General features: G+C 39.0%; 1 non-coding gene across 1 annotated transcript; it reads left to right on the forward strand.

The window, feature by feature from the left end:
* The first annotated feature begins 40622 nt into the window (after nt 1-40622).
* LOC145118296 (small nucleolar RNA R71) lies at nt 40623-40729 on the forward strand. The gene has a single exon (XR_013713254.1). It is a non-coding gene; the product is annotated as a small nucleolar RNA R71 (small nucleolar RNA).
* Nucleotides 40730-72089: the final 31360 nt, after the last annotated feature.

A 72089-nucleotide genomic window follows, 5' to 3' on the forward strand; every position in this document is an offset into this window, starting at 1 on the left:
TCGCCAACTGGTTACCGTTCGTGTCGGAATAAGCTCATCTTTTTCATTTTCGACCATCGTCATTCCACCCTTCTTTGGTACCACGTAGATTGGGCTAACCCATGGGCTATCGTAAATTGAATCAATAATCCCGACGTCTAATAATTTCACCACTTCTTGCATATTTGGATTTAATGTTCTATGTGTTTGTACCACAAGTTTGGCCCCTTCTTCCAGGTTAATTTTGTGTGAGAAATATGAAGGGCTAATCCTCTTTATGTCATAATTATTCCAAGTGATAGCGTTCTTTCGTCTTCTTAATACCTCCACTAATATTTTCTTCTCTTCGATCTCAAGATTGGCTAATATAATAACAGGCTTTTGCTCATTTTCCTCCAAAAAGTCTTATTCAAGATGTCTGGGCAAAGTCTTTAGCTCGATTTTTGTGTTCTGAAAAACCACCACGTCATGGTCTTCCATCTGCCATGCTGTGATGTTCTTGAATGGCTCGCGACGTGGATGAGTCACCACGTCGTGATTGGCCTTCAAAATGCATTTTAAGTAATTTAATTTCACTTTCTTCCATTAGCTTCTCCAATTCTTCTATGTCATGTTTAGCATCAAAATCACTCTCTTCAAGAACCATATACCCCTCGAAATTATTATACTTCCACCCATTTAATTCTTTTTCTAACACTTCATCAAAGATATCCACCGCGGAATCCATTTCATCTTTTATTTTTGATGTTTCATAGCTCGATCCACTCCAAAAGTGATAGCATCTTCTCCAACTCTATGTTGGATTAGGTGTCTAAGCCCATAACTATTATTGGTATGTATTCAACCCAAGAGTAGCATGGTCCATTTGGGTTGCATATCATCAGGACAATTTGTTAGGATGGACTTTTGAGAGAAGAGGTTATATATGATTTATTAATATATTATAAGTTCTAATATATTAATATGAAGTCATATGTTTTAATTAGTATTGATCAAGAATTAATTTGGAATTACTTTAGTGATCAAAAGAGACTAATTAAAACTATGGGGACTAATTATGGTAATTAGTTATATTTATATGTGTTGGGCTTATGATCCATGTTGGACCAAGTTTATGTATGGATACATAAAGAGTTGGGCCACATGAACCATGGATCATAAAACCCATGTATATGGGTTTGGGTTATACCCATGACTCTTAGAATTCAACACATATAAATACATATGTTATGACCTAAAAACCGCCACCCTAGAGTGTGTGCATGTTCTTGGAGTTCATGAAGGTTTTAGAGTGCATGGAGATTCTCTCTCAAGTCCTACCTTTGTCCTTGATGTGTTGTAACTTCATTTGAGGCTTCCACACTATTGGGGCTAAGCTCTTAAGCCCAAATACATCAAGACTTCCAGCCACACAAAAAGGTATGTTACAATATCTAGTATTTTATGTAGTTTGTATGACAATTGCATGCTAGCTATAGGTTCAATACCTTGGAAACCATTTGCATGTATAATTAGTGAAAACATAGATCCAAGGTATTTAGGGTTGTATGTGCATCATAGGATGTTGTATTATACCAAAACCCAATAGTGGTATCAGAGACAAGGCTTGTTTTCATGTTATACTTGCTGAAATGGCTGAAAAAATCGAAAATTTTGGCTGTCTGAGTGCTGGACTCTCCGAGTCCACTAATGGACTCGCCGAGTCCATGAAGAAATTCATCCAACTCGTCGAGTTGGTTCGTTCACTCGATGAGTAGGACCCCCTGACAGCATATTTTCGACTTTTAAGGCTGGAATTGGACTAGAAACATTACCCTAAGCTGTTTTTGGTCTTGTAAACCTGTTTTTGATGTGGTAATGTTCAAGCTAAACCAATTTCAAAGATAGTTGTCAATAGATTCATGTTTTGTATTAGTTTAATGGTTAGGCTAATTTCATGAAAAAGTTTGATTTGAATTGTCTTGTTCTTATGAGTTAGTCTAGATTAATAGAAAAGTTATGTGATAATTTGTTTTCAATCCATATTAATCTTAAAGTTTCTCATGAAATGTGTTTTTGTAACTTGTCCTCATGTTATATGAAAAGTCACATTTATGATTCTTTAAAACTCATAAGATTTCCATTAGTTAGGAAAAATGAAGAGTCTTATTTTCTTGAATGATTTTAAAGTCTTCCATAACTTATTCTCAAGTTATGGAACTTGAAGAGTTTATTCATTAAACTACTTTAAACTCATAGGTTATGAAAATGAATAGTTTATTTTTTCCTTAAATGTTTTTTAAAGTCTTCCATAACTTGTCCTCAAGTTATGGAACTTGAAGAGTTTTCATTAAAACTACTTTAAATTCATAAGTTATGGAATTGAAAAGGTTTTTGAATTGTTCAAAACTTGCCCTCATGTTTTGGAATTTGTAAAGTTTCCCCCCATGAATACTTTAGTTCCAAGTTAAACCCTTAGAATTTTAATAGTTTAAAATTCAACCCTTATACTATTATAATATTACAGGTTTAATATTTATATATAAGTATAAGAGTAAAAGTCAGTCTTACCGTTAGTAGGCCTCATTCACGAAGCCGGTCTATAAGGGGGGGTATAAGGTTACTGCCTATAAAATGGCAGTTGAATGGGTGTCCACTCTCACCCACCGCTTCCTTGACTGGTGGAGGGTCGTTAGCCGAACGGGTTTGACATGACTATAATTCTCCCTTCATTAAAAGTATTAATGATCAATACTAAGTAACTAAACACTTATTAATTCCCAATCTTAGTTACTTAGGAAAAATGTGAATTTGGTGCTAACCCATGAAATTTACACTTTGTACCTTACCAAGTCGTTAGTGGAGTGTGTGTGGTTAACCGGCACACTAACATGGACTAGTAAGAGTGGCGAAGGGTAACTTAATGTTTATCATAGATCGGTGGAGCGTGTGTGGTTAACCGGAACATCGATTAGGTGATAATATTAAGGGTACCAAGTGAATTTGCATGGTTATTCACACCTTGTTTTGTGATCCTCGGCATCCCAGTCACAAAATTTGAGAGGGCACAATCGAGATTGAAACATGCCATTGAAAAGTTCAATGAATCTCAAAAGATCTAGGAGTTTCAAAACCAATTAAAACCTAATAAATTATTTCGTTTTTCATGGTGGAAATTGGTGAATCGTCATTCGCCTACCTTCAAATATTTCATAGCTTGGATTACGACATCCCTCTTCCAAGTTGTAAAATATTGTGTTGGGTCCTAGCCTTAATATTTCATATTGGGTGTTATATTAAGGACTTAAAAATCAACTAACTTGAAGATCTCCCATTGTAGATGTCTAGTTTAGACATCTATGATCTTCCCAAATCTCTTGGAATTTCACTTCCTCCACCCCCTCCAATTATTCTCCCTAACCCACAAGTTCAAGGTCACTCAAGCCCTATTGGCAAGCAAGGTCTATGTGTGATCATATCTTGGAGATAAAGTCACGTATTGACAAGCCGGGAGAGTTGGGTGTCAAAGTCTTGAGAAAGTTGGATGTTCAATCACTTTCTAAGTCACATAGTGAGTTCCTTTGGGACTACTATGTGACAGACCATGACTTGACCCTTAATGATCTTACCTATTTGCTTGGTGTTGCTGAGTCAGCAATGATTTTGAGAACTGGTAAAAGCAAATTTGATTAGAAGATCGACTTCCCAAACCTTCTATTTCCAAAGGAAGGGGCATTGGTTGCGAAGCTGGCTAAATTTACCTGATAGTCTGTAAGGATGGTAAAGTCACTATCTAACTCTATTAAGTTCCTATTTGGAGATTCTTATTACATGATGTGACTAGATCACATTTTGATGTTTTAAGAATCAAAGTGAAGAGGAATCTTAAAGGAAGAATTTTGAGCTGTTACTTAAAGAGTTGTGATAGATTGCTTAGGAATACATAAAAACATAGTTTTTCACATGCATTTGCATTTTAAGGATAAGGTTTTCCGCAAAGTTCTAAAATAAAAGAAAACGTTTTATTTTATTTTCAAATATCCTTATAGTGGCATTTGTGAGAAATTGTTGTTTATATGTTTCCATTGATAGCAATATTGGAAAATGGATTTGATTCTTTCGACTGTGGTAGTGTCATAATTTACCAAATAAGGAAAGATTCCCATCACCCAAGTTTTCAGTTGGGTAGAAACTTGGAATCATGCAAGTTGTATGAAGAATGAGAATTTTCAACTTTGGAAAATTAAGACTAATTCCTTGTTTACATGTATATGTAAGTCAAGTGAAGGACTAAGGCATCGAGTATACATTCTTGTGCACTGGTCAAGTCCACCACAAAGATAAATAAGACTATTCGTCATGATTTACTAAGGTTTAGTAAATATGGTTATACTTACAAGTTTAAGTATAATTCTGAAACATTGCAAAAGTTTCAATGTATGGCAGAACGAATGAGAAGAATCAAATAAGGCAGGAAGATAAAAGTTTCCCAATCTGAAAAGATGGGAGAGTACTTGAGTGTCTTGTTTTATGATTATCTTAGTGATTATGAAACCATATCACAATTGTTTCTCTAAGGACATCTTAGTGCATTTGTTTAGCTAAGAAGAGAAATCGTGGATTGTTGAAATGGTTAAAATAAAAAAGATAAATCATACTTCGTTCCATAACAAGTCTCAGAGTGATACTCGAAGATTGTAACTCGAGTGACATATCTTAAGGAAGGTTTGTAACACTTGTCAAGTGTAAGAGTAAAATGTGTCTCTACTCTTGTACATTTGAAATTGGTAAGTTGTCATGTTTTGGGTTAAACAGAGACTAACTAAGGCCAATTATGTGAAGTGTTAGTCTTGATAAGAATCTGCACTGACCCTTGATAAGAAATGGTTCTTGACAAGAGAGTCTTATATGTCAAGAGGACAGTGGGAGTCTTAAAGCTCTTGAAAGTTCCAAGAACTAATCAAGAATAAAAACCTGAAGTTCTTCACTAGCACACGACTTGAGGTTTATAACCTATCTGTTGACATTTTTGTGCCTATTCCAGTTAAAGTTGGCTTTTCATAGGAGTTCTAAGAGTTCTCAATTGGTTGCATAACAACTTGGAAGCAATGACAGGCCCTTGTGCTGCCAGTTGGCAAGAAGTTAAGATTGCACAAGTTCAATCCATATGAGGTTGGATTTGTCACTAACCTTGTCTCGTCATTATGGTATTGACAGATTCACATGGATAGGAACTCATTCACCACAAAATCTAAGTGTCATAAGGTTTCTCTCCGATTCATGAAAATGATGGTGAGGAAACGCTTTCACTAAGTAGATTTTAAGTAGATAGCAATTGTGTTATTTGCATTCTCAAAGTCGTTAGTGGAGCGTGTGTGGTTAACCGGCACACTAACATGGACTTGTGAGAAGTGGCAAAGGTCTAAACAATTGAGACTATGATTATGGCATCCCTTTTCATAGTTCTAAAATTGTTTAGACACACATATGAGATATCTAAGGAAAGGTGTATGAATTTGATAAATTCTTATCAAAGCATCTCGTATCAGAAAACTGAACTTTGTTAAAGAAGTCAATAAAGTATTGATTTCTAGAAGTCCAGCTGATTTCTGAGTACAAGTCAAAGCTAGTGGGAGCATAAGTGTTGTGCTAATAATTATCATGTAAGTGGGAGCATGACCATTATGTTAAGTGTTAATTATAGAAAACAAAATGTTTCAATTGGGAAAAGTTGTTTTGCTATAATTAAGGGAGTGGAAATTATACTTCATTTCAATTCTAAAAGCTTAGATTGAGATTGTGATCATCTTTATTCAAGGATATATATATATATATATATGAATTTTATGTTGGAATGGTTCAACACAAGGAAATTCTATATATATTGCGTTCTCAAAATTCGATTATGATTACGACATCCCTCTTCATAGTCAAATTCTGAAAACATGGCAAATAAAAAATATTGTAGCAAAAGAGTCATCATGAATCGTGTCCCATATGCTTCGGATATAGGATTGATTACGTGTGCTGTAATATTTATCCTTTCTAAATTTTCCAAATGCTCAGGGCATTAAGAAGGGAAAAGTCTAGAATTGGATATGACTAAAATGATTAAGCAATTGTCGAGGAAAATCTGAGGTTTACGAAAGATTGGTTGCTCATGGACAGTTGGAAGTATAAGTGTTAATTTTGGAAGGACCATATTGACATATTCGGAAAAGAGGTAACTCTTGTTCAGAAGTGATAGTCAAAATGGGAATCTGGAAAGGTTTCCATAGGTGGAAGTTGTTCTTCAAATCTTTGTAAGATTAGAAAACTTAATGCAAGAAGGATGTTCAAAGGAATGTACTTTGAATGTGAGACTTCGTTTCCATGGAATTGATCTTCATTGGAATACCTTGTAATGATTGTTGACAAGTCTTTGTGACTTTGTGTATAGTCATTACAAGAGGATCAATGCATGTAAGTTTAGAATCTATCAAATTTCGGTAAATGGCAGGAATTTAGAATTCTTACATTTACAATGAGGATTTGGGATTGTGAAATGGGCATCATTGGAATCATGTTCAGTTGATCTATTTCACAAAGTAAAGATCATAGTTAAACATAGTGTGCATACTTGGTTTATGGCATGACTAGTGTTTAGAAAACATAGTTTACATGCTTGGAGCATGGGACAACTATTGTTTTAATTCAAGTATAAAGTTGATTATTTGAAACATTATACAATGAATAATGAGTAATCAATATGGTGTTTAAATAAAAGGTGTTTTATTTACTCTCAAAGGTGCTTGGGACCATAGAGTGATTAGTATTATTCTTGTGTTTCACTTTGCATGTTTTGACTTCCAGAATTGCTAGGTTATTCTTTCCGAATGACTAAGTTATTCAAACTATCCACAGTCGATAATACATTGGAAGTAGGTATTAAGGCAAGACTGTCATGAATCGGGTTTGTAGATGTCCAAGGTAGTAGACATAGTAAGAGTTACTACAACATTCATGAGTACTCCTGGAATAAGGATTCGAGTATTGGATTAAACCCACGCTCATTTGACTCACTTCATGGATTTTATCACGAATGATCATGAGACGATAATATCTTATATTCTTCAAACCTAGAGATATGACTTGTTGCTTATGAGTTGGTCATACATTGATTGCACGTAAACGCATTTGGTAACTCGATGTTATAAAACGTGCCTTTGTGTATGATTCAACAAGTAGTAGAACAAGCATATGAGTCAAAGTTTATCCATTCCTTTTACCCTTGGAGGGATAAAAGCGATATCTGTGGGCCCCTCGATGATTTGGTGATGACAAACGTAAGTGCTCGGCCGGGCCTGGACTGATTTGATTTGTTCAATTAGTCAGTCGTCATAAATCAGAAATAGGGAAACAACAAATGGACAGAGAGAATGATTATAATCCATGTCTCAGTCCATATGATATCTAGAATGGAGGAATATATGATCCCTTATCTAATGGACGCGTCATTGATTTGTTCAGAGTTCGACAGCGGCTTTAAAAGCTACGATTGCTAGTCGGGTTTTGGAGCCATATGCAATAATAGTTTTAGACTTATCCAAGTGGGAGACTGTGGGATTAGGTGTCTAAGCCCATAACTATTATTGGTATGTATTCGACCCAAGAGTACCATGGTCCATTTGGGTTGCATATCATCAGGACAATTTGTTAGGATGGACTTTTAAGAGAAGAGGTTATATATGATTTATTAATATATTATAAGTTCTAATATATTAATATGAAGTCATATGTTTTAATTAGTATTGATCAAGAATTAATTTGGAATTAATTTAGTGATCAAAAGAGACTAATTAAAACTATGGGGACTAATTATGGTAATTAGTTATATTTATATGTGTTGGGCTTATGATCCATGTTGGCCCAAGTTTATGTATGGATACATAAAGAGTTGGGCCACATGAACCATGGATCATAAAACCCATGGATATGGGTTTGGGTTATACCCATGACTCTTAGAATTCAACACATATAAATACATATGTTATGACCTAAAAACCGCCACCCTAGAGTGTGTGCATGTTCTTGGAGTTCATGAAGGTTTTAGAGTGCATGGAGATTCTCTCTCAAGTCCTACCTTTGTCATTGATGTGTTGTGAGTTCATTTGAGGCTTCCACACTATTGGGGCCAAGCTCTTAAGGCCAAATACATCAAGACTTCCAGCCACACAAAAAGGTATGTTACAATATCTAGTATTTTATGTAGTTTGTATGACAATTGCATGCTAGCTATAGGTTCAATACCTTGGAAACCATTTGCATGTATAATTAGTGAAAACATAGATCCAAGGTATTTAGGGTTGTATGTGCACCATAGGATGTTGTATTATACCAAAAACCAACACTCTAAGGGTGAGTTTAGACTCTCGTATGTCCTCCAAGTCCCGTGTAGTGCTTAGGAAGGGCCTTCTAAGAATAATTGGAACTTAGTTGTCTTCTTCAATATCAAGAACAGAAAATATGCGGGAATCACAAAATTGTAAGTTTTTATTATCAAGTCTTCACATATACCTCTCAGAAAGGTCACCGTCTTGTTAGTGACGTGTATTGCCATTCGAATTAGCCTTGGCTCCAGAAGCTCTAGTTTCTTAAAAAATGAATGTGGCATGAGATTGATACTAGGTCCCGAGTCAGCAAGAGCATAGATTGTGGTTCAATTTCAAAATTGGCATGAAGTGTTAGGCTTCTTGGATCCCCCATCTTCTTAGGTAACTTGTTTGACATGGCGGCTGAGCAATTCACATTTAAAAGCACCTTTGCAGCCTCTTCCATATTTTTTATAGTCGTAAGAAGATCCTTTAAAAATTCCACGTACTTTCACATTTGGGCCATTGCTTTAATGAAGGGAATATTTATCCGAAGGGCCTTTATATGCTTCAGGAACTTCTTATATTCTTCGGCTTGAGTGTCTTGCCTTGCACGGCTTGAAAATGGCAGTGATGGATGATATGGCTTAACATGAGGAGTTTTATTAGCTTCAGTAGATGACCACATTATGGTTGGTTCTTCACCATGTTGTGGTTGAGGTTCAGAGTCCTTTTCTTAATTTTTAGTTTTCGGTTTCTACACAATATCTGAATCACCATTAGAAATAGATGTTATAGGAGTAGTAGTTTTACCACTCCTTGTGGTGATGGCCTGGACATGTGCTTTCGGGTTTTGTTTCTTTCTGCTTGGAAGTGTGTCTGGTAACCATTCATTGAATTGCTTAGAAAGTAGACCGATTTGTTGCTCAATATTTCTGATGGAGATTTTTTGACTTTCGTATTACAACATCAGTCTCATCGTGTCTTTTCTCTGATGCATCTACGAATCAGGCAAGCATGTCTTCTGTAACAGCCTCTATCGAATCGTTTGCTAATTTGGGGCCGTGACCCGAATATTAGTTATAACAAGGCTTAGGACCTTTTGGTAAGAGATATTTAGACCCATTTGGGTGTGGGTATGTAATCTAGATGATATGGGGGCTCAATTTTGTTTTGGAGCCAAGGGTTATGTCGGTAAAGTGTTAGTTCGGGCATTTTATGAATTTTGGATTTTTGTTCGATACGTTTTAAGGCAAGGATGTGGTTATATAAGTGTAGAGCTTCTTGTTACGTTTCTGTGGATATAAGGATCATCGAAATCGAACTTAGAATGAAGAAATTATGTCCTCCAAAAGTTGGTGGTTTAAAAGGCTAAGCCTTGTACGCAGGGCGTACTAAGCAAAAAGGATTGCGGACCTTCATGGAGTACATTGGGCGTACTGGGAGTACGCGGGGCGTACTCCAGCCAGATGAAAACCCTAATTTTTAGTGTTTTCACCCTATTTAATCTTCATTATATCATCTTTTGGTCATTTTAGACCAACCACCATCTCCCATCACCCTAAAATCGAAACCCTATATTGAGTTGGTGAGTTTTGAGCTTGAAATAATATTTGTTCGTGGATTGTGAATAATAATAAGAAGAAGATGAGCATGTAGATCCAAGATCTTCAGCTCATTTGGAAGCATTTTGAGGTAAACAGCTCTCACCTTGATGGTATTTGGTGTTAGATCTAGTTTATGGTGTACTGTGTGCACTTTTAGAGCTTTTGAGTTAAGGGTGAGCTTTTGCTCTACTCCAGAAGCCGTGGATGCTACATCTTTGCTCCATTTAGTGCCCATGTTCATAAAAATGTCAACTTTATGGAATATTTTGGTCCATGCAAGCATTAAGACCTTTATTAAGATCTATTTGAGCTTTTGAGTCCCTTTAAGCCATGCATGAGTGTAAAGTTTCCAACTTTACATGATAATTTACCCTTTAGAATCAGGCTGGAGAGTTTGGCTTAAAGTCTTAACCAGATAAGCGCTCAATGAAGTGATTTGGTGATCTGGGGAGTACGCCTCGCATACTCAGTGGATGGGCTTTTGGGCTTGGCGATTCTCGGTATTGGGCCATGCTTGGAATATTAAAGATTGGGCCTTGTTGGGCCATTAGACTTTAAATTGTTGGGCAATTGGTCTAGGTTTCCAGTCATGGGTTGACAACCAATTATTTATTTGGCATTATTTTGATGATATTAGCACAGGGATTTTCGGATCCGCAGTCTGAGTTGCTATTATATTAGGATGTTAGATGTCTGCTTGACTCTTGCATGTGTTATGTGTTTGTATGCTTATCGGGCAAGGCCCGATGCCGGTTGGGCCCGATGACTGTACCGTATGCTATTATCTTTGTGATTATCGCATGTATTTGTATGATTATATGCTTATATGTTTATATTTATATTGGGCAGGGCCCGTTTCCATATGGGTCCTGATGACTGGCAGATCTACATACCGAACGAGACCTGATGACGTGTAGGTCCAACTATATGTTTGATATGTACGGTAGTGATAGGGGGTGAAATAGACCCGGTATCTGATTGAAATAAACCGAAGGGGATTGCAAGCACCCAGTTATGCTTGAGTGTATGTATGTATGGTATGTGGTATTTTGGGGAAACTCACAAAGCTTTATGCTAACGGTTTTTATGGTTATGGTTTCAGGTACTTCCGATTCGAAAGGGAATGGCCCGGTTTTATTGCAGCGCATCCACCCATGTTTCCACATTATGATAATTTTAGGATTGTACTCTGATAAATGTTTTGCTATAAAGTACTTTTGAATGTTTAGAAAAAGTATAATGAATGTTTTGCTTAAAGATAATTAATGTTTTGTTTGAATTAAAATGAAATGTTTACCTCATAATTTTTAGGACATTTCAAGTTGGTATCAGAGCCTATGTTTGAGGGATTCTGGTACAATGAGGAATTGATAATCTTTTGAAAGAAAATGAGTTTCCAAAAAGATCATTGTAAATGGGAAGAAATTTGTAAAAGGATTTTATAAAGACAAAAAGGGGTGGTGCGTGCAATCAGCCGAGCTCAAGTAAGTGCATCCCAGAATACCCATGCATGTTGTTACATTATATGTTATGAGAATCACATGTTAGGTTAGGGCTAAGGATCTAGGAGAGATGCCTTTGTACGCCTGTTGTACGATATTTTAGACTTGCATGGTAGTACTGATCAGTCAGTGATAGGATGGCCTGTATAGGTTCCGCTTTGCGCTTTTAGGAGCTTCCATTAAATTTGGCTAACCAGTAAACGAATATACTAAGTTACATATTATTGAGATTGGCTAATTTGAGAAGGCTAGGTTTTAACACTATTGTGCAGCTCTTGTCTGAGTCCGACCGCGGTAGTGTGAGACCTTTCATTCGAAGAATTATCTGGTGTTGGTAATATGTAATTGTATTTGTCACACCCCCAGCCATCGGCAGAAACACCGGGTGGTGTAACGTCATTCTTCGTATCACAGTTATATAACATACATTGAACAGTACTAATTAAAATACATACCTTTATTGATAACTGAAAGTTACATAACTGTTTTTCTAGGACATATTACATAATATCCGACTATGGCATACTTCTTAATGAACAGAACGGTAATAGTAAAACTTCTTCTGTTCGAATACATACCAGATTTTCAAGTTCCTGAAAACACATGCATTTTAAAATACATCAACATAAAGTTCGTGAGTCCACAGGTTTTGACTCCATAAAATAATACATTTTCCACGTTCAAAAGTATAGTTTTGAAAGTATCATTTTGACTCTCCAACGTTTAGTATATATATCCTAGGTATAATGGTTTACTTACCAAATCAGTATATACCTATAAGTCTCATATATTATAAATATAAATGTTTGTAATTCCATACAAACGAAAGTTGCTACGTATAAATCTTATTTCAATTCTATACGAGTAAAACCGCTACGTATAAATCTATTTCAATTCTATATGACTATGTGTGTTAGGTATAATTATGTACTTAATACACAAGTAGTACGTAGGGTATAAGTAGGGGGAAACTTATACTTAACATTAATACTTGTATACGACAAAGTATAATGTTTCTAACAATTTGCTACCATGAGCCTGTAACCGCTGCTACGACACAATACCTCTGATAATGCACACTCATGATTTCCGTGAGAAACAATACACTCATGATTTCCATGAGAAACAATACACTCATAATTTCCATGAGAACAACACCGTACGCTTCATCAACGCCGTAACAATAACAGGTAAAGGGATAGTTTGTCACTTGCTTGTGGTTGACTATAGGTAACAGTCACAAGTGGGGTGGTCAACCCGTATACTAATTATACACGAGTTCCTCGCTCACACAGGATTAACGGTTACAGTTCAGAGGATTTCCGCTAAGATCCCCAATCTTAGTTGATGAATACAATTACTCATGTAGACTTCGACGCCTTCCTATAGCTCTAACAACAAAAGCATCTTCATGTCTAAAACCCTAAATTACTAGACTATGCTTTTAAACATTACTCCTAACTGCATAACATTTAGGCAGTATAACAGCTATAGCTTGAAGTAAAACCAGGTTTTATCTTGACATAAAACCAATAACCACAACAACATCTAACATACCAAGTTTTATCTTGTCATAAAACTAACAATAACAACATACTTTATAAATTAACATATAGAACTTCCGAATATAACTTCGGAACTATATCGCACACAACATATATATAGAATCCTAAGTATAACTCAAGATCTACATTAGTATACTACTATAACAATAACATGCTAACAACTTTACGATAGTTGTATACTTTCAAATACGAAATAAGTATATCCCGGTTATTATAACTATCTACGTTGATGCTAATATAATATCATATAGATATAATAATAACGTATATATAATATTTAGCATGCGTTTTCCCCCGAAATATTAGAAAGTGGGGTCGTGAAACTCACCCTAGTAGCGTGATTTTATGTAATCTAAGCATAAACGGTCAGCGTACGAGGTCGTCGGCGCTCGAGATACAAGATGGCTTCAGCAAGGGAGAGAGGAGAAAGAATTTCAGGTGTAAGAATAGCTGAAGTCGGACCTGCTATTTATAGTAAGGATTTTGGAGTCTCACGTCGTGAGTTTTATGGTGTCACATCGTGAGTTTGGATCTTATCCCCGTACACTTGCCATTTGCGTCCCTGGCTTCGGAAGGTGGCCATGTGACTCATCACTTCGTGAGATATCCTTGCTCACATCGTTAGTTTGGATCTTATCCCCTCGCAGCCTCGTCACACACCTTCTAGATTCCGAGATGTGGATAAATGACTCCTCACGTCGTGAGTTATGTGCTCACGTCATGAACTCAGTCAGATTAGGGTTTCTGACAGCTGAATCATCAGAAGATCTGCACGCATAGGTATTTACAAGTACTACAACTCTCTTTTAGACTCCAATAGCTAATTCTAAGTCTATTTTAAATTCCTCTTATTATAGAGATTTATCGTGTTTGGTTTCTCATAACTTCTTCATGCGAAGTCAGATTCAGACATTCTCTATATTTTAGGAATCGTATGGACGTATACTTTGAGTTGTATCATAAAGAAAGTTCATATTTGTATTAGAATTTATCAAGAACTACATAGAACTCTTATCACATTACTAGTTTAACAAAATCACATTTCATGATTGGCCTAATCACATGTGATTGTCTTATTGACCTATTTTGACTAGTGTTACATTCTCCCCCCGTTAGAATAATTGCGTCCCAAAATTTATCTTATGGATGGGGTTTTTTCAAATAGTTGGGGGTATTTTTCTTTCATCTGATCTTCACATTCCCAAGTAAATTCAGGTCCTCGTAAAGATTTCCATCAAACTTTCACTATGGTAATACGACTTTGCTTTAATCGATTAACTTCTCGATCCATGATCTTAACATGTTTTTCTACAAAGTTGAGTTTCATATTGACTTGTATCTCTTCGAGAGGTATAACAAGAGTGTCATCGGAAAGACGTCTTTTGAGATTTGATACGTGAAAAACATCGTGCACATTACTTAGCTCTTGAGGCAACTTGAGTTGGTATGCGACAGAACCAATTCTTGCTAGAATTTCAAAAGGTCCTATATACCGTGGGTTTATTTTGCCTCGTTTCCCGAATCGAATTACGCCTTTCCAAGGAGAGACCTTCAACATTACTTTATCTCCAACTTGGAATTCTAAAGGCTTACGTCTTACGTCAGCATAGCTCTTTTGACGATCACGTGCAGCCTTTAATCGATCCTTAATTTGCATGATCTTTTCAGTTGTCTCGTGGATTATTTCTGGTCCAGTACGTAAGGTATCGCCTATACGTTCTCTGGCCATCTGCGTATCTCCAACTTCTGCCCAACACACTGGGGAACGACATTTTCGTCCATAAAGAGCCTCAAACAGTGCAGCCTTGATGTTGGTGTGATGACTATTGTTGTAGGAAAACTCAATTAACGGTAAATGAGTATCCCACGCATTTCCAAAGTCTATTACACAGGCTCGGAGCATATCTTCTAAAGTCTGAATGGTTCTCTCACTCTGACCATCAGTTTGTGGATGGTAAGTTGTACTCATATCTAGACGTGTTCCTAAGGATTTTTGTAGAGATTGCCAAAACCGTGAAGTGAATCTACTATCACGGTCAGAAATAATAGAATTTGGAACTCCATGCAATCTGACAATTTCCTTAAGATAAATTCTAGTTAGCTTCTCCATCTTGTCATTCTCCTTAATTGGTAAGAAATGGGCGGACTTAATCAATCTATCGACTATTACCCAAATAGTGTCGAACCCACTAGGAGTTTCAGGTAACTTAGTGATGAAGTCCATTGATATCTGCTCCCATTTCCATTCAGTTATTTCCGGTTGTTGAAGTAAACCTGAAGTCTTTTGATGTTCTGCCTTTACTCTAGAACAATTCAAACATTTGCTCACATAAGTAGCAATTTCTGCCTTCATGTTTGGCCACCAATAATGTACTTTTAAATCTAAGTACATTTTGTCAGAGCCTGGATGCACGGAATATCTGGACTTGTGGGCTTCTTCTAAGACCAAGTCCCTGACTCCACTGAACTTAGGCGTCCAAATTCGGTTCATAAAGTGTCGCGTTCCGTCATCTTTTTGTATAAGTTGCTTTTCCATTCCTCGCAAAGCTTCATTCTTGATGTTTTCTTCTTTTAGAGCCTCAAGTTGAGCTTCTCTAATTTGTGTGGTAAAGTTAAAATGGTTAGTTATAGTTAATGCTCGTACCCGACGGGGTTTAATATATTCTTTCCGGCTCAAGGTATCTACTACCACGTTTGCCTTTTCCGAGATGATAACGAATCTCACATTCGTAATCATTCAACAATTCGACCCATCTTCGTTGTCTCATATTAAGAACTTTTTGGTTGAAGATATGCTAGAGACTCTTGTGGTCGGTAAAAATAGTACACTTAGTATCGTATAAGTAATGTCTCCAAATTTTTAGTGCAAAAACTACAGCTCTCAATTCAAGATCATGGGTAGTGTAATTATTCTCATGCACCGTAAGTTGTCGTGATTCATAGGCAATAACTTTTCCTCTTTGCTTCAACACACATCCCAATCCTTGATTTGATGTGTCGCAGTATACAACGAAATCTGTTGTCCCATCTGGAAGGGATAGGATTGGTGCACTACACAACATTTGCTTCAATTTCTGAAAAGTAGCTTCTTGTTTGTCTTCCTAGTTGAACTTCGTATCCTTCTGGGTTAGTGTTGTAAGCGGCTTGGCTATTTTGGAGAAATTATCTATGAATCTGCGGTAATAGCCAGCAAGTCCTAGGAATTGACGCACTTCTGTTGGCGTCTTTGGTGCTTCCCAATTCCTGATTGCCTCAACTTTGGATGGGTCAACATGAATTGCTTCATTGCTAACTACATGACCTAAAAGTTGTACTTCTCTAATTCAAAACTCACATTTGGAGAATTTAGCATACAACTTTTCTTTTCTTAGTAGTTCCAAGATTATTTGCAGGTGTTGACCATGTTCTTCCTTGGTTCGTGAATATATCAACATATCATCGATAAATACGATCACGAATTTATCCTAGTATGGTTTGCAAACACAATTCATGAGATCCATAAACACTGCTGGGGCATTGGTCAATCCAAAAGACATACCTAAGAACTCATAATGACCATAACGAGTTCTAAATGTTGTTTTTGGAATGTCGTCGTCTTGTACTCTGAGTTGATGGTATCCTGATCTGAGATCTATCTTTGAGTAGTAGTTGGATCCTTGCAGTTGATCGAATAGATCATCAATTCTTGGAAGCGGATAACGATTCTTGATCGTTAGCTTGTTCAGCTCCTGATAATCAATACACATTCGAAAGGATCCGTCCTTCTTCTTGACAAACAAGATCGGTGCTCTCCAAGGTGAAAAACTTGGTCGGATAAAGCCTTTTTCAAGAAGTTCTTGTAGTTGGCTAGACAATTCTTGCATTTCAGATGGAGCCAACCGATAAGGAGATTTCGCTACTGGTGCTGCTCCTGGAATTAAGTCGATTCGAAACTCGACTTGTCGGACGAGAGGTATTCCAGGTTGATCTTCAGGAAACACGTTAGGGAAATCACATACTTGAGGTATGTCCTTGATTTCTTTTATCTTTCTCTTCCTATCTACAATGTGGGCTAAGAATGCGCTACATTTCTTATGTAGATATTTATGGGTCTTAGTACAAGAGATGACTTTGAGGTTCTTCCCAGATTTATCACCATAGATAATCAGGGCTTCGCCGTTTGGTAAGGGTAGTCGTATGGCTTTCTCATGACATAGAATTTCGGCATGGTGTGAAGATAACCAATCCATGCCAATTATGATAACAAAACTACCGATAGGCATTGGCATGAGGTTGACGTGAAAAAGGTAGTTATTAAGAGTTAACAGACAGTTTTCTAGGATTTCAGGTGTTCTCTCGGTTTGACCATTAGCGATTTCTACTTCATAGATTTTTTTAATTTGCTAGACTTATGACTTAACAATTTTCTAAACGTCAGAGTTATAAAAATTCTATCTGCTCCAGAGTCGAAAATTATAGTAGCATATAAATTATCTATGAGAAACGTACCAGATACGACCGATCGGTCCTGGATAGCCTCTCTGCTTCCGATCACAAACGCCCTGCCACGTCCTATGCCTCCTTGACTCCTTAACTTTGGACATTCTTTCTTGATGTGTCCAACGTCCCCACACTCATAGCACTTTCTTCCTTCACCACGGCCTGTTCCAGTATTTGTTTGCTGATTGACTGTTGTAGGTGTTGTGATCCTGCAGTAACTAGCAGTATGTCCCTTCTTCTTGCACTTCGTGCAGACAAAACAGTCACCTGGATGATGACGGTTGCACTGATTGCACCATGAAGATTTTGGGTGCGTAGGTACTGTTGTCGTGGCTGCATAATTGGTTGCCACTTCTTGTCTTTTCTTAAATGATTTTTTGGGATTCTTCCTATTAAACTTGCGCTTGTTTGTTCCAGATTTGGGATACTCAGCTTCTGAGACCAATTCTGTTCCTTGGATCTCTGTGAGGGTTAGTTGATGAGCTATTCTCTTGGTGCTGTCATAGGTCGTAGGCGTTGATGCGATCACCATGCCTTTGATTTGCGATGTTAAACCCCAGATATATCGCTCAATCTTTTTATATTTAGGGGTTACAAGTGCTGGACACATTACTGCAAGATCATTAAATCTAGCGGTATAAGCTTTTATCTCTGAACCCTTCATGGTTAGGGTCCACAATTCTTGTTCCAGTTTATGTATCTCCTCCCTAAGACAATACTCTTCTACTAGCATCATTTTTAGCTCCTCCCATTTCATGGAATTTGCAGTATCAATTCCCATTGTATTCACATGGTTGTTCCACCATGTGAGTGCTGCATCAACGAAAGTACATGCTGTAAATCGTACTTTACAATCATCTGGACAGAAGCTTATTTAAAAGACTGACTCTGTCTTTTCTATCCACCTAGTCAAATTAACTACCCCTTCATTTCCATGAAAGGTTTTTGGCCTGCAATTCATAAAATCTTTGTAGGTGCACGTTCTAGCGGTCCCTACATGGCCTTCATTTCTAACTCCATCTCTTGTGACATTAGATAGAGCCGCAACAATTCTTTAAGCTATGATTTCTTCAAGTTGTACTGTACTTATTGGGGGGTTTGGTTCTGGTGGTTGTTGTTGTGGTGCTGATGGTCGGTTAGGGTTTAGCCGAGCACTACTCGCATTTTGTTTTAGTTCCTATTATAAATAATAAGAATTTTATAAGTTTACTATACGAGTACTTCAATTATTCTTCAAAGTGTAAAACATAATGGATAACACATTGATTATTGTAATATATCCTTCATATTATTACCAGTGATTACATCAGTTTATTTAGGCATATAAGTGAAAAGTTTCTATAAACATTGCAAAATTTGCAAGGTTTTCTACATCCTTGCTATAAACTTTCCTCTTTTCGCCTTAACTAGTCTGATTTCTCTATTTACACAACCATTAGTTTTAGCTTATCTACCAGAAACCTAAGTGATGACCTAGCACGTCAGTGACAGTAACCACTTGCTCCTCGAGTGTTTGAGTTCTCTGCTCAAGACTTCCCGTGCGTTCTTCATTTCTTGAGGTTTGATTGTAGAGCTCTAACTCTGCAATCCTTGCATCATGAGTAATCATGTCGTTATAAGCAAAATTTATATGATGATGGACATCCATCACCGGTTCCTGATCACGCGTCCTTTGTCCTTCTAGACTTCGTACTCTACCAGAGAGATGAGTAGCCCTTCCTTCGACAATTTCCATCTTATCTTCAATTTTCACACTTTTCTCGAACAATTGCGATAAAGTGTTAACTTCGGAAGAAAGTGGGAGATGTGGTCGAGATGATTGACCAGTCTCATACATCTTAGCAGCTTTTTCTTCCGCCACCCACCTATCAACAGTTTGTGCGATCCGTGCAGGTTCATCTTAAACTCTATGACTTCTTAAAGATGTCGCCTTCTGATTCTTCTTAGTCCTTTTCCATATTGGTATGGATTTACGTGCCGTGCGTTTCATTTTTGCTCCTCCTAGAACTTGATAGTAAAGAGTGTTCATTGGTGGTAAAGATGATGCCACCGATTCTGTCTCCTCCATTGGTTCGCTTTCTTCCATTGATTCACTCTCTTCCCATTCGTTGGAGGGTAAAGGTGCTCCATCGTCAGAAGGTATTGGATGAAAGGTCGTTGGATTTATAGGGTAGTAAGGATCGCCTACCATCATAGGGAATGAAACTTCCTCTTCTTCATCCGTATCCTCGATGATTATCCATTCTCGTGAATGTGCCATGTCGAATTCCTATACATTTTGGATCGCCAACAGTTTTAGTCTATCAAATATTACTCCCAAATTAAATAATTCATATGATCTGATCATAATAAAAGGTAGTTGCGCACCTACACCTAGTTGTGATAGGATATATGCACATATAAACTTTATTTGGAATGTTTGATCTAAATCCTTGAGATCAAAAACATTTCGGGTATTAAGGTGTATTCTCGTCGCGGGTCTGAGTCTTTATATATGACTCTATATTTTTATTTATTGTATTCACGCTTTAACTATTGTTTGTTACTTCAGTTCTATCTGATACGGCTCCGGCCAGTCAGGACAGTCGAAAGGGCAGGATCATTTTAGCATATAGCTGTTCTGAAATCTAGCAGCCCAAATCGACATGTCTATCCTTGTCACCGCTCCCGTAAGTAGTCCTTCAGTAGAATAATTAATAATACTTTTTATTTGTAGGCTAAGGGATATACCTAAACCTAATAGAGTAAGCCCTAAACTATAGACGTGCTTTCCTAAGAAAGTAGTAGTTCACTATAGTTAATAGCTCTGATACCAATTTCTGTCACACCCCCAGCCATCGGCAGAAACACCGGGTGGTGTAACGTCATTCTTCGTATCACAGTTATATAACATACATTGAACAGTACTAAAGAAAATACATACCTTTATTGATAACTGAAAGTTACATAACTGTTTTTCTAGGACCTATTACATAATATACGACTATGGCATACTTCTTAATGAACAGAAAGGTAATAGTAAAACTTCTTATGTTCGAATACATACCAGCTTTTCAAGTTCCTGAAAACACATGCATTTTCAAATACATCAACATAAAGTTGGTGAGTCCACAGGTTTTGACTCCATAAAATAATACATTTTCCACGTTCAAAAGTATAGTTTTGAAAGTATCATTTTGACTCTCCGTCGTTTAGTATATATATCCTAGGTATAATGGTTTACTTACCAAATAATTATATACCTATAAGTCTCATATATTATAAATATAAATGTTTGTAATTCCATACAAACGAAAGTTGCTACGTATAAATCTTATTTCAATTCTATACGAGTAAAACCGTTACTTATAAATCTATTTCAATTGTATATGAGTATGTGTGTTAGGTATAATTATCTACTTAATACACAAGTAGTACCTAGGGTATATGTTGGGGGAAACTTATACTCAACATTAATACTTGTATACGACAAAGTATAATGTTTCTAACAATTTGCTACCATGAGCCTGTAACTGTTGCTACGACACAATACCTCTGATAAAACACACTCATGATTTCCATGAGAACCAATACACTCATGATTTCCATGAGAACAACACCGTACGCTTTATCAACGCCATAACAATAACAGGTAAAGGGATAGTTCGTCACTTGCTTGTGGTTGACTATAGCTAACAGTCACAAGTGGGGTGGTCAACCCGTATACTAATTATACACGACTTCCTCGCTCGCACGGGATTAACGGTTACAGTTCAGAGGATTTCCGCTAAGATCCCCAATCTTAGTTGATGAATACAATTACTTATGTAGACTTCGACGGCTTCCAATAGCTCTAACAACAAAAGCATCTTCATGTCTAAAACCCTAAATTACTAGACTATGCTTTTAAACATTACTCCTAACTGCATAACATTTAGGCAGTATAACAGCTATAGCTTGAAGTAAAACCAGGTTTTATCTTGCCATAAAACCAATAACAACAACAACATATAACATACCAAGTTTTATCTTGTCATAAAACTAACAATAACAACATACTTTATAAATTAACATATAGAACTTCCGAATATAACTTCGGAACTATATCGCACACAACATATATATAGAATCCTAAGTATAACTCAAGATCTACATTAGTATACTACTATAACAATAACATGCTAACAACTTTACGATAGTTGTATACTTTCAAATACGAAATAAGTATATCTCGGTCATTATAACTATCTACGTTGATGCTAATATACTATCATATAGATATAATAATAACGTATATATAATATTTAGCATGCGTTTTCCCCCGAAATATTAGAAAGTGGGGCCGTGAAACTCACCCTAGTAGCGTGATTTTATGTAATCTAAGCAGAAACGGTTAGCGTATGAGGTCGTCGGGGCTCGAGATACAAGATGGCTTCAGCAAAGGAGAGAGGAGAAAGAAGTTCAAGTGTAAGAATAGCTGCAGTTGGACCTTCTATTTATAGTAAGGATTTTGGACTCTCACGTCGTGAGTTTTATATTCTCACGTAGTGAGTTTGGATCTTATCCCCGTAGACTTGCCATTTGTGTCCCTAGCTTCGGAAGGTGGCCATGTGACTCATCACGTCGTGAGATATCCTTGCTCACGTCGTGAGTTTGGATCTTATCCCCTCGCAACCTCGTCACACACCTTCTAGATTCCGAGATGTGGATAAATGACTCCACACGTCGTGAGTTCTGTGCTCACCTCGTGAACTCAGTCAGATTAGGGTTTCTGACAGCTGAATCTTCAGAAGGTCGTAACTTTCACATACCAACTCAGTTTTTGACGTTCTTTATATGAACGCGTAGGTATTTACAAGTAGTAAAACTCTATTTTTGACTCCAATAGCTAATACTAAGTCTATTTTAAATTCCTCTTATTATAGAGATTTATAATGTTCGGTTTATCATAACTTCTTCATGCGAAGTCAAATTCAGACATTCTCTATATTTTTGGAATCGTATGGACGTATACTTTGAGTTGTATCATAAAGAAAGTTCATATTTATATTAGAATTTATCATGAATTACATAGCACTCTAATCACATTACTAGTTTAACAAAATCACATTTCATGATTGGCCTAATCACATATGATTGTCTTATTGACCTATTTTGACTAGTGTTACAGTATTCGTAAGCTACTTAGAGGGTGTTAGGGGGAGTTGCTTCTGCAGCTGATGGTAGGGAATAGTGTGGTGGTTGCCCTAGAGGAATCTAGGAAGAATGTTAGTGCAACAAAGACGTTGGTAGCCAATAATCTTGAGAAGCCTCCTTGATCAGTCTATGGATTAGAGTGTTACTGCACAAATGCTGCTTGCTTTCTACTTTGTGGAGATATTAAGTGATTTGAGTTAACAATTAAGTGAATGTGTTAAGTCACATGTGGCGATGTATGAGTCTAACCATTGTAGGGAACTAGGGATGAGTCTTTTACTCGAAGGATTATATAAGCTTTGTTGCATGTGATTGTATTCATAAGGCGATTAACTGACATTATGGGGAGTTCTTTAGCATCTGATGGCATGGTGAGGTCGGGAACCTAGGAGCTCCTAGGTTGTGTTGTAGAGGTTTGTTGGCGCTGCTTAACGAGTATCTGGAGTATAAGTCTGAGAAGGTGACTTATAGGATTCGCGATGATTCTTAAGGAAAGTATGGATAGGTGTGGAAGGTAGTATCGGGCCCATACTATTGAAAGCATAGGATCCATACTCGAATTGATGAGAGTCTTGTAGAATCTAGGAAGCCTGTGGATGGGGATTCATGGTTATATTCTGATCATTTGCATGGTTGTTTTTCGGAATGGTGATTAGCACCCAGGAAGGAGGTTTAGGTTCTGGTTCGGTCTCTAGTCCAGGTACTGAGCCGATCGATGAGTGGATGTTGTAGTTCATCTCGTTGGAGATTACCCGCAATATTTTATAGCAGACTCATGTAATCTTTGGCACGTTCAAGGAAGGGATTATGGAGATTTTGGATGAGCATCTGGGTGCATTACGTACAGAAGTTATGGCTATTGTTGGAGCCCGCACTCTTTCTTTTATTACGTTTCGTTCTTTTGGAGCTCCCGAGTTTTTTGAGTAGAAGAACCCCTTTACTAGTTGGAGATGGTTAGCGGATATTGCTAACGCTTTTACGACGAATTTATCCCCTGAGGGGTCGAAGTTTAGATTTGCCTCCTGTCTTCTTAAAGACAGAGCCTGAGATTGGTGGGAGGAGAAGCCTTGTTAACGATGACTTGGTATGAGTTTGTGGCCTGGTTTAGGGCTGAGTTTTCACAAGCCATTGAGGTGTAGCAGTTGGAGAGGGAGTTTCGAAACCTTCTCCAAACGACTGAGACAGTGGCAGAGATCACTTCCATGTTCCGGGAGAAAGCTTTGTTGGTTCCGCAGTATGCATCATACGAGGAGATGAATAAGGTAAGGTATCATGACATGAAGAGAGATGACATCAGGGAGTTTGTGAGTTTCTCATGGTGCGAGACCCTGAATGATATGATTGCTAGAGCCTGAGAGCATGGGATTGATTTGGAGCACCTCGGGAAGAGGAAGTCATAAAAGACTCAGAATTCAGTAAGCCAGGTGAAGAGGCCCAAGACTCAGGATTCATTTTCGAGAGGCCATCAGGGCCAGGGCCGGTGTGCCAAGTGTGGGAGGACCCATGAGGGAGGATGTCAGGAGACAGGATGTGGATGTTTTAGTGTGGTGGTTGCCCTAGAGGAATCTAGGAAGAATGTTAGTGCAACAAAGACGTTGGTAGCCAATAATCTTGAGAAGCCTCCTTGATCAGTCTATGGATTAGAGTGTTACTGCACAAATGCTGCTTGCTTTCTACTTTGTGGAGATATTAAGTGATTTGAGTTAACAATTAAGTGTGGGAGGACCCATGAGGGAGGATGTCAGGAGATATTAGAGGAATCTATGGTTAGATGGGTCATTTTCGTAGGGATTGGCCCATGGGTCATTTCCGATGTGTTTTACTGCAACTAGGTGGGCCACAAGAAGGTCGATTGTCCGATGTTCAGGGGTGGCGCAGCGAGTGCACCTGCTCTAGTTACTTTGAGGATCACTGACGGTCATGAGGGTAGGACATAAGCTCCAGTAGCGAGGAGCCGAGCATTGCAGGGTTAGTCAGGGGAGGCCAGGGTTTCATCAGATTCTATTGTAGGAATGTTATCTTTTGCTTTCTTCTTGATTATTATAAGTATTTGTATTGCCTTGGAATCTTGTTTTGGTATGGGTAAGCATTATCTTTGGTTTAGTTCACTGTTATTGCATGGGTTAGATCATCAAGAATTGTTATATGCCATTTTTTCATGCCAATAGTTGTTAGTGGGTCGTATCTTGATGAGAGGGATTCAAATTGTTCGATCGTTGTTCCAGTTGTTTGATGGGGTCCAATTCAGGGGTATCATTTGGAAGGTCTATGGACGGATTAGCTAGATTAGTTCTTCAATGAAGTCAGAGTTTATTTGTGTTAGCATTTGTTTAGGTAGGAGCGGAAGTCGACTATGGAAGGACCTTTGGGTCAAATCACTACAGTTGCTAGGGAAGGAGCAGTAGCAAGAAGATGAAGGTGGCAGCCACATGAGTTTTTTGGAGATTGGAAGTGCCATGGAAATTTTATAATCTCAGAGGTTGTAGATTGTTAGAATGCAAAGATCCTTCTGAGGATGGGAAATCGGAGTGCAGATTTGCCAGTTCAGAACAACGATTATAGTGTTTTTCACCAACATAAAGTACTTAAGGATTTGGTGTTTTATCATGGGAAGCGATTGGGTTTATCGGGCTTGTAGAGATTTCTCAGAGTATACATATGGACTTCAAGAGTTATGCGATCATCGAGATTGGGTAGTAATGGAACGTTGGCGTTTGTAAGATCAGGTTGTTGACAGTTGGAATCGCAACGTTCCGAGATGGATTGGAAATCCATCAAATCTTGAGGATTGGAACAGCGCAGTAGAACCCAAGTGGGGGAGAACCGTTGGTATAAGGGGGTTGCACAAGTAAGGATATTCGGGTTTCATTGCATATGAGGAGTGACGCATGGCAGGTATGTGGATGGATCCAGGTCGAGGCTAGTGGTAGGGCCTCTCTGCCTGTTCTTGTCAGATTAAGGCTTTGGGGTTCTAAGCATGACCCTAACACCTGATTGGGATATAGTCGGATGCGGGTTTGACTCAAGATAATTTTGGTCGGTATGGTAGAGGTGTGGTAAGATCATGGGCGGTGACCATGGCGGAATAGGAGTGTCGTAAGACTGCGGGGTGACCGTAGTATTCATCAAGATAATAGATAGTTGTGGGAATATTATAAGACTGCGATAGGATCGTAGTATTCAGCCGATTATGGAGAACCATCATTGGGGGTGGTCGTTGGTATGAAAGGGGATCAGCTCGTGCCTAGGGCAGGTGGATAGTATTGTCGGATAGTATCTCCCTGTTATGTAAAGAGGGTCATTGGGGCCCGAGGCAAGGTTGGACCTAAGCAGCTCTCGATTTGGGTGACACCTATGGGTGAGGCCCGTATGGTTATGACAGTGTGGTTGGGACCCTGTGGAAACTGGTTGGGTCCATGTATTGGATCATGGTTATAGTGGGATGGTTGTGTGGTCAATGAGTGGCACGAATGTGGTGCATATGCTTGGGTAGCCTTATCACTTGGACTCTCAGGAACTTGCGGGTTGGACTAGGTGCGAGACTGGACTCTCAGCGGTGGTTTGGGGATTTTTATATTCCGGTTTAGTGAGTGGTTGCCGTGAATCAGAAGATTTCGGGTGAAATGCAAGTGTAAATCCTTGGATCTCAGGATATGAGTTATGTATCGAGGTAGCTTTTGGCTGAGACTTGCATTGGGAATCGTTAGTGTATATGTGTGAGATCTGTATTTCAGCAAGTAATCTGTATGTCAAGTGCAGCAGTTGAAGGGTTCAAGGTCAAAAGGATGTTTTAAGTTATGATGGCAGAAAAAGACATTTGTGATTGTGTTTTGGATTGGTTCCACCTGTGTGGAGGTCAAGCAAGTTATGGGGCTTTGGAACTAAAGCAGTATCGTATTGGATCGACAGTTATGGGATTAGTGATTGGTTTAGTACTAGAATGTTTTGTTCAGAACGTTGGTTTCCAGGAAGATGGTAAGGAGTGATTTCGAGGACGAAATCTAATTTAAGTGAGGGAGAGTTGTAACACCTTGTTCTGAATCGTTTCCTAATTTGGGGTTGTGACCCGAATATCGGTTATCACAAGACTTTAATCTAATTGGGTGTGGGTATGTAATCTAGATGATTCGGGGGTTCGGTTTTGTTTTGGAGCCAAGTGGTATATCGGTAAAGTGTCATTTCAGGATTTTTATGAATTTTGGATTTTTGTTCGAGAAGTTTTAAGGAAAGGATGAGTTGATAGAAGTGTAGATCTTCTTGTTACCTTCCTGTGGATATAAGGATCGTCGAAATCGAACATAGAACAAAGCAGTTATGGCTCTGGAAGTTGGTGGTTTAAAAGGCTAAGCCTTGTGCGCAGGGCGTATAAGGGATTATGTTGGTCGTACTAGGCGGAAAGGATCTCGGACCTTCATGGAGTACACTGGGCGTACTGGGAGTACACGGGGCGTACTCCAGCCAGATGAAAACCCTAATTTTTTGGGTTTTCACCCTATTTAAGCTTCATTATACCATCTTTTGGTCATTTTAAACCAGCCTCAATATCCCATTACCCTGAAGTCGAAATCCTAGATTGATATGGTGAGTTTTAAGCTTGAAAGACTGTTTGTTGGTGGATTGTGAAGAAGAAGAAGAAGAAGAAGAAGAAGAAGAGGAGCACTTGAAGGGATAGCTTGAGCTTGTAGATTGTAACATCTTGATGATAAGGTAATTCTAATTTTAACCCTAAAATTTAATTATGTAGCATTTTGGTCGCTAAATTTCAAGGAAGTGTGTAAATAATCCCTAGTGGCATTTTCGTTAATAAGCATGGGGAGTACGCTGAGCGTACTTTCCAGATTTGGAAACCCTAATTTTTAGGGTTTATCTCGTATTTAAATACCCTTGTGGCTTCATTTCCCCTCACATCATCAGCCTTCATCCCTCTTGAAACGTTTTGCAATCCAAGTTCACCTTGAGAAGCTATTTCCAAGCCTAAAAGTGTGTGGTTTTGCTTAGATGAAGAAGGAAGGAAGGCAAGCTCATCTTGGAAGAGTGAAGCACTTTCGCTTGCAAATTTATCCCTCTATCATATAGATCTAGATTTGGATGTATTTATGAAGCTTTTTGGACCCAAAATGTTATATCTTGAGCATGGCATGTTCTGACCATTAAGTTGTCCTTTCAGACCCTAGGAGGGCTCTTAATTCATAAAAATGAAGTCCCAATGGTTGGTTTTCTCCCGTGCATGTTATGGAGGGTCTTAAGGCATTAATATGTTGGGTTTTTATGGATTAAGCACTCGGTAACCAAGCAAGGTGATAAAGTTGGAAACTTTATGACTCCTAATGATATTTTGACCTTGGATCTGCATTTGAATGTGTTAAGATAGTTTATTAAAGTCGTAAGGATAAAAAAGGGATTCTGGGGTTACGCCATGCGTACCTGGGGTATGCCCAGTGTAGGTGGTGAATGGCCTGTTTTTGGTTAAGAGGAGGAGTACGCCCAGCGTACCTCCAGAGTATGCCCAGCGTACGCTTGCAGAGTTGACTCGGCTGGGTTGACTCAGTTGATTTATGGATTTTGACCAGTTTTACCTTGACTTTGACCAAGTTTGACCTTAAGGGTATTTTAGGTATTTTGGGATTTTGATGAAGATTGGTCATTTGATTGGAATAGGTGTCAGCTAGAGAGGTGAGATTCGGACCCAGGACCTCATCAACTTTTGTCCAGTTTGTAAGGTGAGTTTTCCTCACTGTACTTGCGGGTCGAAGGCACCAAGGCCGGCCCTTTTGATTTGATATCATGTTATGTATGTTATCATGTTGTAGTGATTTGTTAGATCTTTATCCCGGTATATAAGATGATGATATGCTTAGCGATCTGTAGATCTATTTTACTGTTTGTAAAATGTTTAGATGATTATCTGTTATATGTGCAGATATTTGGTTGGTGGTTGAGGCTTTACTGCTTTGTGCGTAAGCCAACATGCCGGGGGCATACCAACCCGATGGTTGATTGGGCACGAGGGTATTCCACCCCGATGATGACAGGACACGTTGTAGATTGGCATTCCAACCTGCTGGTTGATTGGGACTGAGGTATTCCAACCCGATGGTTGACTAGACCCATAGTATATTGGCATTCCAGCCTGATGGTTGATTGGGCCTCAGGGTATTCCAAGCTGATGGTTGATTGGACCCGACATGTTGTTATTTTATACGTTATTTTTTTTATGTGTTGGTACTTTGGGGGATCTCACTAAGTGTTGGCTTACAGTTTTGGGTTATGTTTCAGGTACTTCGGATAACCGCAGGAAGGCGAAGGCATGATCGTACACAACCTCTTGTTTATGACTTACGATTTTGGGTGAGTCTGATGTTCGAAAATGTTTTGAAAACTATCTTTGTAAAAAATTTGTAAATTTGGGTTGGTTTGAAAAAGTTTAAATTTCTTGTGATTTTTATGGGTGTTACAAGTTGGTATCAGAGCCTTGGTTTGAGTGAATTGGAGGAACAATCGTGTGAATCCAGTCTCAAACTAAGGAAAAAAATTTTAAAAAATGATTTTCAAATTGTTTTCAAAATAATCAAAGAGGATGTGATGTGTACGAACAGTCGGAGCAAGTAAGTAGACCCCAAATTACCACACTATTATTTGACATTGTGATAAGTTAGAACATCATGCTAGTGATAGGCTAGGGATCTTCAGGAATTGCATGATAGCATTGCATGATTATATGATGCCTGATAGGGTGTTTTTTTCCTTATATGAAATTGACATCATTATTGTAGTTGCTTTGTGTATGGATCATAGTTGTACGTAACTAAGATTCTATAGCCTGAGAATGTTTGGATTGCCTTTATTTCCTGTTCTTCTTTGATGAAGGGCTTAGGGTAGGATCAGATAATCGACTATCTATATGGTCCAGTGTTATGTATGATTAGCATACACGAGTGTTGCAGAGTTGGTGGAAGTTTCATGGATGAGTTGTGTGGGGTCAGTTGGCCAGTTTCGTGATGTTTACCCTTCCTCTAGGAAGTGAGGATTGAGTGTATGTATATTCTAGTGTGTATTTTTAGGGTTGTTGTGATGTTCCTCTGAGAAAAATAAAGGTAGGTATGGAAGGTAGTATTGGCCCGTACTACTGGAAGCATAAGACCCGTACACGTAGCAGGGAAGTCACAACATGTACGGCTATGTTGGGAGTTGGTTCCCCTGGTATGATATGCATTTTATTTGATATCTCCCTAGTTTATTTTTAGTATGGTGATGACGAGACGATTTGAGGCGGGATCTGGATCAGGATCGGGAGCAGGTGGCCAAGACAGGCCAGCATTAACAGAGGAGCGAGTGAGGGAGATCATGCAGGAGGAGGTTGTTTCCCTCTTTTGGACGCAGTTATCATAGATGTTTGGGTCTATTAAGAACACAATGGTGGAGTACTTTGACGAGCGTTATGCTGCTTTGTTTGAGGCTACTGTTGTTGCAGCCACCATAACCATTGTGGCTGCTGGGAGAGCCTTTCAGTACCGGGACTTCGACAATACGAAACGTTCAACATTTGATGGAGTTTAGGATCCGATTATATCCATGAGGTGGCTGTCTGACATCAAGGGATGCTTCTTCACTTTCTCTTACCTAGTTGACCAGAGGGTCAGGTGCGCTCTGAACCTTCTTAGGTCCGGAGCGAAGGATTGGTGGAGACTTGTTACCAGCTCATATTCTCCAGAGCAGAGGACTGCAGTGTTTTGGGAGAGTTCTCGGAGATGTTCCATTCTAGATATGTTCTGCTGGTGGAGCGTGAGAGGTTGGCCCAGGAGTACTTGGATTTAAGACAGGGGACTGAGTTGGTGACGGAGTTCACTAAGATGTTCACGGAGAGGGCCACGTTTATTCCTCAGTTTGCTGCTTCTCAGCAAGCTCAGATGACCCGTTACCTGAGCATGCTGAAGACAGACTTCAGACAGTTTGTATCCACTTAGCGTTAAGGTTCATTGTTTGAGTTGCAGGAGTCCGCCAGGCAGCGTGAGATTGAGATGGAGCTTAAGACGAGGGAGCAAACACCGGCCCCAGTGCAGTCACAACCTGCACCGAAGTGGTTAAGGGCCACTGATACTAGATATGGGAGTCAGAGGGGATGCACTTGTGGGATGTGCAGCAAGGTTCATGATGGTGCTTGACGATCTTCTTCGGGATGCCACAAATTTGGCAAGCAGGGCCACATTACGAGGGACTGACGGCAGCAGGCTCCAGCATCTGGCATCAGACTTTGTTATCATTGTAATTAGGTGGGCCATATGAAGGCCCAATGCCCCTTGCTTGCTGCCAGGTCGGCGCAGGCTCCAGTGCCGGCTATTTTGAGGATCACGGATGGGAGTGAGGACAGGGCAGAGCCCCCGAGGGCTCGGGGTCACGCTTTCCAGCTCACGGCAGAGGAGGCCAGGACGGCACCAGACGTCATGATCGGTATGTTTCTATTCATTATTTTGTAGATTATGTTTCATGTTTATGCTCCTAATAGGTACGTTCTTAGTGAACTCTTTGCCTGCCCTTGTATTATTCGACTAGGGCATAATTCGTTCCTTTGTATCTCGATCATTCAGTTGGAGTGTTAGTTGCGGAGTTAAAGTGTCCGTTTGCGGGTTTCTATCGCCAGCGATCACGTAGTTTCTGCATCCACAGTTTATCAGGGTTGTATATTGGAGATCTTCGGAGTGCCTTATCCGATTGATCTGATCCATATCCCCATGGGAGATGTATGTGTGATAGTGGGTATGGACTGGTTGAGCAGCTTTGGTTCCATGATTGATTGTGAGGGCCAATGAGTGGTAGTTTGAACCTCAAGTGGGGGAGAACTGGTTATCTATGGAGACGACACCAAGGTTGGTTCAGGGTTTTGTTCGACAGCCAGAACTCAATAGTATATTCAGCACGGGTGTGCAGGTTATTTGGCTTATGTTGTTGATACTCGGTTTGGGGAGCCGAATTCAATTTTCAAGGTTCTAGTTATCAAGGAGTTTGCTGAAGTTTTATCGGAGGAGTTACCCGGTGTGCCTCCTGCGAGGATGGTTGAGTTCAGGATTGATCATGTGCTAGGTGCGGCCCTGATTTCCAAGGCGCCATACCGCTTGATACCGCCTAATATGCAGGAGTCGTCATCTCAGCTTCCGGAGCTGCTAGGCAAGAAGTTGATCAGACCAAGCAGTTCTTCGTGGGGATCGCCGATACTATTCATCAAGAAGAAGGATGGTTCACACCGGATGTGCATTTATTATCGGGAGTTGAACAAGTTAATGATGAAGAACAGTTATCCCCTCCTGTGGATTGAAGTCCTCTTTGATAAGTTGCAGGGTGCATCTTGGTTCTCGAAGATAGATATGAAGTATGGGTATCATCAAGTGAGAGTGGGAGAGAAGGACCTGTAGAAGACCGCGTTCCGGACTCGTTATGGGCATTACGAGTTTGTGGTGATTCCATTTGGCTTCATCAATGTGCCTTCTGTGTTTATGGATCTGATGAATCGGGTATGCAGGCCGATGCTCGAACGATCAGTCATTATGTTTATTGATGATATCTTGGTGTATTCCAAGACCAGAGAGTAGCATGAGGAGCTCCTTTGAGAGCTTATGGGGGTTTTGAGGCGAGAACGGATTTATGCCAAGTTCTCGAAGTTCGAGTTATGGTTACGAGAGTTTCAGTTCCTTGGGCACCTCCTTAACCAGGATCAGATTTTGGTCGATCCAGCCAAGATCGAGGCTCTGATGCAGTGGGAGGTTCCGAAATCTCCCTCAGAGATCAGGAGTTTCTTTGGTTTGGTTGGGTACTATTGGAGATTTATTCAGGACTTCTCCAAGATTGTGGTACCCCTCACTTGTCTGACGAGGAAGGGGTGGATTTCCGATGGGGCCCTAAGCAACATTCAGCTTTGAGACTCTTCGGCAGAGGTTATGTGAGGCCCCGATATTGACGCTCCCGGACAGGGTCGAGGATTTTCTGGTATTCTGTGATGCATCCATCACCCGTCGAGGATTTTGTGGTATTCTGTATGAGGATATCCGTTGATTTGCTGCTTTTTCGATTGGTCAGAGAGGATCAGGTAGAGGGGTTCGAAAAGAGAACTAGAAACAGAAAAGGATCAGGGGTGAGATTGAAAGATTTGTCACGAATAGTAGAGGGTTATTGACCCGGTGTGGTCCGGTTTGAGTTCCAGTTTCTGGTGGGATCAGGAAGATTATGTTAGAGGAGGTGCATAAGTCTCATTTTTCTATACACCCAGGAGCCACGAAGATGTATCAGGATTTGATATTTAGTTACTGGTGGTCGTGTGTGAAGAGAGATAGGCTGGTATGTCGAGAGGTTCTTGACCTACAGGATGGTCAACGCTAAGCATCAGAGGCCTCATGCTAAGCTGCATCCTCTAGAGGTTCCCATATGGAAAGGGAGCAGATCACAACGGATTTTATCAGAAAGTTGCCGAACCCGGAAAAGGGTTTTGATGATATATGGGTCATCGTGGATCGATTGACCAAGAGTGCTCACTTTTTGGCCATCCGGGAAAGCTCTTCGGCCAAAAAGTTGGCTGATGTTTATGTTTGGGAGTTTTTTTCTCGCCATGGGGTTCCAGTTTCCATTGTTTCTGACTGAGATGCTCGGTTCGACTCCCGTTTCTGGCAGAATTTCCACAAGGAACTAGGAACGAGGTTGCATTTTAGCACTGTATATCATCCGCAAACCGACGGCCAGAGTGAGCGGATGATATAGACCCTTGAGGACATGTTGTATGCATGTGATATTGATTTTGGTGGGAGTGAGGATTCCTACCTACCTCTTACGGAGTTCTGCTACAACAATAGTTGTCACTCCAGCATTGGTGCTCCGCCTTTTGAGTTGTTGTATAGTCGGAGATGTCGCACCCTGGTTTGTTGGGGAGTGACAACCCGAAATTTTCATTTGTATAATCTCTACAGTTAAACACTTCGTATAATATTCAAAAACATTTCAGTACATTTTTGGCCGGATTTAAGTCCGTTTGGGTGTTTTATTTTATTTTCGTCAAACGCTTAAATAAAAGGAAGTGACGTTATTAGTGAGGGGTAGCAAACAAAACAATCATCACCTTATCTAGGTGTTTACGGCCAAACAAGCGGTGTTTGGGCCGTAAACACCAATTTCCCAAGGACTCATGCATATAGCATGAGTTTACACACCTTTTTCCTCATTCTCCACTTCCCACCTCAAGAACACCAAACTTTTTCTCTCAACTATCATAATTTCATTTCTTCAAATCCGCCAAAATGTAAGTGTTTCCTTCCTAGATTCGTTCATACAACACTTAATCTAGTGTTTATACATCATTTCATCCATGGATTATTGGTTTTTACTTAGATCTTCAAGTGTTCTTCAAAACACCAAGAACACACAGTAGTGTTTTTGGGTCCTAAACACTCTTACAAGGTTCATATAAGTATACTCCTTCTAGCTAGTTATTTGCTTAGTATACTTGTTAATCCATGGAAAGTCATCCAAAACCCCAAGAACATATGTGTTTACGGTTTGGGGATCTCCCAAAACCGTAAACACCCCCAAAGGGTGTTTTGATGCCCTAACACCTTCAAATGCTTGGATAAAGGGCTAGAAACTTGCATGCATGAGCTAGAAACACCAAAACATGAAAATATTGAGGCATACATGAGTTTACGGCCGTAAACTCATGGGTTTACGACCGTAAACCCAAGTGTTTACGACCGTAAACTCTCAAGGATGGTCCAAGGACCGTAAACTCCAATGAGGGGTCCTTTTGTGCCTTAACCACTTCCTAAGCCTTAGTTTCGAACTTAGAACCTTTCCTTGTGAGATATAGGACCTTGAAAAACACAAATGCACCATTTCCATGAGTTTACAGCCGTAAACTCATGGGGAAAATGGTCCAGAAACCGTAAACACACATAAGGGCCACCATTTGAGGAGTAAACTCGAATGTGAGGCCATACTCTCCTTAGATGCAACCCTTAGCACTCTTAGCACTTGAAACAAAGTGTTTTCATGCATTAGAGTGTCTTTGCTTGATTAATTAGTGATTAAATAACTAATTAGATACATTTATGTATCACTACATGTTACATAGGATCCGTGTGTGTGTTCAAGTCCTCACTTGACACCTAGCATCCTACCCGGCACTTCCATCCACTCCACTCACTGCAGGTGAGTTCATACCCCTAAATCAACCTTTTAAATGATTTTAAATGCTTTTATGGGGGGGGGGAATACAAGTTGAACTGTTATAGTTATTGTATCAATCACATGTGATTAATAACTAGAACGGACTACATAATTTATTGCTACTTTCAGATTTCCATCAAACTTTGGGTTTTCAAGTGTTTCAAACCATTTATCAAATTCTTTAAATGCTAAAACTGTTATCAAACTCTTTTAAACTTGTTTTATCTTCAAAACCATATCTATACTAATATATTTATATAAGTAAGACTTGAAGGACTTAGGACTGATAGCTCACCTTATTTCCTGTTGCTTGTTTGGTTGTGGACTTAGGGTATTCTGTTAATTGTCCGACTGTCATTGAATTCTTAGTTATATATCATATATATTTGTGTTGGATATAAAAGTCTTCACTTCAGTTCAGTACCTTTGTGTAACAAAGGCATGCAACCAACATTACTATTTAACTATAATAGGTATAGTTAAGGATTATTACTCATTACTCCTATTACAATGACATCTACCAGAGTCAGTACAGTTATGAGTCAATACATGATAAACACTATACAAAGAGAATACTATATGCTATCCAAGAGAACACTCTATACATTATACAATATACAAGAGGATATACTATAATTAGAATGTGACATACTACTTCTCGATACGACACTTCATAGTGGTATCACCGTGTAACCAGAGTCTCCTGGAGGGAGAGCGGGCATTGTGTGTATAGATCTATACGGGACAGACACTCCCACATCCCGACTGCTAGCTACAGTCCCAGCCGAAAGGCCAAGGGGTGACAGAATGTCACATTTCTACATATGACTCGGAGGGTCATCAGTTATTCGATCGTCAATCAGCATGGTTACATACGAGTTCACATTCAGACCTTTAATTAACACTTTAAGAATTAAAGGCAAAACGGATTCCCCGGGGTGTATTGTACATTTAATACTACCTGGAATCTGCATTTTCATTACATTAAGTCGGCAGTGACACTGTTGGGGTAAAGCATTATTTTCCCAATTACTCTATACGAATAAAGTCTAAAACTATATTTTCATACTGATAGTTTCACTGGGAAAACTTTTACATTTTCAAAGGATCAAACATGCAACCAACTGGGTCTTAGTAGAAGACTACTTTTACTGGAAAAATATAGGATTTTCTAGGGAGCATACTATTTTCGAACATTGATATCAACTATCATACTACATTGTTGTAAACATTTTATACAAGCAATGACACTAAATACTTATGAACTCACCAGCTTTATGCTGATAAACTCTTTCAAAATAACTTGTATTCTCAGGTCATCAGTAGATAGGTACAGATGCAGCTTTTGAGAAGATGGAGCACATATAAGACTCATCTTTTATTTTGATTATACTTTTGGTGTCTTACAAACTGTACAGAACACGCTTGTATTAAAATTATTATATTAATGCAATGGATGTTGTTGCTTGTCTTTACTATTATGCTTTGTGATGATACTGTACATGACGTCCTCCACCCCAGAACGTTTCCACCGTTCTTGGTTTTGGGGTGTGACAGGGAAGGACCGAAGTAGTCCTTCAGACCACAGAGCTTATTTAGAAGATCAGGGAGAGACTGCAGACCGCTCAGAGTCGGAAGACGAGCTATGTCGACCAGCGCCGATCAGAGTTGGAGTTTCAGGTCGGTGATATGGTACTCCTGATGGTCTCGCCCTAGAAGGGTTTTATACACTTCAGCAAGAGGGGGAAATAGGGTCCTCAGTTCATTGGACCTGTTCGGGTTATTCCCAAGGTTGGCAAGGTGGCTTACATGTTGGATTTACCTACGGAGCTCAGTCAGAATCACAGCACTTTCCATGTTTCGCAATTGCGAAAGTGCGTATTAGATAATGAGGCAGTGGTTTACTTGGATGATACTCAAGTCGATGACCTCCTGAATTATGTTGAGAGACCGGTGGCTATTCTAGAAAGAAAGATGAATGTCACGTGCAATAAGAAGATACCTTTGGAAAAGTTACAGTGGCAGCATCAGAGGGGTTCCGAGTGGACCTGGGAGCCGGAAGCTGAGATGCAGGAGCATTATCCTGAGTTATTCGCCATGACAGACTTCGAGGACAAAGTCTAGTTTAACTGGGGGAGAACTGTAACATCTCGATGATAAGTTACTTCTAATTTTTAACCATATAATTTAATTGTGTTTCATTTTGGTCCATAAAGTTCAAGGAAGTGTGTAAATAAGCCGTATTGAAAATTTGGTAAAAAATCTTGGGGAGTATGACATGCATATGTGTGTACGCTGAGCATATTACGGTGTTCCCTAGTACGTTGGGCGTACTTTCCAGATTTGGAAATTCTAATTTTTAGGGATTAGCTCGTATTTAAACACCCTTATGACTTTGTTTCCTCTCACCTAATCAGCCTCCATCCCTCTTGATACGTTTTGCAACCCTAGTTCACCATGAGAAGCTATTTCCAAGCCTAAGAGTGTGTGTTTTGTGCTTAGAGGAAGAAGTAAGGAAGCCAAGCTCATATTGGAAGAATGAAGCACTTTGTATCTGGGGTTTCTGCATCATTTCCAAACTTTCTAAGGTATAAATCTTGCAACTTTATCCCTTTAGCATATAGATCTAGATTTGGATGTGTTTATGAAGCCTTTTGGTCCCAATATGTTCGATCTTGAGCATGGCATGCTCATGACCATTAAGCTTTCCTTTCAGACCCTAGGAGGGGTTTTAAGTCATAAAAATGAAGTCCTAATGGTTGGTTTTGTCCCATGCATGTTATGGAGGGTCCTAAGGCATTAAGATGTTGGGTTTTTATGGATTAAGCACTTATTGAGCATGCAAGGTCATAAAGTTGGAAACTTTATGACTCCTAATAACATTTTAACCTTGAATTTGCATTTGGACGTGTTAAGATGTTGTATTAAGCTCTTAATGAGAAAAAAGGGAGTTTGGGGTTACGTCGTGCGTATCTAGGGTATGTCTAACGTACGCAGTCAACGACCCTGTTTTTGTTCAAGAGGAGGAGTATGCCTAGCGTACCTTCAGAGTATGCCCAACGTACGCTTGTTGAGTCGACTCAAATGAGTTGACTCGGCTAGGTTAATTCAGTTGATTTATGGATTTTGACTAGTTTGACCTTGACTTTGACCAGGTTTGACCTTAAGGGTATTTTTGGTATTTTGGGATTTTGATGGATATTGGTCATTTGATTGGAATAGGTATCAGTTAGAGAGTTGAGATTCGGAGTCGGGACCTCATCAGCTTTTGTCCAGTTTGTGAGGTGAGTTTTCCTCACTGTACTTGTGGGTCGAAGGAACCAAGGTCGGCCCTTTGGATTTGATATCATGTTATGTATGTTATTGTGTTGTACTAATCTGTTATATCGGTATACTGGTATATAGGATGATGCTATGGTTAGTGATCTATAGATTTGTCTGACTGTCTGTAGACTATTTGTATGGTTATCTATTATATTTGCACATATTTGGTTGGTGGTTGAGGCTTTACTGCTTTGTGCGTAAGCCAAAACGTCGGGGCCATACCAACCTAATGGTTGATTGGGCCCGAGGTTATTCCATCTCAAGGATGACAGGACCTATTGTAGATTGGCATTCTAAAGTGATGGTTGATTAGTCCTGCGGTATTCCAACCCGATGGTTGACTAGACCCATAGTATATTGGCATTCCAACCCAATAGTTGATTGGACCCGACATGTTGTTATTGTATATGTTATTTGTTTATACGTTGGTACTTTAGGGGATCTCACTAAGTGTTGGCTTACAGTTTTGGATTATGTTTCAGGTACATCGGATGACCACATGAAGGCGAAGGCGTGACCGTACACATCCTCTTGTTTATGACATATGATTTTGGGAGACTTTGATGTTCGAAAATGTTTTGAAAACTATGTTTGTTAACAATTTGTGAATTTGGGTTGGTTTTAAAAAGTTTAAATTTCTTGTGATTTTTATGGGTGTTACATAGATCCAAGATCTTCTTCTCATTTGGAAACATTTTTAGGTAAAAAAGCTCTTACCTTGATGGTCTTTAGTGTTAGATCTAGTTTATGGTGTACTTTATGCACTTTTTGAACTTTTGATCTACCCAGAAGCTACCGATGCTAGATCTTGGATCCATTTAGTCCACATGTTCATAAAAATGTCAACTTTATGGAAGATTTTGGTCCATTCAAGCATTAAGACCTTTATTAAGATCTTTTTGAACTTTTGAGTCCCTTTAAGCCATGCATGAGAGTAAAGTTGCCAACTTTACGGGATACGTTACCCTTTAGAATTAGGCTGGAGAGTTTGGCTTAAGTTCTTAATAGGATAAGCGCTCAATTAAGTGATTTGGTGAACTGGGGAGTACGTTGGGCGTACCCAGCTGGTACGCTACGTGTTTTCGCCCCGGAGGGAGTACGCTAAGCCTATGAGCTGAGTACACCCTACGTACTCAGCAGATGGGCTTTTGGTCTTGGCAATTCTTGGTATTCGGCCATGCTTGGTCTTTTGAAGATTGGGCCTTGTTAGGCCATTAGACTTTGGATTTTTGGGCAATTGGTCTAGGTTTCCAATTATGCGTTGAGAAAAAATTATTTATTTGCATTATTTTGATCGTGTTAGCGCAGGGATTTCCGAATCGACAGTCTGAGATGTTATCGGTGATATTTAGCAGCGTGAGGTGAGTTTCCTCACTGTTTTTAGTGGGTCGAAGGCACCAATGTCGCCCCGTGGTTTATTATGTTAGGATGTTAGATGTCTTCTTGACTCTTACATGTGTTATGTGCTTGTATTCTTACCGAGCAAGGCACGATGTCGGTCGGGGCCCGATGACTGTACCCTATGCTATTATCTTTGTGATTACCGCATGTGTTTGTATGATTATATGTTTATATTTATACCGGGAGGGGCCTGATGACTGACAGATCTGTATACCAAATGGGGCTCGATGTCGGGCAAGGCCCGCTGTATGTTTGATATGTATGGTAGTGATACCTGGTATTCGGTTGAAATAAACTCAAGGGGATTGCAAGCACCAAGATATGATTGATTGTATGTATGTATGGTATGTGGTATTTTGGGGAAACACACTAAGCTTTATGCTTACGGTTTTTATGGTTATGGTTTCAGGTACTTCCGGTTCGAAAGGGAAGGGTCCGGTTTGATAGCAGCGCATCCACACATGTTTCCGCATTATGGTAATTTTGGGATTGTACTTTGATAATTGCTTTCCTATAAAGTACTTTTGAATATTTAGAAAAAGGATAATGAATGTTTGGCTTAAAGAAACTTAATGTTTTATTTGAATTAAAATGAAGTTTTTACCTCATAATTTTCGGGACGTTTCATCTTATAAGTCATTCTTCTTAGGCTTCTTCCAATATTCATCGTATCTATCTCCAATATAATAGCACGCTTGAAATCTTCGATTTCCGTCTTCATCAAGGTCACAATCCTATGTAAAATGAGGACAGCCACAATTATCACATCCATCCCGAATTGAGTGGATGGATTTATCCATCTCAGTCATCCTCCTGTCCATTGATTCTAATTTTTCCAAAACTGCTGCCATGTGTTCATTTCCTCTATCTAAATTTCCTCTTACTCTTGTAACGTCTTCTTGTGGTGTATGATATTCGCGTGAATGTTTTGCAAATTCGTCCATCAACTCCTTAATAGTACCCGATTCTTTAATTTTCATTGGTCCTTGAGAGCCAAGGAGTTTTTTTGTGGTAACATTCACCCCATCATAGAAAATAGCCACTTCATTTTTCACATTTAGATCATGTTGGGGGCAATTCCTAAGCATGCCTTTATACCTCTCCCATGATTCAAACAAGGACTCACCATCGTATTGTTGGAAATTTGATATCCTCTTCTTGAGCTTGGATATTTTTTATGGTGGACTGAATTGCTCAATGAAAGCTTTGCGTAGATTCGTCCAAGTAGTAATTGCTCCAGGTGCAAGGGATTTTAACCAAATTTTTTGAATCTCCCGTGAAGGTTACTGGGAGCATTCTAAGAAAAACTACTTCTCACAGGTCATTTGGAACATTGAAGTAATTGGAAATGTCCTTGACATCTTCGATGTGATTAAATGCATCTGTAAGTCCCTAATCTGCTTGTCTAACAATCAGATCCGTTTGATGGTGCGGAATCCCAATCAAACAGATGATGTCAGATCAAATAGAAGAGAAGGAGAAGAAAAATAATATGAATCTCAATGTATTAATGAATAGAATGATGATCCTTTACATGAGATTCACACACACTAACACACACTTGTTCTTCTCTCTAGTTTCTCTCTCTAGAACACCTTCAAATGCACACACTTAAGCTCCTCTAGTGTTCATCACTCTATTCCTCACACCCCTCACCCCTATATATATACATGAGAAACATGGGCCGTAAATGGGTTTACGGTCGTAAATGGGTTTACGGCCGTAAACACCCATTGGGCCGTACACAGGGTTTACAGTCGTAAACCTGTTTACGGCCGTAAACACTGAGCTGTTTACGGTCCTAGACATAAAATTACATTTTCCTAGAAAAGCAAAATATAAACCATATTTTTGACCCAACAATCTCCCCCTTGGTTTATAGCTTTTTTTTTAATTTTCTGATTTTTGTTTGGTATTTTTTTTAAATTTTAATTCTCCCCTAATATTTAAATTAGAAGAAACTATGAACAAATTTAACAAAAATAAAATGATATCTAACTTTAAGAGTGATTTGGGATCAAAGTTTTTAGACATCCTTTATCCGTTTATCAGTACCTCTCCCTTCATGAATAGATCTGGTCAATCGCCGGTATTGTGGTCCACTTAAACACGAGAGATTGTGACAAAATTAGGACATACTATAAGTGACAAGACAATGTGATCCTAAGTTCCTAGATAATATTCCTTAAGGACCATTCAGCTGACGACGACCAAAGATATTGTTGTCCACCTAAATTGAGCAGCGAGATCTACAGACAATCTGTAAGTGTTCAGTTTTAGTTGTATCAGAACATGTTTCCCGCTTCCTGATATGCTCCAGTAATCAAGGACTTCCAGAATACTCCTTACATCGGGTGAGCAGACAATTATTAATAGAGAAGATAGATTTAGAATGCATATGCTATACACCCAGGTCGGATCTCTTCCAATCTCGCAGAGGGTGAAACATATAACTAACTGAAGTTTTAGAGGGATTGAGAAGAAGAATGATGCATATACTATGTACCCGGTCGGATTGTGAGTCACGCAAAGGAGACAGTATATGGCTAACAGATAGAAAGAATTGCATAGATGGAGGATGCAGACAGATAGAGTTGCATATGCTACATTCCAGGTCGGATCTTTCGCTCATGCAGAGGAGGCAACATATGACTAACAGATAGAAAGAAAGAATATAACCTTCTACAGACCTAATTTATCGGAATTCACCAGTCACCCCATCAATACCGGAATTAAGGACAGAATTCGCACATCGAGGAAAAGTTAATCCATGGTTCCAGATACAAGTTCTTTTAATATGACCAGTAGATTCCCATATATATCTCCCTGCTCAACCTATCCAAGCGTCGTATTGTCAGGCTAAATGGATTTAACTAGGTCAAAATTTGTCAAGTCTATGAATTCCTTAAGTTCATTAATGCGTAGTCAAGTCCAATTTAATCTCTCGTACCTACCAGCGCATCGAACACAGAACCTAGACAATTTAGTTTCAGTCCCTTACACAGATTTAGATTGCCTGTTATCACATGATTATATCACTTCCCAAAACATCTCCCTCAAGCACATTTCATAACCAACATATTTTTGGATTTTCTGATTTTCTAATGTTTTTGGATTTTTTAAAATTTTCTAATTTTTGTTTTCTTTTTATTTCTCCCCCTAAATTTGTGCATAGGAGAGAAACGAAAGTAAATGCGCAAATTTAAACTATCCTAAAACAAAAATTAGTCTTTAAAGCGAATCAGCTTATGAAAAACTCAGGAGTATAAAGAAGAAAACTCAAACCGTAAGTCACCGGTTGAATTTGCATCCAGAAGGTCCGAGAACAGCACGCGTAATCTCATAACAGATCCGAAAATTCTTCATGTCATTAAGCACTAACCCCGTTTGTGATCCCTTCCTTTCTTCCCTTCCCGCAAAGGACACATACTCTCAAACAAAGGTCTGAATGTTGTACCGTTGAGAGATGTCCCCTATCATGTGCCTGGAACAGCCACTACCAACAAACCGAAGTCTGATGATATGCCTCCATAGTTAAGATCAAATCGGCTCCAGATCTGGAGCCAATTAAAAATTTGCTTGTGTATCAATCAGATCCGTTTGATGGTGCGGAATCCCAATCAAACGGATGATGTCAGATCAAATAGAAGAGAAGGAGAAGAAGAAGATGATGAATCTTGTATGTATTGATATGAATGAAGATCCGAATACAAGATTCACACACACTAACACACACTCTCTTTTCTCTCTCTCTAGAACACCTTCAAATGCACACACTTACGCTCCTCTATTCTATGTGTTCATCTATCTATTCCTCACACCCCTCACCCCTATATATATATATATATATATATATATATATATATATATATATATATATATATATATATATATATATATATAGATATATATATATATATATATATACATGAGAAACATGGGTCGTAAATGGGTTTATGGTCGTAAATGGGTTTACGGTCGTAAACACCCATTGGGTCGTAAACAGGGTTTACGGTCGTAAACCTGTTTACGGCCGTAAACACTGAGCTGTTTACGGTCCAAGACATAATATTACATTTTCCTAGAAAAGCAAAGTATAAACCATATTTTTGACCCAACAATCTCCCCCTCGGTTTATAGCTTTCTTTTCTTTTCTTAAATGACCCAACAAACTCCCGCTAAAAAGTAGCTGGCTTTCTTGTTCATCTTCATTGTAAGCTTGGCTTCAACATTTATCTTCAAATTCTTCACAACCTCAAGATGAACTTGATGAATCTTCAATGAATGACTTCATCTTGAGCACTTGAGCTTTTCTTCAGAATTTGGCGTTGAACGCTCGTTGGGTGAGGAGGCTTTTTGTACTGATTCTTGAAAGATAATGCTTTCAGTTTGAGAATCTTCAGAGAGAACATCAGACAGAACTAATCCTCTGGATCACTTCAGCAGGTACAAGGTAGTAGCAGATTCATTGAGGAGGCTTCAAGACAATCTGTCACATAATCTTCAAGTGCAGCTTCACCTTGCTTCTGGGGTTGAAAGATTGAATGTCGAAAGAATAATCTTCATTTCTTGTTCCTTCGAATGAGAATTCTTCGATGATCACGGATGAAACTTTGGCTCGGAAATCTTTATACAGTTTCCATGAGTCTCATCTACACCTGAATTCACTTTTCAAGACAAAACAAAACTAAAATAAAATTTAGCACACAATAGTTTTTGGATTTTTCATATTGTCTGGAAAAGAAATAAAATAGAAATAACACTATTTTTGAATTTTTTTAATTTTCTGATTTTTGTTTGGTTTTTAAAATTTTTAATTCTACCCTGATATATAAATTAGAAGAAAACTATGAACAAACTTAACAAAAATAAAAATGATATCTAACTTTAAGAGTGATTTGGGATCAAAGTTTTTAGACAGCCTTTATCCGTTTATCAGTACCTCTCCCTTCATGAATAGATCTGGTCAATCGCCGGTATTGTGGTCCACTTAAACACGAGAGATTGTGACAAAATTAGGACATACTATAAGTGACAAGACAATGTGATCCTAAGTTCCTAGATAATACTCCTTAAGGACCATTCAGCTGACGACGACCAAAGATATTGTTGTCCATCTAAATTGAGCAGCGAGATCTATAGACAATCTGTAAGTGTTCAATTTTAATTGTACTAGAACATGTTTCCCGCTTCCTGATATGCTCCAGTAATCAAGGACTTCCAGAATACTCCTTACATCGGGTGAGCAGACAATTATTAAGAGAGAAGATAGATTTAGAATGCATATGCTATACACCCAGGTCGGATCTCTTCCAATCACGCAGCGGGTGAAACATATGACTAACTGAAGTTTTAGAGGGATTGAGAAAAAGAATGATGCATATACTGTGTACCAGGTCGGATTGTGAGTCACGCAAAGGAGACAGTATATGGCTAACAGATAGAAAGAATTACATAGATAGAGGATGCAGAGAAATAGAGTTGCATATGTTACAGTCCAGGTCGGATCTCTCGATCACGCAAAGGAAGCAACATATGACTAACAGACAGATAGAGAGAAAACAATTTTTTACAGACCTAATTTATCGGAATTCACCAGTCACCCCATCAATAGCGGAATTAAGGACATAATCCGCACATCGAGGAAAAGTTAATCCACAGTTCCAGATATGAGTTCTTTAATATGACCAGTAGATTCTCATATATATCTCCCTGCTCAGCCTATCCAAGCGTCGTATTGTCAGGCTAAACGGATTTAACTAGGTTAAGATCTGTTAAGTCTATGAATTCCTTAAGTTCAACTCTGCCTAGTCATGTCCATTTAGAATCTTTCGTGCCTACCAGCGCATCAAACACAGAGCATAGATAATTCAGTTTTGGGTACGTTACGCAGACTCAGATTGCCTATTATCACTTGATAATATCACTTCCCAAAACATCTCCTTCAAGCACATTTCATTAACACCATATTTTTGATTTTTTTGATTTTCTAATGTTTTTGGATTTTTTAAAATTTTCTAATTTTTGTTTTGTTTTTATTTCTCCCCCTAAATTTGTGCATAAGAGAGAAACGAATGCAAATGCGCAAATTTAAACTATCATAAAACAAAAATTTGTCTTTGAAGCGAATCAGCTTAAGAAAAACTCAGGAGTATAGAGAAGAGAACTCAAACCGTAATTCACCGATTGAATTTGCATCCAGAAGGTCTGAGAACAGCACGCATAATCTCATAACAGATCCGAAAATTCTTCATGTCATTAAGCACTAACCCCATGAGTGATCCCTTCCTTTCTTCCCTTCCCGCAAAGGACACATACTCTCAAACAAAGATCTGAATGTTGTACAATTGAGAGATGTCCCATATCATGTGCTTGGAACAGCCGCTACCAACAAACCGAAGTCTGATGATATGCCTCCATAGCTGCTCCTACACAGAGCGGGATTAGTTGGTCTTTGGAACCCAGTCCATTTTGAAACTGGGTCGACCTTTGTCATCCTTGCACGGTACTCTCTCCCATGACATATCCTGTTTATCACAAACAGAAGATGAAGAAATATTAGAGTCATTAGTTGATTTGGGAGAGTGAGCCTTTGGAACCCATTTGTAGTTGGGTTTAACCCATTTCTTTTTCGATCTGATGGGTGGCTTAATACTTGCTTTTGATCTTGATGTCGGTCGTTGAGATGAATTTGATTTTGGATTCACGAGAGCATCTCTTGGATTTAGCTTCTTGGCCGGCATTCCCTTCTTTCCCTTGGGATTCGGATTCTTGGCCTTGTGGGTTTGATTCTTGGCCTTCTGCGCGTTCCAGTCACCATGGTCTGAACGTGACCTTGAGGGTTTTCTTTTGAAGTATCTCCCTCTTGGCGCGTTCTGCCAGCCTTGTGCATAGTAGGGAACACATGCGCGATTAGGACAATTTCGGGCAATGTGACCAGGTGTTCCACAGTGAAAACAAGTCTTTTTCTTCACTGGGAAATTGTTTCTTCCTGCCCCTGGTGGCGTGTCTTTGCCTTGTCTCTTGCTTTTCCCACACGCACAGTTGCAGCATGCATTCTATTTAACTTGATTTGGTGGCCTGTACTTCTCAACAACAGGTTGAGCAGAAGCAACTGAGTTCGAAGCAACAGATTCAGAGCTCAAGGAGATGTTGGTTTGTTCAATGGTTTTCTCCTTGTTCTCATCTTCTGCTACTTTACTATCAGACACACTCTCTTCAGCTGCTTGCTTGGATTGATTTAAGGATGGATCTGCAGGGGAAGTAGAAACGTTAGCATTTTCAACATTAATAAATCCTCCTGAAACAAAACCAGATGGCTTGCCATAAACCATGAATGGTTCGTTGGTAATCTCCTCTTTAGACAAAGGTTGATACTGATATGTATGATTAAAAGGAGGAGGTACATTATCGTATCCTAAACCCTTTGATTGATTATGTTTAAATTGCATGCAATGGTCTATCATGTTGGCAACTACTTCGCTTGATACATCAAACTTTTTAAAATCAAAATTTGCAGTTTCAAATTGCCCTTTTAATGTATCAAGCTCAGTAATTAACTCAACATTCTGTCTCTTGATATAATCATAATGTTCACATTTTTCACTGTAGTCTTGCTGAATTCTCTTAAAGTCCTTTATTTTTGTTTCTAATTCAGCCTTCAGGGGTTTCTGTCCTTTCCTGAGTTGATATCCTTCATATCTCAGGTCCTCAACTTCTCTTTTTTAATAACTCAATTTGTTCATGAAGAAGTTTAATCGTAGCTTCACATGATTGAGAACATGAAACTTCACATGATTGAGAACATGAAACTTCATTGACCGGAAGGTTTGCGGAACTCATTGTTTTTCCACACTTCAGAGCGTCAAGTTCTTCAATTATATCAGCAAGACTAAGACGATTGAGATCTTTTGTCTTCTTGATGTCAGCCACGTTCATATCCCACGATTTCGGAAGTGCATTCAGCAGCTTTTTGTTTATCTCACATTTAGTCAAGAAGATCCCAGCTATATTCATCTCAGTAGTAAGTGTAGTAAATCGCTGCAACTGAGTTTCCAGGGTTTCTCCAGGGATATAATCGAACATGTTGAAATTTTGTCTTAACATCTCCTGACGACTCTCTTTCATGTCTTCAATTCCCTTGTAGACCTCAAAAACCATTAAAAGTCAAATTTAAAGAGTCAAGCTTAAAAGTCAAACTTAAATTTAAAAATGCCCTTTGACTATAAACCTCAAAAGTCAACCTTAAAAGTCAAATTTAAAAAGTCAAACTGAAAAGTCAAAGTTAAAAGTCAAATCGAAAAGCTAAATTTGAAAATTTAAAAGTTAAACGAGAAAATCAAAGTTTAAAGTCGAAGCTCAAATTTTAAAAGTCAAAGTCAAAATTTTAAGTAAAAAGTCAAAATTAAAAGTCAAAAATTAAAAATTAAAATTTTTGGTTTGAAATTGGAATTTAAAATGAAAAGAAATTGAATTTTGGGCTAAAAGTGCCAATTTGCGAAAATGGGAACCGAGAAGGACTGGTTTTGAATTAAATTTCGAAGGAGAGTATCGTCTGGTAAGTCAGCTTAGTTGGTAAGGCGCTTGGTTGTGTTAGCAGGAGACCCGGGTTCGATCCCCGGCACCTACAACTCCATTTCAATTTTTGAAGTGCGAAGGCGAGGCTGCTTGCGAGGACGAGGTGCGAGGCTCCTGAACGAGGCGAGGTGCGAAGCGCTGATGCGAAGCTTGCTGCTGCTGAGCCGGCTTCCTTAGCCGTTCACCGAGCCGAATTCCGAGCCGAGGCCGCAAACTCCGACGACCGTAAACCGTCGACCGTAAACTCCGGCGACCGTAAACCGCCGACAGTAAACTCCGGCGACCGTAAACACGTTTACGGCCGTAAACTCCGGACCGTAAACCCTTCAAAGACCGTAAACACAGCTTCAGATCGCGAAAAAAACGACGTTTTTCACCATTTTTGCTCCAAAACTCGATCAAAAACTCGTTTTTATGAAAAACGCAAAGAACAAACCCCCCCTAATTTTCAGAGATCTATCCAAAAACACAAGAATCTTTCCAAAATAAGATCAAATCGGCTCCAGATCTGACAAAGATGAGTGATACAAACCAAGCTTTGATACCAATTGTAAGTCCCTAATCTGCTTGTCTATCAATCAGATCTGTTTTATGGTGCGGAATCCCAATCAAACGGATGATGTCAGATCAAATAAAAGAGAAGGAGAAGAAGAATAATATGACTCTTTATCACACCCCAAAACCGGAACGGCGGAAACGTTCTGGGGTGGAGGACGTCATGTCAAGTATCACAACATATGCAGTATAGTAATCAAAGTACAACAACCATTGCATTAATAGTAATAATTTTACATGGGTTACATTTAACAACATCAAAGTAGATATAAGAAATAACATAAGCTGCAGCTTGGTACTAGGCTGACTTCTTAAAAGCTCCCGGAGTGTACCTGTCTATTGATGACCTGAGAATACACGTTATTTTGAAAGCGAGTATCAGCATTTTAATGCTGGTGAGTTCATAAGTATTTAATGGCATTGATATAAATACATGTTTTCCTTCAAAATAATCTCATAAAAGATGGTGGTTTAGAATTTACGGAGTATTAGAATTCCTTCCAGAAAATCCTATATTTTCTATTAAAAGTAGTCTTCTACCAAGACCCTATTGTTTTATGTTTAAGGAGTAATTTCCCACAAAGGTAACTATCTTTATCAAAATATAGTTTTTACCTTAAAGAATATGTGTGGAAATCACAAGCAAAAGTAATGGGGAAAATAATATTTTTCCTCAGCAGTAACACTGCTGGTTTAAAAGTAAATAAAACATAGACTCTAGGCGGGACGCCTCGAAAAGTCTAAAAGAATGAAGTACAGACTCCAGACGGTATCAAATGAGCAATACGTCTAGCAAAGTCTAAAAGAATGAAGTACAGACTCCAGACAGTATCAAATGAGTAATACGTCTAGCAAAGTCTAAAAGAATGAAGTACAGACTCCAGACAGTATCAAATGAGTAATACGTCTAGCAAAGTCTAAAAGAATGAAGTACAGACTCCAGACGGTATCAAATGAGGAATACGTCTAGCAAAATCTAAAAGAATGAAGTACAGACTCCAGACGGTATCAAATGAGCAATACGTCTAGCAAAGTCTAAAACAATGAAGTACAGACTCCAGACGGTATCAAATGATCAATACGTCTAGCAAAGTCTAAAAGAATGAAGTACAGACTCCAGACAGTATCAAATGAGTAAGACGTCTAGCAAAGTCTAAAAGAATGAAGTACAGACTCCAGACGGTATCAAATGAGCAATACATCTAGCAAAGTCTAAAAGAATGAAGTACAGACTCCAAACAGTATCAAATGAGTAATACGTCTAGCAAAGTCTAAAAGTATGAAGTACAGACTCCAGACGGTATCAAATGAGCAATACGTCTAGCAAAGTCTAAAAGTAAATAAAAGAGTGAATGTGAACTCGTATGTAACCATGCTGATTGACGATCAAATACCTGATGACCCTCCAGGTCACACGTAGTATGGTGACATTATGTCACCCCTGGGCCTATTCGGCTCGGACTGTAGCTAGCAGTCGGGATGTGGGAGTGTCTGTCCCGTATAGATCTATACACATGATGTCCACTCTCCCTCCAGGAGACTCTGGTTACAAGATGATAGCGCTAGGAAGCGTCGTATCGGGAAGTAGTACGTCACATTCTATTTATAGTATTAAAGTAATGGTATAGACTCATGAATGAACTGACTCCTGTGTAATTCTTCGTACTAGAAAGTGTAAATAGAATCTCCTAACTATTCCTATAATAGTTACTAGTATTTTAGGTATATGAATAATGGAAGGATGCCTTTGCTACCCAAAGGAAATGAACTGGCTGATAGAACTTTTATGACTATATATGTATACATGATATATAACTAATATTTAAACGACCTTCGGACGGATATCCGATACCCTAAAGCCACATCCAAACAAGGAAAAGGAGTTAGAGCGAGCTAGCCTTCCTAAGTCCTTTAAACATTACTTATATAACTATACATATACAGGCATGCATTTATCGTTATAAAAGCATAAAAGAAATTTTGGTAAAACCTTTGGAAAAGCTTTAATAATCTAAAAAGGGATATTCATAATTTAAAAGAGATTTGAAAACAAGATTTGGAAACCTTTAGCTGGATAAAGCAGTTTAACATGCAAAAATCTATTTGCTATACAGTTATTAATCACATGTGATTGATATAATAACTCTATAGTTTAACTTGTATTCCCCCCCCCCATAAAAGCATTTAAAATCATTTAAAAGGTTGATTCAGGGGTATGAACTCACCTGACGTGGGTGATTCGGATGAACGGATGGTATAGGATGCTAAGTGTCAAGTGAGGACTTGACCACACACGTGAATCCTATTTAACATGTAGTGATACATTTAAGTATCTAATTATTCATTTAATAACTAATTATTCAAGTAAAGACATCCTAATACATGAAAACACTTTGCTACAAGTGCTAGGAGTACTAAGGGTTGCATAGAAAGAGAGTATGGCCTCACATTGGAGTTTACTCCTCAAATGGTGGCCCTTAGGGGTGTTTATGGTTTCTGGACCACTTCCCCCATGAGTTTATGGCCGTAAACTCATGGAAGTGGTGCCATTGGGTGTTCAAAGGTCCTAAACCACTCAAGGAATTAAGCTAGACTCGAATCAAGGGCTTAGAAAGTGACTAGGGCTCAAAATGACCCTTCTTTGGAGTTTACGGTCCTTGGACCACTCCTTGGGAGTTTACGGTCGTAAACACATGGGTTTACGACCGTAAACTCATGTTTGCCCATTTCTTTCGTGTTTTGGTGTTTCTATCTTATGCATGCAAGGTTCTAGTCACTTATACAAGCCATAGAAGGTGTTAAGGGCACTTAAACAACATTGGAAGGTGTTTACGGTTTTGGGAGATCTCCCCAAACCGTAAACACATATGAACATGGGGATTTTGATGATTTTTAAGTGTAAACAAGTTCATATTAAGCACACAAGAAGCTAGGGCAAGTGTACTTACAATCTAGGAGCTTGAATGATCGGTTTTGGCCAAGAACACTAGTGTATGTTCTTGGTGTTCTTGGTGTTTTGAAGAACACTTGAAGATCTATGAAAAAGACAAGATTTCATTAATGAAATCGAGTATAAACACTAGATAAAGTGTTACATGAACGAATCTAGGAAGAAAACACTTACATTTTGGCGGATTTGACGGGAATGTGATATGATACTTGAGAGAGAATTTTGGGTGTTCTTGAAGTTGGAAGTGAAAAATGAGCTAAAAATGACTAAGTGTCATATTTATACTCTTTGGGGTTGACGGCCGTAAACTCAATGTTTACGTCCGTAAACTCCAAACTTTTGGGGTTTCGAGACTTACGTGATACACGGCAACCTCTAACGTAAACTTCCTTATATTTGTTCGCTTGACGAATATAAAATAAAATACGCAAACGGGCTTAAATCCGGCCAAAAATGTTTTGAGATGAATTTGGCAAATTTTTGATGTGCTCGATTGCGGAGTTTATACAAATGAAAATTTCCGGTTGTCACATCATCCCCTCGTTAGAGGGAATTTCGTCCCGAAATTAGAGTTCAAGCACACATGCAGATGCAATTGAGCGACTCAAAAGATGAGGACACTTTAGTTTCGTCTTATCCTCTCGCTCCCAAGTGAATTCAGGGGCTTCGCTTGGTGATCCAGCGAACATTCACTACCGGGATACGGCTTTGCTTGGGTCGCTTGACCTCTATAGGTTTCTACACGGAATTGGGTTCTCATTGATTTCGATCTTGACGAGTGGGATTTAGAGAGTCACGTCGGACAAGCACTTTTTCAAGTCTAAGACGTGGATAGATTTGGGTGGAATTTATGGAATTCCAACAGAAGTTGTGGTCTGACGGGGGTTGGACCAATTCTTATTAAGAATCTCGGATGGTCCTAAACTCTTGGGAAGATAGAGCTTTTCAGTACTTAGAACATAATGTACTTCCATGGTTAGATCATCACTTGGCGTGATCGCCATTCTGAAGTTCAAAAAGTTCTCTCTTACTGGAGTGTGCAGTTCTCGGGTTGGTTCTTAGAAGGCTCAGGTCGTCTTCGGATTCGTATCTCCTACTGATTGGCTTTCGGAGGTTTTCTGGATCATCGGAGGTATTGGCTATTTACTGGCCTCTATTGGTTACGGGACATCTATCTCGACCTAGTGCAAAAATGGACCTGCACTTCTAACTCTCGAGGTGTTTCTAATGGAAACCCTCAAAGTCGGTGAGATAGGGGGTTTTACCAGACGATGCTTTCACAGTATGATTCCTAACTGGAAAGAATCATTCTCTTACTCGCTTCGCTGTTTCATGGATAGCAGTCTCTGGTCAAGGCTATCTTAGCCCTTAGAGATTTTCTGGAGTGCTGGACTATTTCAGGAGGTGGTTCTACTATCTCTTTAGGGATAGTATTCCTTGGACACCTAGTAGTCCAACAAATCTCTACGACATGCCCTATTCTCAATGAGTTGGCTCCCTTAAGTTTGTAGGAAGCGTGTGTTCTTGCATAACCCATCGACTAACACCTAGACTGGTGTCGAGTCTACAATCTCTTTATGATCCGGGTTATAAGGCTTAACGCAACATACCATTTTACTTTATTCAAGTATTCTTGGTTGCGGAGGTGGTTATGTGGTTCTTAGCGTCCTAGTATTAACTTCGATGAATGCGGTCGATCGTCTATAGGGTGACGGTGACTTTTTCTCGCATGAGGAGGCGTTGTGTCCTAGGCACTACTCGTCTGTAACGGGATAGACGAATTGCATGAGTAGTGCGAGTATCTCTTGCAACTACTCTTCCGGTGTTACCGAGTTTTCTCGATCTAGATTAAATCTAGAGAGTATAGGGTTCCGTCACTCGGAACTTCTAATTTCCTCTTCTATTCTTCTCAGAGTTTAACCTGTGACAGCTTCCAGGTTTCCGGGATCTCTGCTGAGATGCTTAATTCGTGGGATTAAGCGTGAATGGACGGTCGTAGTCAATGCTTTTGACTCTTACGACTTGGTTTACTTTTCTTAACCGAGGGTGTTAGCTACGATGTTGGCTTAACCGGGATGACAACAAATTTCGAATTTCTGGTCATTTTAGTAGCTCAACCCGCAGTGGTTCTCTTGACTCCAGCTCCTTTTCTATGGGATAGGATGAAGGGTCTTATTATAAGGTTCGTGGTAGACCTCATACTCGGCTTAATCACTGATACTCGGTGTATGCAAGTCGTATATAATTGAGATTTGACGGGATGTTCAGATGTGTGGCCCCACCCCAGACCCACAACCCAACGAGGAACAGGGAGTAGGGAGGAAGCACATATCTTAATTCTTATTGATCTAAATTATATACCACTCTAATGCATATACTTAGTAGTAGTAAGTCAATCCTATGAGTTTTCTCTTTTGATTCACGAACCTGATTGTGCGGTGCGGATAGCCTTTTTGGGGGATCTTTTGAGTAGGCTTCGGACGGTTGTTGTCTTCCGGAGAATCTGCGGTGTCCTCCGCTTCTGGTTTTAATGTCTATGGAGGGGTCGGTTAACAGCGTGTGGTACCTTTCTCGTGGGTACTTCGGAAGGTTTGGATAAGATAGACGACTGACAGATCGCATTAGGTTTTCTTATTAGGTTCAGAAGAACCTTTATTTGACGCATATGCTATGGTGAAAGTTCTCTTTATACAGCACTAGGAATTTTCACATGGTCGCACCAAGTCGAACCATGATTGACGGCAGTGTCAAATTTAACAAACATCGACATGATATGGAATGAATATCGATAGGACCATGTGCTGAACAGGGCACACAAGTTCTTTAGCGTCTCGGGTTTCGTCCATGGTATCACTATCGCGGATACTTGGATCGATAGAATTAACGCAAAACTCTAGGGGTCCTGATGTTCTGGAATAATTTACTTTTCATGAATGGATTTCTCACGAGGCCTCTCTATAATCGCCTAGTATACACTAGTCATGTATAATTAAGATTAAAAGGACTATTGACTGAGCGACTCCGCCCTAAACCCACAACCAAACGAGGAACAGGAGATAAGGCAGCATCACTCACTAGAGGTCTATCAATCCTAATTATAAATGGCCTTAACGTATATATCAAGCCGTCATAGCTTTACCTAATGGGTTTTTGAATTCTTACAACAGTGTTGCGAATTTCGCCTTAACGAGGGAGTAATTACAACTAGAATTGATTTATTTAAAGTTCTCGGTTAGCTACTTAAGGTCGAGAGACGTACCAGAATTCTACCGGGTTCCTTGATGTTCCCCCTAGGCATTAGGGTTAAACTCCTCCTGCGCCTTTGTCGTTTCTTTCAGTTGGGCAGTCCCTCTTGAAGTGCCCAATTTCACCACATAAGTGGCATACTGGACTGGTCCCAACATTGGTGGTTGATGTAATGAACTCAATCGGGGTTCTGCAGATACGAGAGTTATGCCCCTTCCTGTTGCATCTGACATAAAGAAATTCTCGACAGATACCATGATGATGGTACCTACACTTGCTGCAACGGGGGAGGTTTCCTAGGTATGGTCTTCTTGTAGTCGAGACGGAAGGGTTGACAAGGGTATTGACTACCTCAACTCGTTGCCTTTTGGAAGGTCCTTGACTCGAGGTACTTCCCTCATCATTCTTAAACTTCCTTTTCAGTGGATTTGGTTGGGGTTCTTGGGTGGCTGGGTACACAGGCGTTGGTTGCTGCTGTCCATTGCTAAGATCGGGATTCCCGATAGGGCTCTTGCTAACATCGGCGTTGTTAGCATTCAGGTGAGCCATGACAGCTGCTACGGCTGCTGAGACTGCAGCTCGGAACGTAGCTTCATCGAATTGAAGGATCGATGCCTTACCAGCGGGTTGGTTACGTTTCTTCGGAGGCATGGTTTTTCCCACACAAAAAGGAACACAAGCTGATGAGAGACGATGGTTAACCCTAGGCGTATCTTCTTTACTATGATAGGCACAAATTTTTCCGCGCCTTGATGTATGGTTATCTGAGCGTCGACCTACATCCCTATGATGCAGTCTGGGTAACAGGGTAGGAGTATGTGTATCGGAAAGCCATAAAATGGGTGTCGTTCCTACTAAGTTATCTTTACGTTGGAGAGGTTCACTCTCCGGTCTTGAGAAGATTTGAGAGAAGTTCGGAACGAAGATCATAGAAGAAAAGGCCCATGAAAACTTATGGCTAAACACCCTCAACCGAGGTTTTGAGATCCGATCTATTCGTATTAATTGCGACGGGAAAGACGATTTGCCTAGCACATAATGTGAGTAGTGTAATCACTAACTCACTAAATTGTATTATTTTACGGATTATTAGCGTGACGATAACGAGGAAAAGACACTTCTCGGGTTCCATGTATTGGCTCCTTCTGTCCACCTCTTATCCTTGACTGGAACAGGTGTTGGTTTTCTTCGGGTATTTTCCTAGGGTTCTCTTCTCTTGTAGACCTATTGAATTTCTGCTCCGCCTTACTTCTGCTTCTGACTCTGAGTTTCATCACCTCATAATGGATTACTGGAATCTCGGAAGTTCAGGCGAATTTCCCACCGATGTCCCTAAAAGGTATAGGCACATGGTGGATTCAATACTCTCGTCCCTGTTCATTTATTTCCTAATTGGAAATCTTCTCAATGAATTTCTTCCGGGTCTGTATCGACTCTCCTGCCGATTACTGAAGTGGATAAGGTTTTCTAAAATGGGTTCGTGCGAGAATGGAAATGTCTAAAGAATCCTAAGAGATTATTAAAACATTTCACTGAGCGATTCATATCGAGTCCTGCTACAATTTCATAGTGTACACAAATCATATATAACTTAGATCTGATAGGCCTTCGAATATGTGATACTATTCTATATCCACATCCAAACAGGGAAAAGGAAGTAGAGAGAAACCACATATTCTCAGACTATGAGATCCTTACTATATATAACCTTGGGAGTATACACTTTGTAATCATAGGTCTATCAATAAGGATCTCTTTAGTTTTCACGCAAGGTTATTTATGGTTCCTAAAATACCCCTATGGTATTTTAATTACATGCTTGATTCTTATCTTCTGAACATGCTTTTGGGTTTATTGTGAGTCTTTTAGTATCCTAAAAATACTCCTATAGTATTTTAAACTTTATGTTTGGCTCTAGAATTCCTATTTGGTAAGTTTCAGATTTGTTGCAACACCACCAACACTCCCAAGCACACGTTAGTCGCATCTCGAATAAATATAGTTGATCAGGTTATATTTATTCCAGCTTACGATTACATAACTGCCCAGGTTTGACGGTAATGGTCAACATCCAAAGACTTTTATTCTTATTCTTCTTGTGATACTTCGTTCGGGTGTTTTAGATTCTGGATGTTCTTATACTTTTGTAAAATATGGTTATATTTTAAAGTATAATTCTTGGTCAGAGTATTTTATCCCAATGTATTTATAGGTCGTATATCTTTTATGATTAGATATACTGAGCTCACTATAAACAATGCTCTGATGCCAATCTGTCACACCCCAAAACCGGAACGGCGGAAACGTTATGGGGTGGAGGACGTCATGTCAAGTATCACAACATATGCAGTATAGTAATCAAAGTACAACAACCATTGCATTAATAGTAATAATTTTACATGGGTTACATTTAACAACATCAAAGTAGATATAAGAAATAACATAAGTTGCAGCTTGGTACTAGGCTGACTTCGCAAAAGCTCCCGGAGTGTACCTGTCTATTGATGACTTGAGAATACAAGTTATTTTGAAAGCGAGTATCAACATTTTAATGCTGGTGAGTTCATAAGTATTTAATGGCATTGATATAAATACATGTTTTCCTTCAAAATAATCTCATAAAAGATGGTGGTTTAGAATTTACGGAGTATTAGAATTCCTTCCAGAAAATCCTATATTTTCTAATAAAATTAGTCTTCTACCAAGACCCTATTGTTTTATGTTTAAGGAGTAATATCCCCCAAAGGTAACTATCTTTATCAAAATATAGCTTTTACCTTAAAGAATATGTGTGGAAATCACAAGCAAAAGTAATAGGGAAAATAATATTTTTCCTCAGCAGTAACACTGCTGGTTTAAAAGTAAATAAAACATAGACTCCAGGTGGGACGCCTCGAAAAGTCTAAAAGAATGAATTACAGACTCCAGACGGTATGAAATGAGCAATACGTCTAGCAAAGTCTAAAAGAATGAAGTACAGACTCCAGACAGTATCAAATGAGTAATACGTCTAGCAAAGTCTAAAAGAATGAAGTACAGACTTTAGAAAGTATCAAATGAGTAATACGTCTAGCAAAGTCTAAAAGAATGAAGTACAGACTCCAGACGGTATCAAATGAGCAATACGTCTAGCAAAGTCTAAAAGAATGAAGTACAGACTCCAGACGGTATCAAATGAGCAATACGTCTAGCAAAGTCTAAAAGAATGAAGTACAGACTCCAGACAGTATCAAATGAGTAATACGTCTAGCAAAGTCTAAAAGAATGAAGTACAGACTCCAGACGGTATCAAATGAGCAATACGTCTAGCAAAGTATAAAAGAATGAAATAGAGACTCCAGACGGTATCAAATGAGCAATACGTCTAGCAAAGTCTAAAAGAATGAAGTACAGACTCCAGACAGTATCAAATGAGTAATACGTCTAGCAAAGTCTAAAAGAATGAAGTACAGACTCCAGATGGTATCAAATGAGCAATACGTCTAGCAAAGTCTAAAAGTAAATAAAAGGGTGAATGTGAACTCGTATGTAACCATGCTGATTGACGATCGAATACCGGATGACGCTCCAGGTCACACGTAGTATGGTGACATTATGTCATCCCTGGGCCTATTCGGCTCGGACTGTAGCTAGCAGTTGGGATGTGGGAGTGTCTGTCCCGTATAGATCTATACACATGATGTCCGCTCTCCCTCCAGGAGAATCTGGTTACAAGGTGATAGGGCTAGGAAGCGTCGTATTGTGAAGTAGTACGTCACATTCTATTTATAGTATTAAAGTAATGGTATAGACTCACGACTGAACTGACTCCTGTGTAATTCTTCGTACTAGAAAGAGTAAATAGAATCTCCTAACTATTCCTACAATAGTTACTAGTATTTTAGGTATATGAATAATGGAAGGATGCCTTTGCTACCCAAAGGAAATGAACTGGCTGATAGAACTTTTATGACTATATATGTATACATGATATATAACTAATCTTTAAACGACCTTCGGACGGATATCCGATACCCTAAAGCCACATCCAAACAAGGAAAAGGAGTTAGAGCGAGCTAGCCTTCCTAAGTCCTTTAAACATTACTTATATAACTATACATATACAGGCATGCATTTATCGATATAAAAGCATAAAAGAAATTTTGGTAAAACCTTTGGAAAAGCTTTAATAATCTAAAAAGGGATATTCATAATTTAAAAGAGATTTAAAAACAAGATTTGGAAACCTTTAGCTGGATAAAGCAGTTTAACATGCAAAAATCTATTTGCTATACAGTTATTAATCACATGTGATTGATATAATAACTCTATAGTTCAACTTGTATTCCCCCCCCCCCCCCATAAAAGCATTTAAAATCATTTAAAAGGTTGATTCAGGGGTATGAACTCACCTGACGTGGGTGATTCGGATGAACAGATGGTATAGGATGCTAAGTGTCAAGTGAGGAATTGACCACACACGCGAATCCTATTTAACATGTAGTGATACATTTAAGTATCTAATTAGTCATTTAATAACTAATTATTCAAGTAAATACATCCTAATACATGAAAACACTTTGCTACAAGTGCTAGGAGTACTAAGGGTTGCATAGAAAGAGAGTATGGCCTCACATTGGAGTTTACTCCTCAAATGGTGGCCCTTAGGGGTGTTTATGGTTTCTGGACCACTTCCCCCATGAGTTTATGGCCGTAAACTCATGGAAGTGGTGCCATTGGGTGTTCAAAGGTCCTAAACCACTCAAGGAATTAAGCTAGACTCGAATCAAGGGCTTAGAAAGTGACTAGGGCTCAAAATGACCCTTCTTTGGAGTTTACGGTCCTTGGACCACTCCTTGGGAGTTTACGGTCGTAAACACATGGGTTTACGACCGTAAACTCATGTTTGCCCATTTCTTTCGTGTTTTGGTGTTTCTATCTTATGCATGCAAGGTTCTAGTCACTTATACAAGCCATAGAAGGTGTTAAGGGCACTTAAACAACATTGGAAGGTGTTTACGGTTTTGGGAGATCTCCCCAAACCGTAAACACATATGAACATGGGGATTTTGATGATTTTTAAGTGTAAACAAGTTCATATTAAGCACACAAGAAGCTAGGGCAAGTGTACTTACGATCTAGGAGCTTGAATGATCGGTTTTGGCCAAGAACACTAGTGTGTGTTCTTGGTGTTTTTGGTGTTTTGAAGAACACTTGAAGATCTATGAAAAAGACAAGATTTCATGGATGAAATCGAGTATAAACACTAGATAAAGTGTTACATGAACGAATCTAGGAAGAAAACACTTACATTTTGGCGGATTTGACGGGAATGTGATATGACACTTGAGAGAGAATTTTGGGTGTTCTTGAAGTTGGAAGTGAAAAATGAGCTAAAAATGACTAAGTGTCATATTTATACTATTTGGGGTTTACGGCCGTAAACTCCATGTTTACGTCCGTAAACTCTAAACTTTTAGGGTTTCGAGACTTACGTGATACACGGCAACCTCTAACGTAAACTTCCTTATATTTGTTCGCTTGACGAATATAAAATAAAATACGCAAACGGGCTTAAATCCGGCCAAAAATGTTTTGAGATGAATTTGGCAAATTTTTGATGTGCTCGATTGCGGAGTTTATACAAATGAAAATTTCGGGTTGTCACAATCTTGTATGTATTGATATGAATGAAGATCCGGATACAAGATTCACACACACTAACACACACTTGTTCTTCTCTCTAGTTTCTCTCTCTAGAACACCTTCAAATGCACACACTTAAGCTCCTCTATTCTATGTGTTCATCCCACTACTCCTCACCCCTTACACCTATATTTAATCATAAGAAACATGGGCTTGGGGAACATGGGTCGTGAATAGGTTTACGGTCGTAAATGGGTTTACGGCCGTAAACACCCATTGGGCCGTAAACAGGGTTTACGGTCGTAAACCTGTTTACGGCCGTAAACACCCACCTGGCCGTAAACTCATAAAATATTACATAAAAATACATTTTCCTAGAAAAGCAAAGTATAAACCATATTTTTGACCCAACAATCTCCCCCTTGGTTTATAGCTTTCTTTTCTTTTCTTAAATGACCCAACAAGCTCCCCCTAAAAAGTAGCTGGCTTTCTTGATAATCTTCATTGGGAGCTTTGGATTCAGCTTTAATCTTCGAATTCTTCACAGCTTCAAGATGAACATGATGAATCTTAAATAATTGACTTCATCTTGAGCAGTTGGGCATTTCTTCAGAATTTGACATTGAACGAACATTGGGTGAGGAGGCTTTTTGTACTGATTCTTGAAAGATAATGCTTTCAGTTTGAGAATCTTCAGAGAGAACATCAGAGAGAACTAATCTTCTGGATCACTTCAGTAGGTACAAGATAGCAGCAGACTGATTGAGGAGGCTTCAATGCAATCCGTCACATAATCTTCAATTGCAGCTTCACCTTGCTTTTGGGGTTGAAAGATTGAATGTCGAAAGAATAATCTTCATTTCTTGCTCCCTCGAATGAGAATTCTTCGATGATCACGGATGAAGCATTGGCTTAGAAATCTTCGACACAAACTCCATGAGTTTCATCTTCACCTGAATTCACATTTCAAGACAAAACTAAACTAAAAGAAAATTTTAGCACACAATATTTTTGGATTTTTTTTCATATTTTCTGAAAAAAAAAAAAACAGAAATAACATTATTTTTGGTTTTTTTTAATTTTCTTAAACTAAAAGAAAACTTAGCACACAATATTTTTGGATTTTTAATTTTAATTTTTTTTTTATTAGTTTTCAAAATTTTTAATTGGCTCCAGATCTGACAAAGATGAATGATACAAACCAAGCTCTGACAATGGGTTTACGGCCGTAAACTCAGTTTGCTTGTGTATCAATCAGATCTATCCAAAAGCGCAAGAATCTTTCCAAAATAAGATCAAATCGGCTCCAGATGAGCTTACAAGTCTGATGATATGCCTCCTTTTGAGTTTACGACCGTAAACTCAGTTTACGGTCAGGTGACCACTGCAATGGGTTTACAGCCGTAAACCCAATTTGGACAGTAAACTCATTTTTTACCAATATTGACCATAAACTCATTCTGAACCGTAAACTCAAATTTGACCTTGTTTGACCGTAAACTCCAAATCTTTGATCAAAATAATTTTTAAGGCCAAAATAAAATTGATTAATTAAGAAAACTCAAAGCTTTAATTGTTTAAATACTTTGTTTTCTTACTTGGCCTGGTTTAGTGCAGATCAATGGCGAGTCTTAAGTTTGCTCACATGCATAACCTGGCAATTGTACTGGACGAACCTCCTACTGCTCATGGAGATTTCAGGTCGATGATATACAGACTGAGAGAATGCTGCCTAGCATGTGCCATCACTGTGAATCCAGTCATCTATCAGCAAAATGTGAAGGAGTTCTGGCAGAATGCTAAGATGACATCAGACAAAGGAGTGGTTTCCATTAAAGCTATGGTCAAAGGATGCAAGATTACTATCAATGAGCAGTTCATCAGAGAAACATTGCTGATCAATGATCAACCCAATTTTCCTACTGAAATTGGGATTGATGATGTACAAAAGATTCTCAAGAAGATGGGGTATGAAGGCATTTACCCTCCCACGGTGAAAAAGCTTCTGCCACCCTACTGGAGATTTTTGGCGCATGTGTTCGTGAGCTGTATCTCGGGCAGGAGATCAGGTGCTGATGAAATCTCGCTCGGGAACACAGGAACAATTGTTTTACTGGCTGCTGGCATCAAATTCAACTTCTCAAAGTTCATACTAGATGAGTTCTTGGTAAACATCAACGCTATAAGCCGGGAGACCAGGGATGCATTCTTGTTGTACCCTAGGTTTATTCAGATGTTTATTGACACTCAATTTCCTGAGATGGTCAAAAAAGGAGACACACTGGATATAAAGTCATTAGGCCCACACACGATTGGTCTCATCAAGCAGAATCGAAAGGGAAAAGTCGTATTCCAAGGCTTACATCCTCTCGTGAAATTCGGAAAATTTGCTGAAATAAATGAATCTTCCGAATCTCATGGAACGTCTGACAAGGCGTCTTCTGAGCCTACTTCCTCCGAGAGAGTCATTTCGGAAGATGATGTCATCACCGTGTCCGATCGTGCTGAAGAAGAAGAAACTCCTGCTACTCTTGCACAAGTAGCTGAATAACATGAGCTGCCATCTGTTCACATTCAAAGTAATTATAATGAGGAGTCTCCAAGGGGTAGAACAGAATCCGAGATGTATGAAGACCTTGATCTTACCGGTTTCGATAACGATGAGATCCCTCTCAACTTCGATAGCAATGAAGACTTCATGACCGGTGTAAACCTCAACACGCTGCTTGACAATATCAATGAAGTTGCTCAGCCAGCAATGGAGATAAGGGAAAATGAAGACGTTCTCGAAGCCACGCCTCCTCCTACCAATCCAACGGCGGAAATAGCAATTCCTATGGTGACAGTGTCAGGGATTCCTCCCCTTGATGTTGTTTTACCTACATCTGAGCCATTGGAAAGTGATCACCCAACTACACAGGCCTCTCAACCTCCAACAAAAAGACGAAGACTTGACCCTAGAAATGGAATTCTTGACTCGGGTATACTTCAAAGTTTTACAGCTCCACCAATAACAACTCCTGTTATCGTTTCATCTGAACCCGTCAGTGAAGGTCCTAGCACCTTCCATGAAGCTGGTGCCTCTTCCTTCCACACAGGTTTCTCTCCTCCCCGGCCAGACCATGATGATGCTTCTGTGAGGCTAGCCAGGTTTTTGGCCGAAGAACAATTCACAACGCCTCCCTCACGTGGCAAAGGAATTTCTATTGGGGGTGGCAGCTCAGGAGAAGAGAATCCTTCAATATTTGGACTTCAGAAGGAGATTGATGCTCTGAATTAGAAAAATATTGATTTAGATCAGAAAAATATTGAGGTGGATATTAACGTCGCAGACCTTCAGACCGAAAATGCAAAGCTCAACATTGAAGTTGCCGAACTTATCGAAGATAAAGCTCTGAAGACGAAGCAAATTACTGATCTTCAGACGCATTTCGGATTGTTAACCGCCAGCTACTACGATCTTAAGAAGAAGCTGGAAGAAGATTTTGGCGACAAATTCAAGTCATCCGTTGACGAGCCAAAGATCTATCTTCCTGATCAAGATACTCCCATAGTTCCACAACCTACAAGAACGACCATTGTTGTTAACCGTTTTGAAAAAGAACCGGCTCAGGCTCCAAGTATAGTGGCATTGAAACGTGCTAAATTGGCCAAGTCAGCTGAAAAGGGTCAATTACTATTCAAAAGGAGCGCAGATCATAATGCTCCCTGGGATCAATCAAAGATCACCGTTACGGATCTAGGCGAACATCGTTTCAGAGATGTTTATGGTGATAGGTCAGGAATCATTTCGTGGGGATCCCATGACACTATGAATATGTGGATGGTGAGAAGAAAGAGTGGCAATACTGAATTATACAAAGATGCTTACGATTTTCATTCCTTTACTAGGTTTGATCTTACAGAGCTGTCTAAAGCTCCTTTCTCAAATCCATCAAACAATCCCAGGGCGACTCAGTTCAAATCATTTTCGGAAGATCAAGTAGCTAAGGGCTTCCCTTCAATGAAGACTGCAGAGTCTAGTATCAAGATTTACCCTAACGTTATTGATCCCAAAACAAGTCAGCCACTTCGGTCAGTGATGTGGCCCGCTACCGCTCAAGTAAAGCAGATCCCCGTTCTTCAAAATTATCCAGATGGATCTCTTGCATCCATGCAATACTGGGTGTTTGATGAATCTGCTGCTGCTGCTGTCATCAAGCTTAAAGACGATTGTATCCGCTTGTATGAGAAGAGGGATTTGCTTCAATTTGGCAAGTGGGACATACATTAGCTCTCCATTCATCAGATCAAGGTGGCTGAAGACATTTTTGAGCCCATTGCAAAAGAATACACTTCGATGGTTGCTGAGATTATCGAGAAGGAGATATGGAATGGAGCTATGGGAAAATCTGATGTGCTGGTGGTCGACAAAAGCTGAGTCCAAGCTAGCACCAAACCAAGGGGGAGATTGAAGGGTCCAATTAATGGTTTGGTCTAGGCTTTCATTGTAATTTGTTCAGTATGAGTCTGTAATACATTTTGTGAGTTGTTTATGTGTTTACGGTCAGAAAGTGTGTTTACGGCCGTAAACCCAGTTTGCGGTCCTGTCTAGTATATATAGTGGAGGTGTAGGTCTATGTGTGGTTGTTGATTCGATTTCTTTTCTTCTTCTACTTCTATTGTGATTGTTTGTTGCTTGATCATTGGTAAAGATCCTTTTCATGACCTTACAGCATCTTCATAATCTTTTTCGGAAAATGGAATGTCCTTGAGCATCCCTAAAATATGGCCTTTGAGCTCGAATTTGATTTCAGCTGGAATTTCTAGTGGAGCAAGTCCTAATCCTAAATCATTACGCGCTTGCTTCTTGTATATGCCCATCGTCATCCGCATGATATTCGTCATCTGGAAAAATAACTATAATAAACATAAAACGAAGGCGTAAAAAGGAAAAAAATTTAATAAGCAAAAAGTATCAGGTCGTCAACCACGTCGTGGTGAGAACCCGCCACGTCGTGGTTACACAATAAAAACAAAAAATAAAAGAAGAAAAATTTAAACTTTATGTGAAATAAATCTCACACAAAGAATCGAAAACTAATAGTAGATAATAATTAACTAAAATTTGAACCGTTCCCCGGCATTGACACCAAAAAGTTGATACGTATTTTTTGTACTAAGTAATAAACCAACTAATCTAGACTAACTAATACATAATATGGAGTGTACCTAATTGAATAGTAGGATAGTTTAGGTAAGTAGGGTATCGAACAAAAGGAATGGAAATATCAGCTAAATACAACTAAATGTTAACTAATTCAAACAATTAATTAAATAAAGGGTTTTTCTAGTTTTGCAAGTCTAGAAACTTAAAACTAATGTTACCAAAAGCAGTTAAACTAACAAAAGCAATTCAAATTAAGGGTTAAAACAGGATATTAAAGAGACTTCCGATAGATTCGTTTCATAATACTCATATGGTTGATTTCTTGGATAAGTACAATGGATTAAATTGATTGTTGCTTACCAATTCCAAATTTGACTAAACTTTAAGATAAAAAGAATAATCTATTAGTAAAACTAATTCATTCATGCATTGATCAGGTGAGTAAACAAATAATATTACTGGTATTCAATTCGAGTTATGCTAGACTTGAACTATCATTCACGTTAATGGATAATAACATCAATTCAATATATGAATGATCATCACATATTAGCTTCCACATTAATTTACCAAATCTTTTATTTAACCCTAGGTTTATGATCAAAACACTAGTCTTACAAATTTGATGGTCACAAATTAATAACATTCAAGTTTACCAAATAAGAATGATCATCCAATTAAGAAAAACTCAGAAATAAACAGAAGAAATAGTTATCATTAACACAAAAAGGATCTTTAACAAGCTATCATAACAAATAAGGAACTACCAACAATCCAAAAATCCAATAAATCAACACATAGTCATAATGATCATCTACTCTAAATAGAAGTTGGGGTTTTTAGCCCATGATATCCGGAACAAACTCTTAAAAACTAAGTTCATAATGAAAATCATAACGAATAACAAAGTAAATAAGTTTTAAGAAGTAATATTGCCTCAAATCTCTTCAAACGCTAAACCTTAATCGAAATCTGAGCTTATGCTGTGTTCCAACACTTCTATGCTCTCCAAAAGTCGAATAGAACTCCAAGCATTCATTAAGTTTGAGATAATAATCGTAATATTTATAATTCCCAAATCTTTCCAACCACATCGAGGTTGACCGCCACCACGACGTGGTCTTCAATAAAAACACGTAATCGACAAGTTACTATTCAATCAGGATTTCTCCAATCACCACGTCGTGTTGATACAATTGTGATGTGGTCTTCCAGTTTTAAGTCTTCTTTGATTTTTATCCATTTTCCCGCTTCTAGCTCCGCAATAGTTTCCTTTTCATCCCTAGCATGTCTTCGCTGCTACAAAACATATTTAAACAAATCAAATACCTTTTGTTCTATACTAATCATAAATGTAGCAAAAAGTATTAAAATAAAGCATGAAATATATAACTAAATATTCACATATCACAGATCAAGATCTCTTCCCCTAGTCACCTCAGCAATCTCTGTAACGCCCGTAGATCCGAGCTAGTTAATTTAGAGATAATAAGGGTCGAAAACAACTTTTCGACAAAAGATTATCTAGAATAAATAATCTTAACCGAGTTGTAGAATATGTCTCAAGGGTTCCGTACATATAATGAACGCCGAAATCCGAGTTATAACGAAGAAGTTATGGCCCGTCGAAGTTTTTCGACAAAACCGGCACGGCACCGGGAGACATAAATAGTGAATTTACGATAGAGGACATTTTAGCCTTAGTGATCTAAACAAAAGTTGTAGTATACGTTAAACCGAGAACATACAAAAAAAGAACGCCCAAATCTGACTTCGTATGAGGAAGTTATGAATTTTCTAAGATTTGGCATAGCATTGCACGACCCGAAACTCGAATTTTAGTTCGAGCGGTTTTTGGCCTATGCAACCTAAATGAGAGTTGAATATCTCATTAATAGGAACTCAACGATAAAAATACAGACAAAAACGGAGTCCGTATGAAGGAGTTACGAATACTTCGCGGTCATTTAACAGTCTAATCTCCTCCTACTGTTAAATTTAAGATCGGTCGAGAATTAGCCGACTGAGTCTAAATGAAAGTTGTAGATTTTGTTTTTACCTACGCGTGGATATAAACAACGTCAAAAACGAAGCTCGTATGCGAGAGTTATGATTTTTCTAAATCGGGAGGCTGTTGTGCGAAATCGGGTGACGTGGCGAAATCCTGGCCGTTGCTTCCTCCCCAAGGCTAGCCACTAGAGGGTGACATGTGGCATGGAATAGACGAGTAGTTCCTCCTACTCGACAAGTTGGGTTGTTTCCCAGCCTTTAAATAAGGGTGCCGGGTGAAACCTTCTCCTCACACCTCCCACTTCTACTTTCTCTCTCTAGAAACTCTCTCTAAGCCTCCCTAACCCCCCCCCCCCAGCCTAGGGTAACTCCCTAGCACGAGGTGGAAGCCCCGGAGCGCCTGAAGGTTCCGAAAAGAAGAGCCTTCGGCTCAGAAACTCTGCTTCGGCGGAGCCCGGTTTTGAGAAAAACCCGCTGTAAGTGAGCTACGCCTACCCTATCTTTAGTATAACTTATGTTTCAATATAGTAATATTATTAGTACCTTAAAATAATTATTTGGGCTATTATTATGAGTTATATAAGAGTGTTGCTTAACGCTTATATAATAGTAATAATGGCTAGACTATTAATTAGTCTCGGTAAATATTAGACTAAACCCTAGAGATAATGATACTAGGTTTTGTCGAAGGAAATTGTTTTAAAAGTAACGAAGTGTTGTCCAAGTGCAGAGTCACCACCTTAACAAGTGAGTGCATAGTTACTTTCATCTTACACATAGATATGAAGTATTTAATATAAACTACGTGATATGTTTGCTAATTGTCTGAATACTTGTTGTCTATGCTGGTGAAAGATTTTTATACATATTTTAAATGATTTAAACTGTATATGTATTTTATATCTACAAAAATGTTGGGGTAAAACATGGGTAGATGAAATATGAGTTGGACGATAAGTTGAGAGGTAATATAGACCATGAGGTAAGGGTGAGAGGTGGACGATGTGAGAAGCCTTTTTTCCAAATGTTGGCCCCGTCATGTAGCAGAGTATGGATGGCAACCACGGACTATTCTAGACAGTCCAGTGGAACACTAGCAGGCTCACAACCTGTAGGTGTTGTGAACGATGTGTTCACCGGTGTACCCTAAAAACCCATTGACCTGTATTGCCAGTCGACTCTCGAAAACGATACTGTCAATAAACGAGATAACCCTGGCAGATATGCCTAAAGGACTCTACCGGCAGAAGCGCCTAATAGAGAACCTCATAACCCCGGCAGATGCGCCTAAAGGACTCTACCGGCAGAAGCGCCTAATAGAGAACCTCATAACCCTGGCAGATGCGCCTAGTGGACTATACCGGCAGATGCGCCTCATAGAAAATGTCACAATTTTGGCAGCTGCGCCTAAGTGATAGAACTACCAGATGTGCTTGACAGTTGTGTCATAGGCAACGATGGACTTCGTGCCTATTCCTTAGGACAATCCTTAGGAATGAATTAACGAGGAATAGTCGATTATTAGGGTAGATCGTTAAGAGTAAAGAAGATAATGGGGATAGGTAATTGGGTTGATTGTTTAATGATTAAACATAATTATATTATTGTGGGTTGAAAATCGTATGTACTCACCAGGTTTCCCAACCTGACCCACTCAGTTTATCTGTATCACAGGTGTCGATACGAAGCTACATTAGACTGAGAGATTAAAGAGATGTAGATCACTAGTGTAAATTAATGTAAGTTCTGTTTATGCTTATTTTTCTGTATTGATGATGACATCTCAAATGTTTTAAAATGAACAAAAATACATTTCTTCGGAAATGCTTTGATAACGTATTTATCATGTTTTTCTGGGAACAAATTCCGCAACACTTTTATTGAAAATGTTACTCTGATTTTTATAAAGCATAAACAAAATCGGTCTTTTTTGGCCGTGAAAATGGAGATGTCACAGTTGGTATCAGAGCATTAGTTTAAGCGAACTAGGAATATAGATTTATTTCTAAACTTAAACTTAGAATGTTAAGCGATGATCGTGAGGAGTGTGTTTAATATATTTTAGGAAGTACACCTGAATAGACACAAGCACTAGCTTAATTAGGGAAGATGCCTAAAATGCTTTTATGTTCTAAGTGATTTATGCTGCCTTATATGCTTTATGATGTTATCGTTTAATCGGATCTATGGTCTGTTGCCGATCGGATCTGGAAATTTTATGTGTTCAGATTTCTAAACGTTTTTTTACGGTGTTAGAACTGGCATGTAACTTTTCGGAGTAATAAGGAGGAATACGCGCCTAAATATTCCTCTATCTATATTCTCGTCTAGATACACCGAACACCTGCTTTGGTGTGCAGAACATCATGGCGAAGACTCGTAGTGAATTGAGAAAATAGAGGAAATGAGAAGGCTTACGATAGTGAATGATACCTATCGGAAGATATCATAAGAGTGATATCTTGCCTTTAGAACGCGTCTAAGAAATAATACGTCTAGTACAGGAGAAGTACAATTTCGATTAGCAGAAAGAACGATTTTTTGTATAATCCATGAAGTTATCCCATTTCCATCACCAACCAAGTTGAATCAGAATTGATGATTGAAGATACGCATGGAAGAAGTCCTAGTAGAGTCTAGGGAAAATTATGTGATAGTTTGGACACATTTGTATGTGTTAAAATTGTTTTTGTGGTAATAACTTGAGAACTGTGAGACAATACTTGGGATGAGTATGAGTAGGTGTGAATGGTAGTAGAGGCCTATACTACCGGAAGCACAGGACTCACGCTTGGATCAGGGAAAGTCACAAGGTTATCAAGAAACTAGTAATCGATTTCGTTTTATTCAAGAATGTCGTTACCATCATTTCGGTAATGACTAAGAAGATGATTGTTATTCCAACCCTAGTGGTCATACCAAATTGAGTCCGACTAAGACGATTATGTTACATGGTTCAGAGAACCAAGTCCGATGTAGCACCGAACTTAAGCTGGAAGAATTAATCAAAGCGATCAGTAGAGGTATCGCGACGGTTGCTTGTAGCTAGAAATGCTACCTTTTCAGATGAGATTAGAACATGAAGGAAGGTATAGTCTGTTCTGGAAGACTCCAAGAGACCTGAGTCTAAGCGTTGCAACATACGATGATAAGTCATTAGAATATGACACATCATTCCATTGTAGTAATAAAAGAACTTATCTTAAGTTCGTATCCAGTGAGGATCGAGATTGTGACTTGAAGGTCATAAATTGGAGTCTAACGTGAGATAAGGAGCAAGTGCAAGATCGAGCACCGCCTGCAGTCACGGAGTCCAAGAGTTAGATACTCATTTGAAGAAACAAGGAAGTTACGATTATTACCTAGGATGAAGAGATAACGTATGGAGTCATTATACTGCCCTGTTTCGTTGATGATTCTGGGATGTAATCATCCTAAGGAGGAGATAATTGTAACGCCCGTAGATCTGGGCTAGTCAATTTAAAGATAATAGGGGTCAAAAATGACTTTTCGACAAAGGATTATTTAAAATAAATAATCTTAACCAAGTTGTAGAATATGTCTCAAGGGTTCCGTACATATAAAGAACGCCGAAATCCGAGTTATAACGAAAAAGTTATGGCCCGTTGAAGTTTTTCGGCAAAACCAGCACGACACCGGGAGACGTAAATAGTGAATTTACGATAGAGGACTTTTTAGCCTTAGTGATCTAAACAAAAGTTGTACTATACGTTAAACCGAGAACATACAAAAAAAGAATGCCCAAATCTGACTTCGTATGAGGAAGTTATGAATTTTCTAAGATTTGGCATAGTAGTGCATGACCCGAAACTCGAATTTTAGTTCGAACGGTTTTTGGCCTACGCAACCTAAATGAGAGTTGAAGATCTCATTAATAGGAACTTGACGATAAAAAGACAGACGAAAACAGAGTTCGTATGAAGGAGTTACGAATTCTTCGCGGTCATTTAACAGTCTAATCTCCTCCTACTGTTAAATTTAAGATCGGTCCAGAATTAGCCGACGGAGTCTAAATGAAATTTGTATATTTTTTTTTACCTACGCGTGGATATAAAGAACGTTGAAAACGGAGCTCGTATGCGAGAGTTATGATTTTTCTAAGTTGGGAGGCTGTTGTGCGAAATCGGGTGACGTGGCGAAATCCTTGATGTTGCTTCCTCCCCAAGGCTAGCCACCAGAGGGTGACATGTGGCATGGAATAGACGAGTAGGTCCTCCTACTCGACAAGTTGGGTTGTTTCCCAGCCTATAAATAAGGGTGTGGGGTGAAACCTTCTCCTCACACCTCACACCTCCCACTTCTACTTTCTCTCTCTAGAAACTCTCTCTAAGCCTCCCTAACCCCCCCCCCCCCAAGCCTAGGGTAACTCCCTAGCACGAGGCGGAAGCCCCGG

Source organism: Lactuca virosa, chromosome 5 (assembly GCF_052849685.1).
Source record: "Lactuca virosa cultivar CGN04683 chromosome 5, Lactuca_virosa_CGN04683_v6, whole genome shotgun sequence".
Lineage (NCBI taxonomy): Eukaryota > Viridiplantae > Streptophyta > Magnoliopsida > Asterales > Asteraceae > Lactuca > Lactuca virosa.